The 72,089-nt window shown below is 42.3% G+C and overlaps 2 protein-coding genes across 2 annotated transcripts; both read left to right on the forward strand.

The window, feature by feature from the left end:
- Positions 1-9,437: 9,437 nt before the first annotated feature.
- Positions 9,438-39,452, forward strand: LOC149455949 (protein kinase C delta type-like). Its single transcript, XM_089685723.1, has 10 exons — positions 9,438-9,728; positions 10,901-11,058; positions 11,551-11,689; positions 12,971-13,162; positions 13,563-13,697; positions 14,291-15,699; positions 32,405-32,859; positions 37,570-37,749; positions 38,183-38,317; positions 39,208-39,452. Exons 1-6 carry the CDS (start codon positions 9,489-9,491, stop codon positions 14,420-14,422), a joined length of 996 nt encoding a protein of 331 aa, XP_089541849.1. The 5' UTR covers positions 9,438-9,488; the 3' UTR covers positions 14,423-15,699; positions 32,405-32,859; positions 37,570-37,749; positions 38,183-38,317; positions 39,208-39,452.
- Positions 39,453-53,132: 13,680 nt separating this feature from the next.
- On the forward strand, positions 53,133-57,087 carry LOC149455950 (protein kinase C delta type-like). The gene is made up of 5 exons (XM_089685687.1): positions 53,133-53,359; positions 53,852-53,990; positions 55,273-55,464; positions 55,865-55,999; positions 56,532-57,087. Exons 1-5 carry the CDS (start codon positions 53,220-53,222, stop codon positions 56,661-56,663), a joined length of 738 nt encoding a protein of 245 aa, XP_089541813.1. The 5' UTR covers positions 53,133-53,219; the 3' UTR covers positions 56,664-57,087.
- Positions 57,088-72,089: the final 15,002 nt, after the last annotated feature.

Genomic DNA, 72,089 nt, shown 5'->3' on the forward strand with positions numbered 1-72,089 from the left:
GCAACAGTCAGGATGAGTGCCACATTCACATCAGTGTCCCCAAGGTACCACCACCTTACTCCAGAGTCGGTCAGAGTCTGGCAGAGTGTCCCTTTACATCAGATTGTGGTAGCGTCCCCTTTTTACATCAGAGTCTGGCAGAGTCCCTTTCTTACATCAGAGTCTGGAAGAGTCCCTTTCTTACATCAGAGTCTAGCAGAGTGTCCCCTTACATCAGATTCTGGTAGCGTCCCCTTCTTACATCAGAGTATGGCAGAGTCCCTTTTTTTACATCACAGTCTGGCATAGTGTTCCCTTACATCAGATTCTGGTAGAGTCTCCTTCTTAAATCAGAGTCTGGTAGAGTCTCCTTCTTACATCAGAGTCTGGTAGAGTCCCCTTCTTACATCAGAGTCTAGTAGAGTCCCTTCCTTACATCAGAGTCTGGCAGAGTGTCCACTTACATCAGAGTCTGGCAGAGTCTCCTTCTTACATCAGAGTCTGGCAGAGTCTCCTTCTTACATCAGAGTCTGGTAGAGTCTCCTTCTTACATCAGAGTCTGGTAGAGTCTCCTTCTTACATCAGAGTCTGGTAGAGTCTCCTTCTTACATCAGAGTCTGGTAGAGTCTCCTTCTTACATCAGAGTCTGGTAGAGTCTCCTTCTTACATCAGAGTCTGGTAGAGTCCCTTTCTTACATCAGAGTCTGGCAGAGTGTCCCCTTACATCAGAGTCTGGTAGAGTCCCCTTCTTACATCAGAGTTTGGCAGATTGACCCCATTAAACATACTTTAACTACTGGTAGGCAGCTGGCAAGAAAAGGCTTACAAAAAAATGTTGTCGGCTCTGTACTGTGCATGCAGAGTGCCAAAGCGAGCCAATCAATGAACTGCTGGGTTCAGCCTCAACTTGTGTGGTGGGGTGTGTGAATATAAGCCATGCCTAAAAAAAGTGCCATGATGTCACTGCACAGGTGCACACCCAGTTCTCTAATTGGCTGGCTGCGGTACCGAGCATGCACAGTTCAGAGCCCATGGCAAGGGGGGTTTTATGGGCACTTTTCTCCTGTCTGTGAACATTTATGGACAAGAGAAAAGCGCCTGTTTTATACAAAGTGTCTATAAATGTATGGATGGTTGGCAACACAGGGCTGGGGGTGTACACATGCTGCCACTATGATGTTTTGCTTGGTGGCTGTGGCAGGAATGATATACTCTGTTGCATTTTGTGGGCGCAGTGCCTGCTGAACATGACCCATTCGAGTGAATGGAGCACCTCTGCAAGCACCCCACAACTGTGTGCAATGTATGTGGTTCCAGTGCACTAGTGTGGGGTTCTAGGGGTTAACCACTTGCCCTCCAGAGGATTTACCCCCCTTTCCTGACCAGGCAATTTTTCACGTTACGGCGCTGCGTTACTTTGACTGACAATTGCGCGGTCATGAATTGCGCACCCAAATTAAGTTTATGTCCTTTTTTTCCCACAAATTGAGCTTTCTTTCAGTTGTATTTGATCGCCTCTGCGGTTTAAATTTTTTGCGCTATAAAAAAAAAGTCCGACAATTTGGAGAAAAAAAAAACATTTTTTACTTTTTGCTATAAAACATGTCCAATAAAAAAATTTAAATTGCGTCATACATTTACGCCAAAATGTATTCTGCTACATGCCTTTGCTAATAAAAAATCCCAATACGTGTAAATTAATTGGTTTATGTGAAAGTTATAGCGTCTACAAATGGTGGTATATGTACTGGGATTTCTTTTTTCCATTTTTACTAGTAATGGCAGCGATCAGCAACTTATAGCAGGACTGCGACGGACATTCTGACACTGGGGGGATCTGACTTGGTGTCACTGACATGTCAGCGACACCAATACAGTGATCAGTGCTAAAAAAAAAATATATATATATATATATATATATATTGACACTGTACTAATGGCACTGGGCAGGAAGGGGTTAACATGAGGTGCGATCAAAGGGTTAACTGTGTGCTGGGAGTGTTTTAGTAGTTGGCAGTGTCTGTGTGCTTCACTGTAATCACACTGCTCTGGAGATCCTCGGAAATCACCAAGTGCAAGCGAGTATTTATCGGCTGGAGCTCGGTGATCAACAGCCACGGCTGCGAATGGCGGCACGGGTACGGCGCGCGCCTCCTACCCAGAAATGCAAAATCACGTATATATTTACGTGATTTTGCACAGCCGTGCCACCCTGTAGCAGTATTTCTGCTACAGGGCGGATGAGAAGAGGCTAAAGCAGATGGTGAGGAGGTGAAACAACACCTACTCACTGCCTGCCAAATGCTCTCTGAAGAGCGATCTGAATGCAGATCACTCTTCAGAGACCAATGCTCATGTAAACAGGCCCCTAAAGCCATGCTGGGGATGGGCAGAAAGGTGTTAAAACAGAAGCATCATAAAGGTGTGAGTGAAAACCCCAGAAGTTTAGCCAACTAGCAGATTGCCAGCTATACCCAATAGTACAAAGGTGTCCCGGAGTGTTAACTGGACATGAAGGGGGGAGGGGCAGAGAAGGGAAGGAGATGGGGGGGGGGGAGGGGAAGGAGATGGGGGAGAGAAGGGAAGGCCATGGGAAAAGTGAAGGAGATGGGGGGGAAAAGGGAAGGAGGTGGGGGGGAGAAGAGAAGGAGGTGGGGGGAAGGAGAAGGGAAGGAGATGAGGGGGGGGAGAGAAAGGAAGGAGATTGGGGGGGAAGGGAACGGAGATGGGGGAGAGGGAGAGAAGAGAAGGAGATGGGGGGGGGGGGAGAAGGGAAGGAGATGGGGGAGGGGGAGAGAAGGGAAGATGGGGGAGGGGGGGAGAAGGGAAGGAGATGGGGAGAGTTCAACATTGGGCAGAGCTCAGCTCACTCAGCCCACGCTGGTCATGTGGCTCAGGCAGTCTTCAATCTTGCAGCCACCATGTAGTTGCCAGCTGTAGAGCTTCAAGTTTGAGCTTCTTTTTGTGCATCTTTAGAGCGAAGGGAGGCCCATTCGGATAAATGGTGCAGCTCCAAGAACATGCAAAAAACATGGCGCAGTAGTGTACTCAGGTGTGAATGGGGCCTAACCTGGTCGAAGTGATGTGGTGGCATTCTTATTGGCCCCCAATGTACCTTCCAGCAGACATACATTGAAGTGTAATGTGTGACAATGCAGTAAAGTGTACTGGGGTGCGCTGCCAAGCAATAGAACATGGACCGTTCTTCCACACACAGCAACGCACCTCACTGTATTGTTGCGCTGTGCTGGAATTGTGCGTTGGGGTGCCGTGTACATAAATGGGGGGAGACTGTACTGAACAATTCATATGAAGGAGGAGAGAACACATTTAACAGCCCTGTACTACTGAGCAGATAGGAGATTTCAGAGGCCATTTTGTTACAGAGATTTAATATATCCTGTGATCTCCGGTATCCGGTGAAATCTCGTATCCCCTCACTCACGCGCCCTTTGATCTCTGGTATCCTGTGTATCCAGTGAACGGGGTGGTGTGTGATCTGGGGCAGTGATATCAGATTTATCTATAATAAAGAGTCGGTTCACCTTTACTTAGTTCTCCCAAACACCTCCCTATCCACAAAGGGCATTCAGATCCTCTCTTCTCCCCCCTTCCCTCTTAAGGTGACCATACACTACGCAATCTGATTGTACAATCTTCCGTAGATCTACCATCAACTAGGTACCATCAACAAGGGCCTGCCTGATGTGGCCATCTTTACACATTTAAAAAAATTACAAATTTAAAAAAATATTTGGATTACTTTCTAAATCTTGGCCCAGGCCTCGCTCATGCACACACATGCCAAAGGTCTCTAGCAGACACCCCTGCAGCCTTCATGCACGAGATCTTGCCAACTGCCTTCTGAGATGTGTGATGTAGACACCCCAGGATGCAGTTGATCTCACACAGGAGCACACAGGCTGCGTGAGTCAGAGACATAGACCCGTGGGGTGTGTGCATGTGCCACAGATCTGATGTATACACAGACAAGCCATGGAGATCTCTGTCCCCTAGACCTGGCAGAGAATTGCAGTGTGTCTGAGCATGTAACGGGTCTCCAGTGAGGATGGCGGATCTGGAGAAGAGCAGCTAATGGGGAAGTTCTGCTTCAACCAAGACAAAGCTGAACTGCTGAAAGTGCAGCCGATAACCGGCAATTGCATTTCCCAGTGATCAGTGTGTCATTGGACACGGCTGATCAGCTGATAAAAGGCAGCTATGATTGGCCTTTTACCACATCAAGTTATCAGCTGTGTCTGTAGGACACAGTGACCATGGAGATCGCCGGATGCACGCCCCTGGGGGCACGCAGGAGAGCGCGTTCTGGGAGAACGTCATATGACGCCCTCCCAGAACTGACCGGCCACAGTGAAGCTGTCATTCTGCTATCTGCGGTCGGCAAGTGGTTTTTAAAGAGTAACTTCATTCTGCCTAACCCCTTCCCCCAAAAAATCCCTAAAAATCATCTCAGAATACACATCCTACAACCATGGAGTCCAGCCTTGTCTTGGTTGAAAAAGAAATTCTCTCTTAGCCACTCTTCTCCAGAGCCGCCATCTTCACTGGAGATTTGACATGTGCCGACACGCCGGTGATCTCTGCCAGTACTCTGCCAAAGACCCCCTCGGTGCGATGCTACATCACACATCCCAGAAGGCAGTTTGTGAGATGTCATGCATGCTCAGACATGCCACGGGGGTCTTTGTCCGAGTACTGATAGAGACATGCAGCATGTCTGTACTGTACATGTGGGGGGAACATGACATCATCCTGGCCTAGGCCAAGATTTAGGAAGTAAAAAAAAAATAAGGAAAAATGTATTTACTTATTTTTGCTAATGTGTTAGAAGGAGGGAGGAGACCTAAAGAAAAAAATCAGCAAGGTTCCGCTTTAACATGAACTCCCTTCCCCTAAGGTGAACAGACTTCTCAACCCACTTAAGAAATGTGATTGCCTGTTGCAGTGGTCACATGATTGCAAGTCCATCCTGCCAACTCCCAATCATAGCAAGAGACGAGGAACTGTCTGTGACACACAGCACGGAAATGTATGCCGCCATGGATGTATTTGTGGGGTGTGTGGTCGTTAAGGCCCGCCCTTATTACTGCCGTACATATGAGTTATGTGGTCAGTAAGAGGTTAATATGGCTGTGCTCTGGTTTGCAAAAATGGCGCTCGCGTATGCCAGGTACAACGTTGAGCTTAGGCTATGCATTTCCTTGCCGCGGACCAATGAAAAATGGCGCCCGCGGTTTCGTGCATGCGCACTTGCCCCGGTCTCCGGCAAGATGGCGCCCGGTAATCTAGGCACGATTTTTTAGATCTTGAAACCTATAAATAGCAATGTACAGACATCAGGCTGCAAATGGCATACCCCTTTTGACAATGTACTTGTAATACGAAACGCATCAAGGAGGAGCCCTGCACGCCGTGACGTCAAGCCGCCGGATCACGGAGGTCCAGCGGCCACCTTATTTTACCAGCTGGTCAGTGTTATATTCATGAAATTGTCATTTTATTGCTTCACCTCTAGTACAAGTGTACGTGTTTGGATTATATACTATTTAATACCATTAAAGCATCATTTAAATACACTATGGGAATACCCTTTTTTTTTGCTCCGCACTGAGCATTTTAACTTCCCAGCAATCCCCGGTAAACATCCCAGAGCCTGGGCGAGGTTGATCCATTTACCCTGGCGTGCCAATATCCTGTAACCTAAGGAAGGCCATCCACTCTCAGGCTGCATTTCGGACCACCCTATGAAGGGATCCCTGACTGTTCCAACAGTATACGATACAACGCGCTATATTTATGTGCTTTTGGTGAGTGCGCATTTCATATATCTATTCACACACCCAACTGAGGATCCATATACTGCGATTTAACTTAATCACCTGGCGATTATCCTGACAGTTATCTGGAAGATTATACTAAGATCGTTATGACATTTTATGTTTGAAAAACACATCAGAGGTGCCTGTGCATTTTTATGTAGGGGACTATATTTCCAAGTGGTTTTAGGCATTTTATGATTATAACGCATCTAGTATTTATGTTCATCTGCCTGATAAGATTTATTTTATTATTTTTAGCGCTGCACTTTTATGTGAGACTGTTTTGTAAATAAATGATCACTTTTCAGATGCTCATATGATTGTCCTCCCCTCTCTGTGCTGCTAATGACAGGAGGTACCCAGCATTGGATGTGCGACTCCAGAAACTTCCAAACACATACTTAGCTACATCCCCTACCCATGCATGCGCAGTCTGCTCTATTTTACTCTCACAGAATGCTGAACTGCAAGAGCAAGCGGAATGTGCATGCGTGGGTAGAGTGTATTCCTGAGTTTCTGGGGCCATGCATCCAACACTGGATACATCCTGCCATCTAAAGGATAGAGCGGAGAGGACAGTGATATGTCCACCTCCAGCCCAGGGGCCCCTGTCACCTACCAGGCCCAGCTCTAAGTTACTGTACCCCCATCTGGCCACACACTGCCACTGCAGAGCACAGAGTTCTCTTCATGCTGCCAGACATAGGAAGTTAGGCCTCTTCAACTGAGTACCTATCTGAGGCTTAGCCTTTTCACAATGAACAGGTAGGTACGTGATGGAGGTGACCTACTACACTTCACTGTGAATAAACATTTCTAGAATTATTATTAGCACTAAAATATTACACTTGTACCACAAACGGATGTCCCGGTTGGGGCCCCGGATCCCATTATCTATGTCCCACATAATATTGTGTGATTGTACAATGCTATGGCATATGTTAGAGCTTTATTCATGTATAGAAATAATGTGTGATGGAACAACACACATTACACAAGACACATTTTGTCACAGAGCTGTAATAATGCAGAATAGTGTTTGAATGTACAACCCCACAGTATATGTCAGAGAAGGTTGGCAGGAATGGCACTTGGAAGGGCTTCGTTATGAAGTCAGGATCTGATTACAAAGTAAAGCTAATATTCATGATGAGTCATATATATTACAAATATTTATTACAAGGTCACATCTTGACCTATAAATGAAGGTAATCTGATTCTGGCCACTTTGTAATTCTGTGTCTGCTTAGAGTGGAAATCTGATTTTCTGTTAAAAAAAAAAAAAAAAAAAAAATCTGAATTTGAGTTTTCCTAATTTGCATAATAATTGTCACCAGGAAGAATTCTATATGCTGCAAATCCTACTTGAGGAAAGGCAGCTGTTTGGGGCAAACAAGGTTGCCATGCAACATAGGTGGAATGGGCGGGGCCAAAGTCACGGTGGAGTGGGCGGGGCCCAGAGTAACAGTGGAGTGGGCGGGGCCAGAGTACCAGTGGAGTGGGCGGGGCCAGAGTAACAGTGGGGTGGGCGGGGCTAGCTTTTACATTCCAGAGCGCAACTGGCAGGTAGTCATTTCTCACTAGCAGCAGCAGGGTGAGGACACGTTTTTCATTGTTCTCATTCCAGTGCTAGAGATTACTTGAACGTATTATATAGAAATCATATAATATATTCTATAAAAAGGAGACAACGTAGGAGGTTTACATCTCTCTGAATTTCTAATTTTTTCTGCAATTTAGCAAAAAAAATGACAATGTCAGAGTGCAGAGGAAGAGAGGCAGGGACTCTCTGTGTAGAGAGCTTCACATTTCATACTAAACTTGGACAAGGAAACTATGGGAAGGTAAGTAATCAAAGGCTAGTCCTGAGGACCTATAGACACAGCTAGGGCACAACATGACATTCTCAAGGATGACGGTTTGACAAATACAGATAAACATGTATGCTGAGCTCAGACTATGGGTGGGGGCACTGAAATACTGAGCAAGGGGGCTGTATACTCTGTATACAATTTACAGTTTAAAGCTGAACTCCAGGGAAGAAGAAACCCTTCTCCTTGTTGTGGGTCTCCCTCTACACTGCAAAGGTTAAATACTTGTTTTGCCTAGGGGGTGATGTAATTATGGCCGAAATTCAAATGGACATACATGATACAGCCTGTCAGTAGTGTTAACACAGCAGTGTTTGTTTTTCTGAGTCCCCCTGTAACATAGTGTATTACCTGCTGGTCCTGGCAGTAAGTCTGTGGTTTTTCAGCTTCTTTTAACAGACCAAGCTGTCCAGCAAAAGTGACAGTTGGGAGGTTGGAACAAACTATTTAATACTGACAGGGGTGCTGACAATGGTCAGTTTTTATTTATTTGTGTAAAACCTCTATCCCAAACAGATAAAAACTGTGTCTGCAGTTGCTTAATAAGTGTTGGCCGAGTTTGGCTTTAATTTGTTAGTCACTTATGTAAAGTCCATCTTAATCTACTACTCTATCTAGCACAACCCTCTCCACCAATTAGGAATGCTACTATCCAAGGGTGACTATGTTGCTCCTTGGTATGCTACAATATAATAAATCATGTTTGTGGGTTTAGTTAAGCTTTAACCCTTGCAGTGCAGATGGGTAAAGCTTTTCCCCAGAGTTCAGCTTTAATCGCTTGGCCTCCGCCCTATAGCAGATTTACTGCTACAGGGCGGATGTTCTATGCAAAAATCACGTATATAAATGATTTTGCACTACCACCGTAGGGGGCATGCACACAGCCAGATCACCGCTTCTGCTGTGATTGGACACAGCAGAAGCCGATCAACAAGTGCCACCAATGGATAAGCGCTGTCACCCGTTGATTGCCGAGGAGATTGACAGAACACAGCTTTGCCTATGTAACAAGGCAGAGCTTTGTTCTTCCTGAGGCACTCTGCTAGATTTTCTTTACCCGCTAAGCAGGGAATTAAATATAGCAGATTGCCTAGTAAAAACACCCAACACTGTACACAAAAACACAGGTTAGGCACACAGTTAACACTCTGATCACCCTATATGTTTAACCCCTTCCCAGCCAGTGTCAGTAATACAGTAATAGTGTATATGTTTAGCATTGATCACTGTATTAGTGCCAGTTCACATATATGTGGATTGGATGCGGTCTGAACCACATCCAATCTGCATGACATGTGAAATAACATTTCTTCCTATGGGGCACTGGTGGTACGGCTTCAGTGCGGTTTGAAAAAGAGTCATGTAGGATTTCTGAGCAGTGTGGTCTGGTTCAGGTGCGGATTACAGGCTAATGACTTCTATGGGAACAGTTTCTAAACCACATATGTGTGAACAGGATAATCTTGAGAGCTAATTCTGTCCTTACCAGTGGTTAGTCAGAATAAGTAGGAGGAGGGGAGAGGGAGCATTTGTGGAATAGTTGGGGTTTACCTAGTTTGGACTAGGTAGGGTGTGCAGCAAGCAGTCAGAATCAACCATGTACAAGTCTGATTTCTGCAGAGTGAATTATGATTGGTCGTTTTGGGGTATGACACCTACGAATCAGCCTGCTGTAATGAAAAAGACCGATGGAGGCTCTTTGTTATGTCTACAGGACACTAATGCAGGTTGATAATATGTCAACAAATGACAGAAAAAGAGGAGGAAAAGAAATGTAATTAGAGACACAAATTGAGGAATGTTTAGTAATGATGTTACAGCTAGAGTATGTGGAAAAGATGATATACTAACTGTCCCTTTCTTACAGGTCGTGGCAGCCACCCATCGTGACAGTAAGCTCCTGGTGGCCGTGAAGTTGGTCAGCAAGAAGCTTCTAATTGATGAAGACCCAGATTCCGTCCTTATTGAGCGCCAAGTACTGGAAATGGTTGAGAGCAGCCCTTTCTGTACTCACCTCTATGGCGCATTTCAAACAAAAGTAAGTATTTTAGGAAAATATATACAGTAACAAAAAAATTCCTTTATGACATCTGTCTGTCCGCTTTTGAAGCTGAACTCCAGACAGGCAGGAAATATGCAGATGTGACACATGTATGTATTCACACAATCGTGGTTGGTGGTCTCCCCTGCCCCCTACACTGACAACCGTCATACTGCATTGTGCAATACTATGTAATGCAATCTGGCCTGACTGGCTCACACTGGTACCTGTTCCTCTTCTATTTTGAATCCTGCTGTGAGGAAGGGAAGCCAATATAAAAATGACTTTGGCTAATTTTACTGATTTACTTAATACAAGGGATGCACCGATACTGGTTTTTTTATCAGCAAGTACGAGTACCGATACTTTCGGTCAAGTACTCGCCGATACTGAGTGCCGATTCTTTGCGCTGCAATTTGCGCTAATGGATGCAAATTGCACCGCACAGAACAGCATGCAGTTTTAGAAGGAATACAATTCCCGTCCAAACCGCATACGGTTTCCCCACTGCTCTTGTGTGAACCCAGGCTTGTCATAGCCCGAGTTCACATAAGAGTGGTGCAGGTATACCTCCCTGCAGGCATCCCGTGCTGAGTATCAGTGGTAGAAGAGGAGAGAAAGTGGCAGGGATTTCCTCTCATTGCCGCAATGCTTGGGCTAGACGGCATCTGACTGGTCAGCTGCTCTCTCCTCTCCTACCACTGACACTCAGCATGGAATGCCTGTAGGAAGGTTTCCTGCACTGCTCCTGTGTGTTTGCACAGGAGCAGTGGGGAAACCGCATGCCATTTGGACAGGAATCGCATTCCTGTTCAAATCGCATGCTAAACTTTGCGGTGCAATTTGCATCCATTAAACGCAAATCGTGCCGCAAAGTATCAGTTAAGGTAACGGGAGTAGTTTCACGAGTACTCATGAAAATACTCGGTATCCCTACTTAACACATCACTGGAATCAAGGGATGGTTTATATCTGACTGAAGTTCAAATATAATTGGATGAGATAAGTCAGATGTAGGGAAAGACACCAGAAACATGTTACCAAGGGTTGTGCAGCGATAGACAGACATAGATGTCATGCAGTGTATTTTGGTAGAAAATATTCTGCTGCTTTTATTTTGACCTTTTTATTGAATTCATTCACTGACCTGTCTGTATTTGCTTCTCCAGAATTACTTATTTTTTGCTATGGAATTCCTGGGTGGAGGAGACCTGCGGAAGAAGATGATCACCACCAAGCAACCATTTGACGTCACCACCATCAGATGTCTGGCAGTGGAGCTGCTTTGCGGTTTGCAATTCATACATTTGAAAGGTGTAGTGCACAGGTAAGTACCTTGAATAAACTAATCATTTTTACAATCTGCCCCTCCTGCTGCCTCAGCACCTATACTGTTACTAAATCCTATTTGTGAAAAGATCGATGGCGAGCTCACACTTACCCATTCATCCTTCTCCATCCAATGTCTGTGGCTGCCCTTCTGCTGGCAGTTCACATAAGAGAATGGTTGAGCGCAAGTTGGATCACTTTTAATGTTTCACTTACAAAGTAAAGAAGAGGGCCCATTAGGTCAGGTTTGATTGAATTTTCCACCAGGACTGATTGATTAATTCAGATGAAAATGGTTGTTTAATGGTCATGCAGTAGCAGTGTAATCAGTCCCGGGAAGACACCATTGTTTCCTGGATCAAATCATTCTGTCTACGGGCAGCTAGGAAAGGCAGATTTGTGAATGTTGATCCCTCTATTGATCAGTAACACTGGGACATATGGGAGATAATTGTCTGAACTGCAGAGCTAACGCTCTTTTTCTCCATAGGGACCTGAAGCCTGAAAACATCCTTCTAGATGATGTTGGTCATGTGAAAATTGCAGATTTTGGTCTAGCCGTGACCAATATGTTCAGAAACAAGAAAGTGAAGGAAAGAGCCGGAACAGACACTTATATGGCACCAGAAGTAAGTAAAAGACCAGTCATCTGCTGGTTCAATGTGCCCATACACAGGGCAATTATCAACTAGATTAGGCCTTAAGTAGAACCTGTATATAAGGAGCAATTATCAACCAGATTAGAGGTGAATTAAAGAGAACCTGTACACATAGGTCAATTATTGACTAGATTAAAGGGAAATTTTCAGTCTGGCATTTTCCAGTCTCAGCTGAGGGTCCCATCTGACACTGGAGGCAGCCAATGACTTCCCGAAGCAGTGCTTGTTCCACGGCTGGCAAATCTCTTTGTGACCCTAAGGAGGTCTGGTGTGCCCTGGAGGTGTTGAACACTGGCAGCCTTCAGAACAGAAAGAAGGTTGGAACTGAGACAAGTTTAATAATCTATGCTGACAGGTTCTCTTTAAGGTTCCCCTAACTGGGTGACATGTAAGGAAATCAGTTATCTGCCCTGATCAGACTTCGGAAATCTCACATTCAGTTATTTTGTGAGATTGGAAGTTTAGCTCAGGAGCCACCCACTTCTGGGGGTCCCATTGATCAGGAATGTTTGGAACTCAAGTAATCTTTATCTAGGACATCAGTCATCTTAAAGCAAAGTTCCACCTGGAAAAAAAAATAAAAGTCAGCAGCTACAAAAACTGTCCCTTGGTCCAGCGGTGTACTCAACCGCTGGTTTCACCAGCCGTCTTCTCTCCCTGGTGCCGGCATCTTCAGTGTGGGCACCCGGCTATCACAGTTTGCAGCTTCACATCCGGGTGCCCACTGCGCATGCGCGAAAAGCGCTGTGCTTTGTAAACGGCCCCGTAGATTTCTGGGACCTATCACGTGTCCCAGAAAACTACTGGGAAGGAGGGTAGGACGACAACTTCTGCTTCCCATCGCCTAGGCGATCGCAGCAGAAGTGGGGGCGGGTACCTGTCAAATCCCCCCCCCCTGCTCCACAAAGGTGCCAATCCTTAATGGGGAGCGGGGAACAAAGGCTTAAAGCGGAACTTCCCCTTTTTGGTGGAGCTCCTCTTTAAGGTGAACGTGTTAGGATAAAATTGCTTTGCCAATTTGTTTTTCTTCTTTGTTGTTGTGTCTAACAGGGGTAGAGGGTTGCACTTACATTTCTGAGTGCACAGGCAGTAAAACTGGACAGCGTGTAATATCTAGCTTGTGTCCGCTGCTTCTACATTAATTCAATATTACAAATTGAACATTTCTGGGCGAAGCTTTCTTCTAAGAGATGCTTCTGCTTTCCAGTCTGATTTGTCACTCTGATCCTAATCTCTCTGATTTTCTTACAGGTGCATGATGGAAAGGCATATAACCAAATCGCAGATTATTTCTCACTGGGAATAATTCTGTTTGAGACCGCCTTTAAATATCACCCATTCTACGACGGCGACGACTCGAAGAAGGTGAAACATTCCATATGCCATGAGGAGCCAAGTTATCCAGAAGAGGCTGACCCCGAACTCCTGGATTTACTGAAAAAGGTAAGTAGTGACATAGTCCCAGTGGGATAAGAAAAGTTTAGGCTCATCTAATGAGTCAGTGTGCTCTGCAAATGCAGTTTACTCTTTGCTTGCTATAGGGATCTGAACAAACTGGAGCCCCATTCATCCTAATGATTGTAAAAAAAAAGTGAGCTAGGAGGTGGAGGAAATTTGTCACATGACATTTCAAGGTATTCTTTGCAGCATGATGCAGAGAACACACCGCAGACTCCACATTGCGCTGTGCATTTCATTAATAGGATATAAATTGCCAACGCCATGTGGAGTATTTCCTGCGACCTGTGGGGAGAAGAAGCTACAGGTCTTTATAAATAAATCTCTTAGCATTTTATGCCATTGCTACCATCTTATGTTTTTCTATTTTCTTTTTCCTCTACAGCTCCTGTGCAAAGACCAGAGTCGTCGCAAAGTGGACGTTGACAACATCAACCAGCACCCATTTTTCAATGGCGTAAATTGGGAAGAGCTGGATGTGAACGGGACAAGTCCCCCATTTTCTACACAAAAAAAGAAGGTAAGTAGAAATTTCAGCAGTAAGTGTGCAGTCCACCCAGCCTGGCACTGTACACACACAATAAAGGGTGTTAGTAAGACAGCGAATCATTGTGCTTAAAGGGAAACAATCAAGACCAGATTAATGAAAAAATCTGAAAATTTCATCTTTATTATAATTGTGCAGCATTTTTACTTCATATCTTAGCTTTACTTGGAGTCTGACTCATCAGATTGAGAGTCTGGGGGAAGGAGTTGCAGATCGCTTTGCTACTGTTATGCACTCAGGAGCTGGGAGACAGTGTGTGAAAATGTGACCTTGAGAGGATAGCAACTGGTACACCTCAGGTGAGCTCTCAGTCTGACTCTCAAACTGAAGACTCAGGAAAAGTGAGTAAAGTGAAATAAGGGGACAAATATAAACCCTTTCAGAATTGAGTCTGCACAAATCTAATAGTGAAAATCCATATCCATGCTTATGCACAGTGGTGGCTGATATCTGACATCTCGCAATAATGGATTTGGATGACCCATACAGGTGGAAATGGCCCCCATAGGTCATAGAGGCATTTCTTTTATTAGTGGATCTAATTACTCTCTCTTTTGCTTTTTCAGACCACTACAAAATTGAAAAAAAAGGAAATAGAGCTGGAAGAAATCACAGACGACGATGAGGCTATTACAGCTAAGGATCAGCAGAGATTCAAGGGCTTTTCTTTTGTCAGCAAACAATGGAGAGCCTTGTAGACGAGGCTATTTCACCTAAGGAGTATAGGCTGTTCATTGGATTTTTGGTTTCAATGGTATTTTTGGATCAATGGTAAAAGCCAATAGACGCCAGATGAAGAACAACAAGTAGCTCTTGGAAAGGACTTCTGGATATTACAACATTTTAGGGCATTTTAACACATAGCAGCTCTGCTGTGTTCAGTAGAGGATCCATGAACAGATAGCCTATAGAGCAGCCTTCGTTAAATGGTGGACTGTGGGCCGTATGCGGACCGAGTCACTGTCCCATCCAGACCACCATATTTCCGCCATTTAGGAGCCAGTTCTTCACCTCAGCCGCCACCACTGCTGTCATTATCAAAGAGGGCAGAGGTAGGACATTGGTTACTAGGATACACAGCAGTCTTAGCAACCAATCACCTGCTAGGACACCTGAAAAGTTAACTCCGGCAGCTCCCACTCCCGCCCTCTATTCGAAGCTGCTGTGTCCCCAGCTCTCTGTCTAGAGCTGTCCTGTCTCCTGCTCTCTGCTCCAAATACCCCGTAGTGTTGTGGGACACGTGACAGGTCCCAGAAGACTACAGGGCCATTCACAAAGCGCAGCGCTTCTCACGCATGCGCAGTGGGCACCCGCTGGACCGAAGGCCAGGTAGGTGTCTGTATTTTAAAAGTCAGCAGCTACAAGTTTTGTAGCTGCTGACTTTTATTTCATTTTTTTCCAGGTGGAGCAGGTTCCTAGAGAGGATACTGATGGGATTGTTAGGCCAACTTTGCTTAATGGGTGGAAGCAAGTGTCTGGGAATGTTAAGTTCAGTCCAGTCATATCAGATGGTTAACAGGTCAGTGTTTCCAGGACAGCATAGTGAGAAACACAGATTTATTATTTCCACTGGAGATATAAATATTTGCCTGAGAGTATTACAAGACAGTAGTGGGCACCCTACAATGATTTTGCAGCCAGAATGGGCAGATTGATAACTGTGAGCAGTGAGCTGTGTATATTGCCATAGTTGGAAGGAACATATAATCTGCTGTGTTTTATACTCTTTTAAGGTGATGAACATCAAGAGGTGAAGAAAGCAGACCAGAGGTCAACGTGAAAGAAGATGAGGCAGACCAGAGGACAATGCGGGAACACAAAGAAGGCACTTGCGATTATCCCTTAGATACAAACCTGTAGAAAGAAGTGGAAACCTGACAGGGAGCTCACACAAAGTGGAAGAGGTCCCTGCTAAGATCAGGCTTACCTGACCCCAGGTAGCTGATACAGCACTGCTGTGTCACATGGCGAAAAGGTGAGTGCCAGAAGTGCAGTACAAGCTGGTGAGGTGGGTAGCACTTGTAGCGTCCCACAGCCACCAAGATTTCAGGCACAAGCCTGTAAAGCCCATAGAAGCCTTCCAGAAGTGCTTGCAAATCCTGGTTGGCAGCCCCCAGATTCAGCAGTACCTGGTATCCCCCATTCACAGCCAAAGCCAGAGTTCAGGTGGAAACGGCCAACTTGACAATGCCCCTTGATTTATGTTTTGCCCATTTTCACAGAAGATTGCTACAATTTGATTGTGGACCAAACTAATCTAATGTAAATTGCCCCCACCCAAATTAACACCTTGCCAGGCTATTTGAATGAAAACCAGTCATAGTTTCCGCATTTAGAACTTTTGTGGGGCTGACCCTTAAAAATGGCATTATAAACAAAACATTCAAAACACCAAGATTGGAGGAAGGAGCCTGACCATGTCTTGGAGTGGGAGCTCAATGTGAAAGCTCCCGGCTCCCAAGCACCTCCAGTGTCCTGCCGAGAAGGGGAGAGATGTGCGGGAAGCCCTGGAGAAACTAGCCGGGGAGAGGGGGGCTTTCCTGGTGGGGTGCGTGGACCGAGGACCTCCGGGAGTGGCAGCCGTCGCGGCGGGTCTTCCTGTGCTCTCGGCCCAGCACTGTGTGTTCCCCACAGCTCAGTGGACACCAGGCGATCAGGTGATCTGCCGCAAGGGAGTTCTGGGAAGCAGGGGAGCCGGCCAGCGTTTCTTGGAGCAAGGGAGACGCCGGCTCTCTTCCTCCTGCACACAGGACTGTGGCAGCTGGAGACACTGTGAAAACGGGCTGGGTGAACCCCCCCCTGCAATCCACTCATTGTGTGAGGGAAATGTCGAGTGCAGTGTTCCCCAGAAGAGTACATGGAGCCGCCTCGTCCCTCACTCGGACCCCGGACAGCATGAAAAACAAAGTATCAAAGGGAGGAGAGCCTAAGGCTTACCAAACAGGGTCAATTAAAAAATATATACCCTCACAGGAGAAAGACTCCAGAGAGACAACAGGGAATAAGTGTAAGAGGTGAAAGGGAAAACGGGGGGGGGGGGGGGGGAAATGTTCCAGACTATCCCTAGAAATAGCTAACAGTAGTCAACATATGGAAGAAGAAGTGGATATGGATAAAGTAGAAGAACAAGAGGAGAGCTCACAGATGCCTACTAAAGCAGAAATGTTTAAAGGACTTGAAAGATCCCTAAAACAGAAACTGGCAAAATTACATAAAGACCTGGGGCAAATATTATCAAGGGTGGAGGAGACGGAAAAAAAAAACTAGATAAACATGCCCAAATTATACAGAAATTAGAAAAACGGGCGATGGAAATTAGAAAGAAATTAAAGAAATTCAACATAGATTTTCTTCAGTGGTTTTGTTTACAGGAGACACGTTTGGTGCAAGAATCAAATGTGAAATTAAATTCCAGATATTATCCAATGTGGTTTTATGCAGATTCCCCAATTAAAAGTGCCAAGGGAGTGGCAATAGGTTTTGCAAAAAATATAAGGTTTAAGCTGGAAGACAGATTGGTAGTTCCAGAAGGGAGTTTTCTGTTTAAGGGAAAATTACAGGAAATTGACTGTACATTAGCAAATATTTATTGCCCGAATAAGAAACCGGAGGTATTCCTAAAAATTACTCTGAGGAAGTTAATGGATTTCAAAAAAGGCAATTTAATTGTGGCAGGTGGTTTCAATCTCTGCATGGATCCCAAGATGGATATGACGTCCCCTGTGCAGAGAGATGGTAGTAGGTCTCTGAAATCCTTGAAAAAAATGATATACTAATGTCAACTTGTAGATATATGGAAAATTAAGCACATGAATGGCAGAGACTATACGTTTTATTCTCTTGCACTTGAGATGTATTCAAGACTGGATTATATATTGCTGGTCCATCGACTTATCGAGTCTCTGGTCACAATGCAATTATTATGGGGAAATGAGCAGATCGGGGGGAACTTGTGGAGGTTAAATGAGACACTTCTCCAGGATTCAGAGGTGGATCAAAGAATTAAAAAAAAAAATTTTTTTTTGAGGAAAATGATTATGGGGAAGTGTCCGTAGCAACAGTGTGGGAGGCTGATAAGGCTTATATTAGAGGAATCCTGATAGCAATTGGAGCAAAAAAGAAGAGGGAAAGAAGAGAAAAAATAAACACGCTTCTTAGTGAACTCTGTGAGTTAGAGCAGATACATAAACATAAAGTAACAAAAGAGATTATGCAGAGGGTAATAAATAAAAGAGAAGAAAAGAATTAAATACATTTCTGGAAGAAGATAAGAGTGTTCAATAAAATGATATGTGAGAGATACAGATGGGGAGATAGGCCAGGAAAGTATTTAATGAGGGCTCAAGAGAAAAAAAATCTAGGAACTATATAGAGAAAATAAGAGACCACAAAGAAGAATTAATGTATTCAACTAAAGATATAGCTAAGGTGATTAAAGAATATTATAATACGCTATATAATATTATCCCCCACAGCTCCATAAGTAAAGGTGAAGTAGGAAAAATAGAAAAAAGACAGACATACTTAAAAAAGCCAGGATTACCAAAATTAAGTGAGGAGCAATTAAAATCCTTACCATTAGCAATAATGCAGGAGGAAATACACTTAGCATTAAAGAGTACTATAGCTGGGAAAGGTCCAGGACCTGATGGATACACAGTGAGATATTATAAAAAATATAAAGAATTATTAGTACCTAAAATGAGGATATATATGAATGCATTGGGGGATGGAAATGAGGAGGGAATCCCTACAAGCCCATGTAGTTCTCATACATAAGGAAGGTAAAGATGATACTCACTGTTCAAGTTACAGACCGATTTCCTTATTAAACACAGATACCAAACTATATGCAAAAGTTCTGGCAAACAGATTGAAAGACCTAATGTTGGAATGGATACACATAGACCAAGTAGGCTTTGTCCCAGGGAGAGAGGGTAGAGATAACGGACTGAGATCTCAGTTTCTCATACAAAAAAGTAGGAAAGAGAAAATCCCTGCGGTGGTACTCTCTATCGATGCTGAAAAGGCATTTGATAGAGTAGATTGGGGATATATGTTGAATTCATTGGAAGTATTGGGGATGGGACCTAGAATTAGAGAGTGGATAAGGAACTTATATAGTCAACCCTCTGCAGCAATCATGGTTAATGGGGAATTGTCAGAGTATTTTGGGATGCACAACGGAACTAGACAGGGACGCCTTTTGTCTCCATTGCTATGTTTTATCATTGGGATCTCTTTTGGCTACAATAAGGAATAATAAAGATATAAAAGGAATTTGGATAGGTGATACGGAGCACAAGGTGGCAGCTTATGCTTATGTAGATGACATGCTGTTCTATGTGGGAAACCCAAGGATAACATTGCCAAATTTAATGAAATCACTTAAAGAATATGGGGAGATGTCAAATTTAAAAATTAACCCAACAAAAACAGAAATTTTAAACATAAATCTTCGAAATAGAGAGAAAAATAGTTTACAGGAGAAATTTCCCTTTGTTTGGAGAGAAAAAGAATTGAAATATCTAGGAATAAAATTAACTGTATCCTCCAAGAACTTGTATAAATTGAATTATATCCCATTATTAAATGAGATCAGGGATGAACTAAGGAAATTAGGAGGGGGAACCCCATCATGGATAGGTCGTATAAATTTGATTAAAAATGGTGATTCTTCCAAAAATATTATATAAACTTCAAATGATACCAATTAAACTACCAGAAGTATACTTTAGATCAATTAAAAAAATATTAAGATTTATTTAGAGGAATAAAAAACAGAGAATACGCCAGGAAATTTTATGTAGAAATAAAGAGAGGAGGAATGGGAGTCCCAGATATAAAAAGATATTATAACTCAGTAATAATGGCGGAGATTTTTGACTGAACATATAATGCAGAAGGGAAAAGCTGGGTTAAAATAGAAAATATACTAAGTAATACTAAATTAAGTGGAATTGTATGGTTAACGCCACAATACAGAGGATTAGCAGAGGATTAGCATGTTTTAGGAGTTTGGGATATTTTACACAAACAGATGGGATGGGAATATTATTCACTGTTAATGCCCTTAGGGTCCACAGAGTTTTTCCCCCCAGGTAAGGAAGGTATAACAGGGAAGTGGATTAAGAAGGAAGATACACAATTAAGGGATATAATGGTGGGAGAGGAAATAGGATCACTTAAGGAATTGGAAAAAAAAAGAAGTTTTTACGACAATGGATGAGTGGCGTTATTTTCAATTGAAACACTTTATAGGAAAACATTCAAAGCCTTTAACTGCTTGCTGTCCAGCCACTGTAGAAAAATGGCCACATGGTGGCACCGCTGCGCAATATCATGTTTTAAAATGTGATATTGCAAAACAGGTAGGGGGCGCGCCCAAGGCACGCGACCGCCCTACCCGTGCTGCCGATCGCAGCCGCTGGTGTTAATCACCGGGTCCCGGCCGGTCAATACCCGCCGGGTCCCGGCAATTGCAAACAGTGACACAGAGCACAGCTGCATTGTTTACAAAGCAGCTCTGCTCCCTGTCAGTTCCTAACACACTGTTCCTGAGAGAGGAGTTTAGCTCTTGGGATCAGTGTGTTCCTGTGAAGTACACACCCCCCGCCCACTAGTAAAACACTCCCTTCACACAGTTAACCCTTCGAGTGCCTAAAAAATAGTTAACCCCTTCCTCCCCAGTGCCATTAGTACAGTGTCAGTTTGTTTCACTGTCATAAATTGCTGATCACCGCCATAAATCGCTGAACGCCGCCATTAGTATAAAAAAAAAATCCCAGTATCTTTCCCTCCATTTGTAGGCGCTATAACTTTCACGTAAACCAATTAATTTACACGTATTGGGATTTTTTTCTTAGCAAAGACATGTCGCAGAATACATTTTGAGCGAAATTTATGATGAAATTTGATTTTAAAATTTTTTTACTGGACATGTTTTATAGCAAAAAGTCAAAAATATTGGTTTTTTTTCAAAATTGTCAGCCTTTTTTTTATAGCGCAAAAACATAAAAAAAAAACACAAAGGCAATCAAATACCACCAAATGAAAGCTCAATTCGTGGGGGAAAAAAAAGGATGTAAATTTAATTTGGGTGCAGTGTTGCACGACCGCGCATTTGTCAGTTAAAGTAATGCAGCGACGTAACACAAACCGCTTCTGTAACCGCTTCCTGACCGCCCTATAGCAGAAATAGGGCTACAGGGCGGCATGGGTGTGCAAAATCACACACACACATATATAAAAATATATAAACACACGTGATTTGTGCTCCTGTGGTTTTCACGCCCCTCCCAGATAGCGTCAGATTGCCCATCAGTACACCAGTCATAACATTTAACCCCTTGATTGCCGGGAGCACGCACAATAAACCTCCATTGCTAGTATAGTGTCTGAACGGGTCAATATCTTTGATCAGCACTATACCAGCGTTCACATTAGTATAGCGTCCCCAAAAATGCAGCGTTAGCGGGATCAGCCCCGGCAACTGCCAGCACCTGCATTTAGCCTCTACGCTTACCCCCCTTCAGACCCCACGGATGCCCAGACTACATGGGGAGCAGTGGCAAGATAGTTTGGGACTTGGTGTCATCCTTTTTCCATATGGGGTACCACTTATACGTGGATAATTTTTATTCAAGCGTGCCACTATTTAGACGTGTACAATCTTGGAACTGGCGCATGTGGCAAAGTGTGACCTAATGTGTGCCCACCATTAAAAGTGGGTGGATGCAGGGCGGTATATTCTAATGGTGAGCATACCACACACTTTCTGGCAGAGATTTCTTCTCTTTTTTTCATTCAGTCCACAGGATGCATACAAAAAAAAAAAAAAAAAAAAAAAAAAAAAAAAAAGAACATAGCATACACACCCAACAAGGACCAGCGACGTACTGGTACATCACTGGACTTTGAATGGTTATACCAGGATGATGCCTACAGCTGCAGGCATCATCCTGGTATCGTTTTTTTCAGCCAGCGATCGGCTTTCATGTAAAAGCAATCCTAGTGGCTAATTAGCTGAAGGATTGCTTTTACAAGCAGCGGGATATGATGCCCCGCTGCCTTCCACGGCCTTCTCGGGCAGTCCCGTGCCATCGGGGGAACCTGAGAATGCAGCCAGTGTTTCTGCCAGCTGACCATAGAGCTGATTGGAGACCAGAGTGGTGTCAATTATCTCTATAGTCTAAGACTTCGGAAACTATGAGAATTTCATCACTTCAGTTCTGTAGGATATAAACAGCGCCATTTGTAAATTGGGAAAGCGTCTGATCACACCGATTTTGGTTTGATTAGATAATGTAAGGGCAGAGGAGATATCTAGAGCTTAATAGACCCCAGATTTCTCAAAAAAGAATATATGACAATGCCCATTGTAGTTATAGGGGATATTTGCATTCCCTGTGATAGCATTAAAAGTGATAAAAAAAAAAAAAATGAAAAGTATAGTATAAAAATTATTAAAAAAATCAAAAAACCTTAAAAAAACAAAAAAACAAAAAAACTCGCCTCTTCCCATGCACGCACACCTTTGTGCACAAGCGTTGACCCTGTGCCGGTATGTAAACAGCGGTTGCACCATACATGTGAGGTATCGCCATGAACGTCAGATCAAGGGTAGTAATTCTAACACTAGACCTCCTCTGTAAATCTAAAATGGTAGCTTTTAAAGGCTTTTAAAATGTTGCCTATGGATATTAAAAATGTATGCAGTTTGTCACCATTGCACGGGGCATGCACAGTTTTAAAGAATGCCATGTTTGATATCCATTTACTCGGCATACCATCATCTTTTATATCGTGCCAAATAATTGGCCAATATATTGTGTTTTTGTGCATTAAAAGTAAAAAAAGTGTATTTTTAAAACAAAATTGCTTTTGAAAAATCGCTGCGCGAGTACTATGTGCCATAAAAGATTGTAGTACCCACCATTTTATTTACTAAGGTGTTTGCTTTAAAAAAACACATAATGTTTGGGAGTTTAAATTAATTTCCTAGCAAAAAATACTGATTTTTTTCATGTGAACAAAAAGGGGTTTATTTACTAAAGCTGGAGAGTCCAAAATCAGACTCCCTTCTGCATAGAAACCAATCAGCTTCTAACCTCAGCTTGTTCAATGAAGCTTTGGCAATGAAACCTGGAAGCTAATTGGTTTCTATGCAGAAGGGAGTCTGATTTTGGACTCTCCAGCTTTAGTAAATGAACCCCAAAGTGTCAGAAAAGGCTTGATCTTCAGGTGGTTAGAAGAGTGAGTGATGTGTGGCATAAACTTCTAATGCTGGGCATAAAACGCCCCCCACCCCCCAAAACGACCCCTTTTTGGAAAGTAGACACCCCAAACTATTTGCTGAGAGGAATGTTGAATCAATAGAAGAATTTATTTTTTACCACAAGTTTTTGGAAAATTACATGTTTTTTTTTTTATACACAAAATTGTCACTTAAATGATTTACTGCTCACATGCCATGGGTATATGTGGAAATATTTCCCAAAATACATTCTGCTACTTCTCCCGAGTATGGGGGTACCACATGTGAGAGACGTTTTGGCAGTCTAGCCAAGTACAGGACCCCAAAATCCAATAAGCACCTTCAGGCTTTTAAAGGACTTTATTTCCTCATTACACTTCCAGACTACCTTTCACAGTTTCGGAGGCCCTGAAATGCCAAGATAGCACCTAACCCCCCCAAATGACCCCTTTTTGGAAAGTAGCCACCCCAAGGAATTTGATAAGAAGCATGGTAAGTATTTTGCAGATCTCATTTGTTGCCACAAGTTTTTGGAAAATGAAGAAAAAAAACAAAACATTTTTTCTATTCTTTTTTTATATTTCAAAACCTTGTGAGAAAAAATGAGATATGCAAAATACTCACCATGCCTCTTTTTAAATTCCTTGGGGTGTCTACTTTCCAGAAACGGGTCATTTGGGGGGGGGGGTTGGTGCTATCCTGGCATGTCAGGGCCTTCGAAACTGTAATAGGTATTGAGGAAGTGAAATGAGGAAGTTGCGCACCTTCAGGCTTTCAAAGTGGTCATTGGCTTTCAGGCTCCTGTATGTGGCTAGGCTTCCAAAAAGTCTCACACATGTGCTATCCCCATACTCGGTAGAAGTAACAAAATGTATTTTGGGGTGTAATTCCACATATATGCATGACTTGTGCGAGAAATAAATAATTTAAAATGACAACTTTGTGTAAAAAAAAAAAAAAAATGTTTGTCATTTATTTTAATTAATTAATTTTGTCATGCTTTATCATTTTCTCTAAACTTTGAAACATTTCTGTCATCTCTTTCTTATTTGGTACTTGTAATTCACTGTCAGATTCTCTCTTCTTCATAATATCCGCTATTTGTTGACTACAGCTACTATTCATGCCCAATGATAATCTAGGGCTATTTCCCAGACTAGTTTCCATTTCACCCTTTTCGCTTGCGCCTTGGGACCTTTCCTTGGGATGTATATTTCTTAATCGTACCCGTTTGAGACCCTTTGAGCCCACTTCCTTTATTCTTCATGTCCTCTATGGGTCTCATTTTCTTCTATATGCTCAAGACAGGAAGATCCCAAATGTCTATATTTTGTGACCCAGCCTTGCCTTTTTTTTTTTTTTTTTTTTTTAATTTAAATATTTATTAAATTTTTCATATTGTTACAAAAACCCAAAAAGGGAAAAAAATTTTCATACAAATAAACATTTCTAACATTTCTATCTATCCCTTACTAAAAACTCTTTTCTTTCCCATCCCACTACCCCCCCTTCCCACCGCTCCTCCCCCCACCTCCCCCTCTGCAGACTCTATCCCATTCTACTCTCTTGAGGCTTATTAAATTTTTTTTTTTTTCTTTTTTTTCCCCTTCCTTTCTTTCTTTTTTTTTCCCCTTTCCTCTCTTTTTCTTCCTCTGCTAACATCCTGGTTCATATTTTCCTATATTTCTCTTTCAATCCTGCTCTTTCCCATTTTTCCCATCTCCTGAGATAAACTCTCATCTTATCTTCCTGCATATGATATGATCTTTCCATTCTACCTATCTGGTTTACTCTATTAATCCAGTCTTCCTCCTTTGGTACCTCAGCCCTCCGCCAAAACTTGGGTATCAACCCTTTCGCCGCATTCAAAAAATACCAAATACCTGAGTCTTTATATTTATTTACTGATGTCTCTACATTGTGTAGGAGGCACGTCGTTGGGTCTAACCCTATGTCAATTTCAGTTATTTCTTTAATCAATTTGACTATTATCTTCCAAAAAGCCTGGATTTTCGGACATTCCCACCATATGTGAAACACCGTGCCCTTCTCTCCACACCCTCTCCAACACTTATCTGAGTCCTCCCCATTCATCTTGTGCTCTACACTCGGTGTAATGTGCCATCGTGTCACACACTTATAATTAACCTCAACCTCTCTCATACTCACATTATCGTGTATCAATCTAAACATCTTTTTCTGTCTATCTTCGTCAAACCCAACTCCCATATCTCTTTCCCATTTTGTGATAAAGATTAACTTTGTGTTTGTGTCTAATTCTGTGAGTATTCTATACACTTTTGAAACACCGTGCTTCCCATCCCTTCGTGTCTCTAACAACCTTTCAAACATATTCCACTCCTGTTTTACTCTCAAGGGTTTCGGAAGATTTCCAATAAAACATTTCATTTGATGATATTTCCACTCATCTATTCTAATAAAAATATCTCCCTTATTCTCCATTACATCTTTAAGTGGTCTCAATTCCCCCCCCACCAAAACATCTCTCAGTTGGGTATCCTCCTTTCTAAACCATCTCCCCGATATCTTATTTTTTCCCGGAGGAAAGTAATCAGTATTTGTGAGAGGCATTAATATAGAATTAAATTCCCATTTCATGTTTTTGTGTAAATTGTCCCATATCCTAAGAACATTTAGAGTGTAGATACTTGTGCTTTCTTTAATTCCCCTAAACTGTGGTGGAACCCATATCGTCTGGTTCAATCTAGTGCCACTAAGATCGTTTTCAATTGTTACCCAACTTTTCCCCTTATGGTTAAATGTCCAGTCATATATTCTTGCTAAGACCACTGCTTTATAGTATCTCTTGACATCTGGAAGACCCAATCCCCCTTTCTCTTTAGTCCTGCTCAATGTTTCATATGCTATTCTAGGTTTTTTATTCTTCCATATGTATCTTGTTAACATTTTTTTCATTATCTTAAAGAAGGCTTCTGGGATTTTAATTGGTACCATTTGAAATCTATACAGTATTTTAGGCATAATTACCATTTTGACTAAGTTTATACGTCCTATCCAGGATGGATTTCCTCCTTCCAGTCTTTTTAAATCTTCCCTGATCTCATTTATCAAAGAGATATAGTTTAATCTATACAGGTGCTTAGATGAGGCAGTGAGTTTTATTCCTAAGTATTTTATCTCTTTTTCTCTCCATATAAAGGGGAATTCTTTTTGTAGTTTTTCTTTTTCGTTCTTTGATATATTAATATTCAGGATCTCTGTTTTCGTTGGATTAACTTTCAAATTTGATAGTTCACCGTACTCCCCCAGAATCTTCATTATATTTGGGAGAGTTATTCGGGGGTTCCCCACATAGAACAATAAGTCGTCCGCAAAGGCCGCTACTCTGTGTTCTATAGATTCTATCTGAATTCCCTTTACCGATCCGCTATTTCTTATTGTTGACAACAAAGGTTCGAGTGACAATACATATAGCAGGGGGGATAGTGGGCAGCCTTGTCTTGTACCATTGGACATTCCAATGGGTTCTGATCTCTCCCCATTTACCGTGATGATTGCAGTAGGCTCCCTATATAATTTACTTATCCACTCTCGCATTCTATCGCCTATCCCCAGCACTTTTAAGTTGTCCATCATAAAGCCCCAGTCCACTCTATCAAATGCTTTCTCTGCATCAATTGACAAGAGCACTACCGGGGCTTTCCCTTTTCTACTTTTCTGAATAAGCATGAGGGTTCTCAAGCCGTTATCTCTACCTTCTCTCCCCGGTACAAAGCCCACCTGATCTCCATGTATCCATTCAGGCATCAAGTCCCTCAACCTGTTTGCTAACACCTTTGCATACAGTTTAGTGTCAGTGTTCAATAATGAGATAGGTCTGTAGCTGGAGCACTGAGATGGATCTTTTCCCTCCTTATGAATAAGCACTACATGGGCCTGTAGGGATTCTCTCCTCACTTCCATCCCACCTCCCAGAGCATTCATATATTTCTCCAGTTTGGGTAACAGTACTTCACTAAATTTCTTATAGTACTTAACTGTATAACCATCCGAGCCTGGGCTTTTTCCCCCCCCTGTGCTTTTTAATGCTGTTTTGATTTCTTCCTGGGAAATTTCTGCGTCTAGGGAGTTCAACTGTGCTTCACTTAGTTTTGGTAATCCCGCATTTTTTAAGTATGTCATCTTTTTTTTGTTAATTACCTCTTGAGTTTGTTTTAGAGGGCCTTGGGGACTAATATTATATAACTTTTTGTAATACTCCGTAAACACTTTAATAATCTCTTTATTTGAGTGGACCAACTCCCCCTTTGAGCTTTTTATCTTTTCTATATAGTTCCTGTTTTTCTTTTTATTCAAAGCTCTCATTAAATATCTTCCTGGTCTGTCTCCCCATCTATATCTCTCATTCAAAACCCTGTTGTATACTCTTCTCTTCTCCTCATCCATCAATCTCTCTAGTTCATCTTTTTTATCCAATAACTTCTGTCTCGTATCTTTTGTTATTTTCTTCTTATGTATCTGCTCTAAATCCAATATTTCTTTTAATAGCCCACTGACCCTCTCTCTTCTTTCCTTTTTCTTCCTTGCTCCTGCCGCTATCAAGATTCCTCTTATGAATACCTTATGGCTTTCCCAGACTGTGGCTATCGATACTTCCTCTGATTCGTTCTCCTTAAAGTATACCTTAATCTCTTTCTCGATTTTCTGAACTACCTCCTCATCCAGAAGAAGAACCTCATTTAACCTCCACCCTAATCCTCCAGTCCACCTTCTTCCCCATTCCATTTTCATTACGACCGGAGCATGATCCGAGAACGTCCTTGTCTCTATGTCAATTTTAACCAGGTGATCTATAAGTTGATGGTCTATTAAGATGTAATCTAATCTCGAGTATATCTCATGTGCATTAGAGAAGAAGGTATAGTCTCTGTCTTTCATATGCGTTATTCTCCAGGTATCCACTAGTTGACATTCATGCATCACTTTCTTCAAAACTCTCAGAGACCTACTCCCCTCTCTCTGCACAGAAGAGGTATTATCCCTTTGTGGGTCCATACAGAAATTTAGATCTCCAGCTACTATCAAACGCCCTTTTTTGAATTCCATTAATTTTTTCAACAGACCCTTCATATATATCTCCGGGTTTTTATTAGGGCAGTATATATTGGCTAAAGTACACTCTATCCCCTGAAGTCTACCTTTTAGGAATAAAAACCTCCCCTCCGGGTCGGTTCTTCTATCCTGTAGCTCAAATCTCATATTCTTTGCCAAACCTATTGCAACCCCTTTTGCTCTTTTAATTGGAGAATCTGCATAGTACCATATTGGGTAGTATTTGGATTTTAATTTCACGTTTGCCTCTATCTCAAAATGCGTCTCCTGTAAAAATACCACTGACGTCGCCCTATGATGTAACTCATTAAACAACCTAAATCTCTTCCCTGGACAACTCAGCCCATTCACATTATAAGTTATAAACTGTATTTCTTCCATCTTTCCCTATTAACTCCATCTCTCTTCTAGATTGCCTCTTCCTCTTTGTCCCTTCTGTCATGCAGAGTATTAACCCAATACCTCCTCCCCTCCCTCCCACCCAGCTCCCGTCCCACCCAACTCCCCTCCCCTCCCCCCTCCCACCCATTTTCCCATCCCACCCCCCTTCCTCCCCCTCCCCTCTTTTTAGGCCTGTTGATTGCCTACCAATCATTTGTGGTAATACTATCCACTTTTGATTTAATCTATAGGGGAAAAACTCCAGCCCTGGGCAGCATTCCGCCCCTTCCCCCCCTCCCCCTTAACCCCTAAATCCTACCAAAATATCTCAATAACAGTGGTTTGAGGGCGGAAGGGATAAGGCGGAGAGAGAGAAAAAAAAAAAAAAAAAAAAAACAAAAAAACACTATCTCTCTCCCTCTCCCCCTCCCCCCCTCCGCCCCCCCCCCACCAACCAGTTGCCAGTCCTCTTTTCTTTTCGTTCTAATTTCCCAGTGTTCTTCTTCCCAGCCAGGAATCTCCATTCTTTGTAGATTGAGTCTGTCGCAAAAATTTTTCAAATCTTCTGGGAACCTAAGATATGCTGTATTTCCATTTCTCCATCCTATTAGGCACTCAGGGGTCCCCCATCTATATTGCACCTTTTGTTCTTTCAATCTTTCCAATAGAGGTCTAAGGGTTCTCCTTCTCCATAAAGTCTCTGGTGACAAGTCCGCATATATCTGTAAGTCCTTTCCTTCATACATAATTACTGCTTTTCCCTTTATCCTCTTCCAAATTTTATCTTTATCTAGGAATTCACAGAATTTGACAAGTATATCTCGTGGCCTATCTTTTCCCGAATTTCCTTGGATTTTTCCTTGTCTAGAAATTCCTTCTATTTTAGTTTTTTCCATATTAGTACTGTCCATTATGGAATTTAATATTTTACAGACCATCTCTTGCAAATTTTCTCCTTTAGAATTCTCTGGGACTCCACGTATCCTAATATTTCTCCTCCTATTCCTATTTTCTTGTATCTCAGCCTTATAAAACAATTTTTCTTGTGCTTTCCTCATGTTAATTATTTCTTTTTCCAATTCGGCAATAGTTTGGGACTGGTTTTTGACTTTTTCCTCCGTTTCTTCCACTCTCACCAAAAGGTGACCCAAATCATTTCGAATATTTACAATTTCTTGTTTTATTGTTTTCTCCAGATCTTTGAACATTTCTGCCATTTCTTTTTTGTTTGGTATTTGTAGCTCTGTCTCCATCTCTATATTAGCCGATATTTGTTGGCTGCTAATGTCAAGGCCTAGTGATAGTCTAGGGCTACTTTCCAGGCTTAGATCTACTTCACCTTTTCCACTTTTGCCCTGAGTCCTTTCTGGGGTTATATTTCCCTGGGAAGTGTATTTTTTAATAGTGCCAGTCTGAGTCCCTTTTAGCCCACTTCCTTTTGTACTTTTATTTTTCATTCTTCTATTGCTCTTATTCTTCTTTATTGGCTCTGGGGTTAAGGAGAGATAACTATTAATATATACGTCACTACTTATCCACTCATTTGATTTTCCAGCTTTTTATTCGTTTTTCCTCTTCTCCTTTTCACTACTTTATATTTCCCACTCAAGGGGCTCCCCTCTCTTCTCTCACACACTGCCTCTCCCAACAGCCCACAGGAAGCACATAATTTTGTTGAGGCTCGGTCAGAGTCACTCACCCTGCTCGTGTCTCTCTTCTTCTCGGGGCCCGACCAACATTCCTCTCTGTCCTTCATCTGGGCAGTGTGATCATTTTAGGGGTTCCTCCAAAAAAAAATCCTCCTCCTTTCTCTCTCCAATCCCCCGTGTCTCTCCTCCTTCAGAAGCAGGACTGAGAGCAATGGGCCAACCAGCAGGGCCCCAAACAACGGACCGACCAGCACAGCCCCCAGCAGTCCAGCAACGGTCAAGATCCCAGCCAACAAGCCGGCAGACAGAGCTCCAGGTAGAAACCGGCTGACAGGATTCTGAGCACTAGGCTAGGATGCAGAGCTCCGAGCAGTGAGCCTATTAGCAGGGCACCAGACTATCGGCGCTATAACAGGGGACCAGGTATTAGGTCGGCAGCCGTGCTCCAAGGGGTAGATCCACCAGCCGATCAGCTCCTCTCTCTCTGCACCAAACACCGGCCGGCTTCCTGGTTTCCCAGTGGTGCTTAGCGGCCGGTCACGTGTCTGCACCGCTCCACCTTGTCTCCCCGCTGCCCGACACACCTTCACCCCGAGCACCGAAGCCGGATCCCTTCTCACAACTCAGCTCTCCCGCAGGGTTCCTCCATCCATCCAAGGGGGACCACCGCACCGCAGCTCCACATCACAGGTAGGGGCTTGGGGAGGTGGGTGAAGGAGCTTGCCCGAGAGCTCCTACATCTGGCTCTCGTCAGCCGCCAGGGTTAGGCTCCACCCCCCACATTAATCCTTGCAAAATTGCTTTCCCGACCCAGCCTTGCCTTACTATTTATCCTTTTACTTTATTTTTCTAAGTCTCCTTGGTCCTCTTCTCTTCACCACTTCATGACCCTTGGGAATCCCCCCCTCCTCTCCTTCACCCCTTGCTCCTCTATGCCACAAAGGATAACAGCACACAGTAAGCCCCACCCGTTCTCACTCACCCTTCTCTTTCTACGTTCTTCGGGTGGAGGGCTTTCCTCAGACGCTCAGTCCTCAGGGGGATTCCTCCGGGTCTCCTGGGTCTTTCTTTTATAGCCCACTTCTATTTGGGGTCCATCCTTAAATAGCAAGCTGGGTCTCCTGGGTCTAAGCCCATACAGCAAGCCGGGGAACGAAGCCAGGAGCGAACCAGCACCTCCTGCTCTCCTCGGGACGCCGGCCGGCTTCTTTTCCTCCCAGTGATCCTCCGCGGTTTACCACGTGGTCCCGCCTCGTCACCTCGTCTCCCAGCAACCCGGCTCGTCGTCACGTGAAGCTCGGGGGGATCGATCTCCTTCTCCACCTCACTGCTCCTCACATCACCGATTCTCCGGCTGCTCCACCAATGCCTTCCGCACTCCGGTGAGTCTGCCCCTCCTTAACATACATCTAGAGGGCCCCTGGGGAGGTCGGGAAGCGGAGCCTAGCGGGAAGCTACTGCCTCGCGCTCTCCTCGGCCGCCATGTTCAGGCTCCTCCCCGTGTACCGCACAGCGCTCCTCTTATTACAGCGCAATTCCATGGCATAGGACATCGGGGGATGGCAGGTAGTGAAAGATGAAATAAAGAAAAGATTGTGTTCCAAATCTTACTAAACAGACACAAGAACAAATAGCACTGTGAGTTACATGCATCAGAAACAATGCTGGAACCCCCAATCAGGTTAGACATAATCACCTAGTGGACCATTTGAGGAAATTCAAATTGATTTCACACTCATGCCTAATAGTGTATGATGCAAGCTTCTGCAGGCGATAGTGGATCGCTTTAGTTGCTGGCCCGAAGCATTTGTAACAAAGAGGATACGCACCATTGCTAAAATCCATTGCAAAGAAATCTTCCCTCGATGGGGATGTCCAGTAAGTATAGACTCACACGAAAAAACAGCATTTTCATCAAAGGTTACACAACAAGTAGGCAAACTGATGAGCATTGACTGGAAGTTCCACATACCCTACCATCCACAGAGTTCTGGTCAGGCAGAACGGGCAAATAGAACCCTGAAGGAAAAACTAAGGAAGGCATCAGGTGGGGCATTTAAGGGATGGGAAGTGTACTAGCCAGCTGTTCTGGCTGAGATGAGGATGATACCAAATAAAGTCACCAAGCTTTCCCACTTTGAAATTCTTATGGGCGGGTCATTCCCCACTCCCTGGACAAGAGGTCCTTTGGTAGTTACGTCAGGTGATTTACAATAAATCCAGGAAAGATATTTCCAGGAATTGATTAGGGTGCTGAATGGTGTATACGGTGATGTCGCTCTCATTTCCTCTTCCCACAGATTGTCCAACCCACCCATACAAGCCAGGAGATCAGGTAGAGGTTAAGGAACTTCACAAAAACAAGACCACAGATCTGCCGTACAGAGAACCTACCATAGCGACAGCTGTGACTGCTGATTCCAACGTCTGGATACATGCTTCTAGAGTAAAGAGGATCCCGGAACCTTCAAGGAACCAGGAGAAACAGACGGAACAAGGAAAGGGGACAGACCTACCAGCGTCCTCCAATCTTTAGAATGCTGCTTCATCCAGAGACAGCTTGGAAGAACATTCTTTTGATTGGTTGTCTCTCAGTGATAACTTTTTCAGTGGCTTACTGGGCTAGTCACTGCTACTATCATCCAGAAGAATGGCCACTAATCTATGGTCACAACAATAGGACTGTAAGTGACAGTGGACTAATAAAAAAGGAGCAGAAAAGATCAATGACCGAAAAGATGTCGTTTTTTTAAATGTAAGTATAGGTATGCCAAACTCTCAGATTTCGAGAGTTGTTGGGTTTGCAGTATGCTCCACCCCGAAACAATGAACATTCCTTTGTATGCTGCACCAAAAAATGTGACATCAATGTTTATTGGTAATCTGAGTATTATCCTTACAAATGTTACTACAAGGCCTAAATATAAAAAGGGACTGTGAGCTAATGGTAAAGTTGTTATTATATATTTATTTTTGTAACTTTACTCTGCATAAATCATTTAACAGTGTCATTTCATGAGATAATTACAAGGCCGTGTTTAGGGGTGGGGCAACTAGTGGCGAGTAACTCTTAAGGCCTGGCTAGTAGTTCAGGACTTTGAATTTTGAGCCCTGTATTTATTATTGTTAGGATCAAAAACACATAAAAAGGTATAAGGGCTCTTTCACACCAAGTGCTAAATAATCTAACTACTTGGAACGGTCGAGTGATGTAGTATTTTAAACTAGGCCATGTAAGCAGTCGTCTCAAAGATATACAAAAATACAAATTTCTGTACTCAAGGATGAGACAAAAAAGCCCTAATAGCTCAAAAACTGAGGATTGAGGAATTTCTTTCCTAGAAGGAAAATTCCAGACAACAAGTTCAACCAGTCAAAGAGTCCCTAATGTTCCTCCGCAAAACTCTGCAACTGAGCTAAAATGAGAAAGGTCGCTCAGTTTTCCTTAACCAGAGTTCTATGTAATTCTCTGCTCCCAGAGTTCCTGAAGCCCAGTGGTGCTTTATATCCTCTCACCAACAGCTTTCTCCATCACTCATCATATACAAAATTCCTAAACAAGCTTGAATTGGATTGTTGGCCTTAAGAAACCTCTCATTTCAGAAATGACACATTTTTGTTTTTACATTAGGAGGTCTGTATGTGAGAGATAACAAGGAGACTACAGTGGTTACATTTGGGAATTGTTCTCTTGTATGACAAGCATGTGTTCTCAGTTCATCATCAAAAGGGACTGGGATAGACTGGAATTTCTGTGGTGCACTACAGCATCACCTGGATAATAAAAACAGGAAATGGTCACTAGTGAGGTGCCGGAGGGGGCAGATAAGAGCCAGCAACCGTGGAAGCAATGGCAATGCCTATAAATTAGTGCCCCGCCAGAAGTTAAAGGGAAACTTGACCCCCCCCCCCCCAACTAGGGATGCACCGATAAATCATCAGCAGACAAAATATAATGGTTGAAAATAGTTTTATTGGCATTTTGCTGATAGGAAAAAAGGTGCCGGTAATGGCCACCGGAAAAAGTAAATTTGCTGCGATTTTATCACATTTAGGGTGCGGGTCATAGGTCATGTGACTCAAAAAATGTATCAAAAAACACAAAGACCGTCAATTAAAAAAACAAACAATATTTTTTGGCTTTTTGCTTTAAAACATATCCAATAAAAAAATAAAATTTCTTCATAAATTTAGGCCAAAATGTATTCTGCTACATGTCTTTGCTAAAAAAAAAAAATCCCAAAACCCGTAAATTAACCGATTTATGTGAAAGGTAAAGCGTCTACAAATGGTGGTATACACACTGGAATTTTTATTTATTTTTTATACTAGTAATGGCGGCGATCAACGACTTATAGCAGGACTGCATTCTAGCACTAAGTGGGAACTGACAAACAGCCATTGACATCCCCTGTGACATTAATACAGTGATCAGTGCTAATAAAAAGGTAATGACACTGGGCAGGAAGGGGTTAACATATGGGGCGATTAAAGGGTTAACTGTGTGTTGTGCTTACACTGTGTGCTGTTTTACTAAGGAGACATGCTGCTTTCTCATGCTGACAGGAGAGAGATCTGTATTGTTCACACACAGATCTTTCCCCTCTCAGCTTTAGCGGCAATCAATCACCGGCCGAGACCTGGTGATTGACATCCGTTGCAACCAATGGCAACGCAGGTAGGGCAAAGCGCACCCCCTACACGGAAATGCAAAATCACATACATTTACGTGATTTTGCACAGTGGCCACCCTCTAACAGTATATCTGCTATAGGGAGTTAGGTAAGTGGATCTCTCTTTTCAGGCCTGGTTCACACCATTGTAGTTTTTTGCATTTTGTCTGTTTTGCAGTGCGTTTTGCGTTTCTGCTCGGAAGTTTTTGAAACTTTTTTTTATATGTTTAGTGTTTTTTGAATGCTTTATTTTTTGGGCTAACTTGTTCGGCTGTTTAAAAACACATCAAAAACACAAAATGTGTGTGTTTTTGCTGCGTTTTCAATGCATTTCAGGCCTGGTTCACATCAGTGCAGTTTGCATTTTGTCTAGTACTTTTTGCAGTACAGTTTTGCATTTTTTATACGTTTCGCGTTTTTTTTTTTTTAAATGTTTTGGGGGGAAAAACCTGCTGCTGGGCAGATTAAAGATGCATAACACAACAATGCAGCATGTGAGCATTTGTGGTATGTTTTTGATGCATTTCAGGCCTGGTTCACACCAATGCAGTTAGAGTTCTGTCCTTTTTGCAGTGCTTTTTGTATTTTTGCATGCACGTTTTTGACATTTTTATTTGGTTTGCAAATTTTTTTTTTTGGCCAACTTGTTGCTGGTCTGGCTAAGCATGCATCAAAAAATGAGTCAAACACATGAAAAATGAATCAAAACCACGTGAAAAAGGTGTAAAAAAATGCACTGCATGCGGTTTCTTTATTGAAGTCTATTGAACCAAAAACATGACGTTTTGTGTTTTAAAAAGTCCTGACACTTTCCAAAATTGCAGCAGCTTAAAAATGCATAGATGTGAACGTGTCCCCTAGGAAACCATATTAAATGGATTGTAGTGCGTTTCTGCAAAAAAAAACGCATTGGCGCGAACCAGGCCAGGTGCTTTTTTTTTACTCGGCAAATATGCACCAAAAATGTGGCAAGCAGGAATTTTAACACTGCAAGGGAAGCGCAATGGACCGATGTGAAATCATACACTGAATTTAAAAGGATGCATTTTTCTTAAGCTTTTCTTGTGCCTTTTTTATTTTTCTTTTAAAAAACACGAAAGCACTTCAAAAACTGCTCAGTGTGAAAGCAGCCTATTAGACGAAAAGGTGCTTAAAATAAATGTATTCAAATTCATGATAGTAATTAAAAAGCCGAATATAATATTACTATATGTATATTTTCTATATTTAAACCACTTGCCCTCCAGAGGATTTACCCTCCTTCTTGACCAGGCCATTTGTTGCGATATGGCGCTGCGTTGCTTTAACTGACAATTGCGAGGTCATGCAACACTGTACATAAATGAAATTTATGTCCTTTTTTTCCCCACAAATAGAGCTTTCTTTTGGTGGCATTTTGCTATAAAACATATCTAGTAAAAAATAAATCTTAATACATTGTAAATTAATTGGTTTGCATGAAAGTTGTAGTGTCCACAAATGGCGGTATATATACTGGATTTTTTTTTTTTTTTACTAGTAATGGCAAGAATCAGCGACTTATAGAAGGACTGCGGCGGGCATTCTGACACTGGGGGGGGGGAACTAACTGCCACTGACATCCCAATGACACTAATACAGTGATCAGTGGTAATAAAAAGCACTGACACTGTACTGACACTGGGCAGGAAGGGGGTTAACATATGGGGCGATAAAAGGGTTAACAGTGTGCTGTTTTACATCATGCGCTGTGATTATTTTACTAGGGAGACATACTGCTGTGTGTTTCTCAAGCATGTCCTTGCTGGCAGGAGAGACCTGCGCCTCCTACCCAGAAATGGAAATCACACACACGCACACACGCAAATTTGTGCAACCCTGCCGCCCTGTAGTAATAGTTCTACTATAGGGCGGCGGGAAAGCGGTTAAACTGTCCATTTTGGTTTCGGTGTTATGCCAAATGCATCCTGAACTTTCAGGTTCGGTGCACCACTACCCAAAACACAAACAAACATTCACAGTGATTGCAGCTCTACACCGTTCCAAATTATTATTTTCTCATTTACCTAAATAATTGATGTAAATAACAGTCAGCATAATTCTCATGTTATCAACTATTAACCACATGCCGCCCAGCCACTGTAGAAATACGGCGGCAGGGTGGCACGGCTGGGCAAAAGCACGTTTTAAAACGTGTGTTTTTAAGCAGGTAGGGGGCGCGCGTGAGGTGCGCCGCCGCCCTACCTATCCCGCCGATCACAGCCGCGGATGTCAGTCGCCGGGTCACAGATGGTTGTTACCGGCTATGTCCCGGTGATCGACGGCAATCGCTGACAGAGAGCACAGCTGCAGTAGCTATGCTTTCTGTTAGTTCCCTGACAGCTCCAGGACACGCTGATTGGGACAGAAGAGCTTCTCTCTCCTGATCAGCACAATTGTCCGTTAAACTAGCACAGCGCTGTATAGCAAAAAAATGGCGTAAATTGCAGTATCTATACCATAGTTTGTAGACGCTATAACTTTCACACAAAGCAATCAATATACACTTATTGGGGTTTTTTTTTTTTTTACCAAAAACATGTAGCAGAATACATTTTGGCCTAAATTTATAACCAACTTTGAGTTTACTATATATTTTTTATAGCTGAATGTAAAAAATATTGTTTTTCTTCAAACGTTTTGGCCTTTTTTTGTTTATAGCGTGAAAAATAAAAAGCGCGCAGGTGATCAAATACCACCAAAAGAAAGCTCTATTTGTGTGAAAAAAAAGGACGTAAATTTCAACATCCTAATCGCTCTGATTTTCCCCACAGAGGCTTTCCAAATTGCCATATTTTGGAGCTGCGGATTACTTTGCGTTGGGGATTTTACTATTTGAGGCTGCCTTTAATGCTTATCCCTTCCGTGGCCGTTTCGGCGATCTGAGTATAATACATGGTGTGCCATTCTTCCGGGCCCCCACTGACCCCGACTTCAAGGATTTTGTGGAAAAGGTACGTAATGACACAGTCCCAGCGGGACAGGGAAAGTAGACATTTAGGCTCATCCAAGGAGCCAGTGTGCTTTATAAATGCGGTTTAAACTTCATTTGCTTTGGGACTCTGAAAAAAGCAAAGCCCCATTCATTCTAATAATTGTAACAAAGAGTGTGCAAGGTGGTGGTAGAAACCTGTCACATGACCTTTAAACAAGTCATGTGACATCACTCCACCTATGACCAAGCATTCTTTGCAGCATTATGCAGAGAACACATCGCAGACTCCAGACTATGCTTTGCTTTTTATTGCCAAGATATAAATTGCCAGCACCGTGGGGAGTATTTCTTGTGATGTGTGGAGAATGGAAGCCGCAGGTCTCTATAAATAGACTTTAGCAGTTTTGTGCCATAACTGTCATCTTATGTTTTTCTATTTTGTTCCCCTACAGCTCCTGTGCAAAGATCCACAAAAGCGCAAAGAACATGTTTCCAACATACAAGATCACCCATTTTTCAATGTTATAAAAAACTGGTAGGAAGTGGAAGCGGGGGAGGCACGCCCTCCTGTTTTCATACGTCGGAAGGTAAGTAAAAAAAAAAAAAGGACGATGTACATACTTACCTATTTCCAAGCTGCTCCAGTAAGGTCAGGTGACCCGTCTTTCTTGTGTCAGCCAGCAGCGGCTGAAAAGGAGAGGAAAGAGCTCCGGCAATGGCTGGAATGCCTGGGACTGGTAACATCAACCATAGGTTCATATGGCCCAACCTTTGTTAGTGCTCACTCCTCTCCCTTGCAGCTGCCGCTGGCTGACACGGGGGAGCCAGATTAAGCAAATGGCTTGAAAAAAATATATATATACATATCCTATATATAGCATATATAGCCTGGAATTACACCTTAGTAAGACTAAAGGCAAACTTTTTTTTAGTTTTGGATAAAGTGGAGAGCGTTAGAACCCTTGCCAGTTTTTATTGCTGTCTGCACCCGTTAAAGAGATTCACAATGTCTGTCCTGCTTACTATTAACATTGAAAGTGAAAGTAAAGAGAACCCAAAATTATGGGTGATCCCCAGAAAAGTAATATAGGGGAATCTTCCAAGGGGACCCTGGTTCTGGTGACCTGGGGATCCCCAAAGGATTCCCTTCACTTGCAGGGATTTCCTCTAACTTCCTGTTTGGCTATGGGATGGGAAGTGAACTCTCTGAAAAGGGAAGCAGATGGTGAAGAAAAAAAAAAAAAAAAAAGAAGAGGATAGCAACAGGCAGAAAGTGAAATAAGGGGACGCATATAAAACTTTTAGAAGCGAGTTTGCACAATTCTAATAGTGGAAAATCCATATCCTTGCTTATGCATAGTGGTGACTGAGAATATCTCACAGTCCTAGGGACTTGGATACATACAGGGGGAAATTGTTCCCAGAAGTCAGGAGGCATTTCTGCCAACAGTGGGTTTCATTGTTTTCTCTTTTACAGGGTTTCAGAGACATGACAAGACAGAAGATAAAGCTGGAAGACCAGATGAATGACATGGACAAGAATGGAGAATGTTATGCACCTATTTCAGATGAGGAACAGAAACTTTTTCTATTTCAATGGTTTTTATTAATTTTTTAAACAGTATAAAACAGAGGCAATAAAACACGCCCACGCAGGGGCTATCAATTTCACAGATAAACAAAATGCAAAATAAAAAAAAAAGGAAAAACAGTGCTCTAACGCCAACAGGGCAAAAGGTACACCCACGCAGGGGCTATCAATGACACATAAGTTACAAAGAACAGAAACTTTTTAATGGCTTTTCTTTTATCAGTGACGAATGGCGAGCCATGATGAAGATGAAATGAAGCCATACACACCAGGTTGTAGAGAAAGAGAGAGAGAGAAGGAGAGAGAGAGAGGGAGAAGTAGAGAGGGAGGGAGGGAGAAGGATAGAGAGGGAGAAGGATAGAGAGGGAGAAGGATAGAGAAGAAGAGAGAATAGAGAGAGAGAGAGAGGAGAGAAGAGAGAGAGAGAGAAGGAGAGAGAGGGGGGGAGAGGGAGAGAGAGAGAAGGGGGGGGGAGAGAAGGGGGGAGAGAGAAGGAGGGGGGGAGAGAGAAGGGGGGGAGAGAGAAGGAGGGGGAGAGAGAGAGGGGGGGAGAGAGAAGGGGGGAGAGAGAAGGGGGGAGAGAGAGGGGGGGGAGGGGAGAGAGAGAGGGGGGAGGGGAGAGGGGGGAGGGGAGAGAGAGAGGGGGGAGGGGAGAGAGAGAAGGGGGGAGAGAGAGAGGGGGGGAGGGGAGAGAGAGAGGGGGGAGGGGAGAGAGAGAGGGGGGAGGGGAGAGAGAGAGGGGGGAGGGGGGAGAGAGAGGGGGGAGGGGAGAGAGAGAGGGGGGAGAGAGAGAGAGGGGGGAGAGAGGAGAGGGGGGAGGGGGGAGGGGGGAGAGAGAGGAGAGAGAGAGGGGGGAGAGGGGAGAGGGAGAGAGGGGAGAGGGAGAGAGAGAGGGGAGAGGGAGAGAGAGGGGGAGAGGGGAGAGAGAGAGAAGGAGAGAGAGAGGGGGGAGAGAAGGAGAGAGAAAGAAAGAGGGAAGAGAGAGAGCGCGAAAGAGAGGCGAGAGCGCGAAAGAGAGGCGAGAGCGCGAAAGAGAGGCGAGAGCGCGAAAGAGAGGCGAGAGCGCGAAAGAGAGGCGAGAGCGAGAGAGAAAGAAGAAGAGGGAGAAAAGGGAACAGAGGGGGGAAGGAGAGAGAGAAAGGGAAGAGGACAGAAAGAAGGGAGAGGGGGAGGAAGAGGGAGAGAGATGGGGGAGGAGAGGGAGAGAGAGAGAAGGAGGGAGAGAGGGGGGAAGAGAGAGGGGGGGGGGGAAGAGAGAGGGGGGAGGGGAGGGAGAGAGGGGGGAAGAGAGAGGGGGGAGGGGAGAGAGAGAGGGGGGAGGGGGAGAGAGAGGGGGGAGGGGAGAGAGAGAGGGGGGAGGGGGAGAGAGAGGGGGGGAGAGAGAGGGGGGGAGGGGGAGGGGGGGAGAGAGAGGGGGGGAGAGGGGGGGGAGGGGGGAGAAGGGGAGAGAGAAGGAGAAGGGGAGAGAGAAGGAGAGAGAAAGAGAGGGGGAGAGAGAGGGAGTAGGGGAGAGAGAAAGAAAGAGGGAAGAGAGAGAGGCAAGAGCGCGAAAGAGAGGCAAGAGCGCGAAAGAGAGGCAAGAGCGCGAAAGAGAGGCAAGAGCGCGAAAGAGAGGCAAGAGCGAGAGAGAAAGAAGAAGAGGGAGAAAGGGGAACAGAGGGGGGAAGGAGAGAGAAAGGGAAGAGGACAGAAAGAAGGGAGAGGGAGAGGGGGAGGAAGAGGGAGAGAGATGGGGGAGGAGAGGGAGAAAGAGATGGGGGAGGAGAGAGAGAGAGAAAGAAAGAGGGAGAAAAAGGGCGAGAGACAGAGGGAGAGAGAGAGGGAGAGAAGGAGAGGGGGGGGGGGGAAGAGGGAGGGAGAGAAAGACAGAAAGAGAAAGGGAAGAGAGAGAACAGAAAGAAAGGGAAAGAGAGAATCATATATACATACACTCATTGAACTCTCTTGCTCTCACATGGGGGGGGCAGCACAAAATCTAAATAAAAATGAAATGGTGTTGTGCTAATATCAATAGTACTAAGGACACAATAATGCGAAGAGTGGGGAGACAGAAAAAATAACCCCCCCAAAAAAGGTGGTAAGTATAAAGGCCTGAATCCAGACCTAATTAGGTGCAATATGAACTGTCACAAAGACAACGTGAGTAATAATCAGCAAGTGCACATAAATAATACATAAAAATGTTAAGAACTGAACCCAGACCAAACTAAGTGCAATATAGATTGCGATGAAATACAACGTGAACAATAGTCACCAAGTGAACATAAATAATGTATTCAACATAAAATAGGACTAACACATCCTAAATAAAAGAGCAAAAAAAACAAAGAAAACTGTGCCAAAATCAAATGGCACAAGATACAGTCAGGTCTATAAATATTGGGACATCGACACAATTCTAACATTTTTGGCTCTATACACCACCACAATGGATTTGAAATGAAACAAACAAGATGTGCTTTAACTGCAGACTGTCAGCTTTAATTTGAGGGTATTTACATCCAAATCAGGTGAACGGTGTAGGAATTACAACAGTTTGCATATGTGCCTCCCACTTGTTAAAGGACCAAAAGTAATGGGACAATTGGCTTCTCAGCTGTTCCATGGCCAGGTGTGTGTTATTCCCTCATTATCCCAATTACAATGAGCAGATAAAAGGTCCAGAGTTCAAGTGTGCTATTTGCATTTGGAATCTGTTGCTGTCAACTCTCAAGATGAGATCCAAAGAGCTGTCACTATCAGTGAAGCAAGCCATCATTAGGCTGAAAAAACAAAACAAACCCATCAGAGAGATAGCAAAAACATTAGGCGTGGCCAAAACAACTGTTTGGAACATTCTTAAAAAGAAGGAACGCACTGGTGAGCTCAGCAACACCAAAAGACCCAGAAGACCACGGAAAACAACTGTGGTGGATGACCGAAGAATTCTTTCCCTGGTGAAGAAAACACCCTTCACAACAGTTGGCCAGATCAAGAACACTCTCCAGGAGGTAGGTGTATGTGTGTCAAAGTCAACAATCGAGAGAAGACTTCACCAGAGTGAATACAGAGGGTTCACCACAAGATGTAAACCATTGGTGAGCCTCAAAAACAGGAAGGCCAGATTAGAGGTTGCCAAACGACATCTAAAAAGCCTTCACAGTTCTGGAACAACATCCTATGGACAGTTGAGACCGACATCAACTTGTACCAGAGTGATGGGAAGAGAAGAGAATGGAGAAGGAAATGAACTGCTCATGATCCTAAGCATACCACCTCATCAGTGAAGCATGGTGGTGGTAGTGTCATGGCGTGGGCATGTATGGCTGCCAATGGAACTGCTTCTCTTGTATTTATTGATGATGTGACTGCTGACAAAAGCAGCAGGATGAATTCTGAAGTGTTTCGGGCAATATTATCTGCTCACATTCAGCCAAATGCTTCACAACTCATTGGACGCCGCTTCACAGTGCAGATGGACAATGACCCAAAGCATACTGCAAAAGCAACCAAAGAGTTTTTTTAAGGGAAAGAAGTGGAATGTTAGGCAATGGCCAAGTCAATCACCTGACCTGAATCCGATTGAGCATGCATTTCACTTGCTGAAGACAAAACTGAAGGGAAAATGCCCCAAGAACAAGCAGGAACTGAAGACAGTTGCAGTAGAGGCCTGGCAGAGCATCACCAGGGATGACACCCAGCGTCTGGTGATGTCTATGCGTTCCACACTTCAGGCTGTAATTGACTGCAAAGGATTTGCAACCAAGTATTAAATAGTGAAAGTTTGATTTATGATTATTATTCTGTCCTATTACTTTTGGTCTCTTAACAAGTGGGAGGCACATATGCACACTGTTGTAATTCCTACACCGTTCACCTGATTTGGATGTAAATACCCTCAAATTAAAGCTGACAGTCTGCAGTTAAAGCACATCTTGTTCGTTTCATTTCAAATCCATTTTGCTGGTGTATAGAGCCAAAAATGTTAGAATTGTGTCGATGTCCCAATATTTATGGACCGGACTGTATGTGCAAAACTAATCATACAAGGTGCATGAAACTATAAATGCATCATAAATAATACATAAAAATGTAAAGGCCTGAAACCAGAACAAACTAAGTGCAATATAGATTGTGATGAAAACAACGTGCACAATAATCAACAAGTGAACATAAATGATGTATTCAATATAATTGGACTAACACGTCCTAAATAAAAATGGCACAGAAAGCGCAGTGCAAAGAAAACTGTGACAATCAAAAAGCAAAAAAATATATGTGCAAAACTAACCATACAAGGTGCATGAAATTAAAAATGCACCTTATAATCAGGATTGATGCCAGTGAAAAACGCAGTGGAAATAAACGTGCGTCAATAAGCACAAAATAAAAATTTAAAGCATTGTGACATATAACAAATGAGTGACCATCAAAATAAATATAAGCGATCATCAAATCGACATAAAGTCCATGTAAATAGACCACCAACTCCAAACGAACAAAGCAACTGGGTGAAATGAATGATATATCCGTCACCGGCTAAAATGCCTCCTCACCTCCACGGCAAGACACCAAGGGGCCACACAGCTTTCAGGCCTCACACTCCCAGGGCCCTTAATAGATATCCAAGATGATGGAATCACACCAATCACAGGAATATGGCCTTCCTACCTTATAACCGAAATGATTTCAGTAGTGTTGAAACTGGTAATCCTTTTCACAGGAAAATCAGCCAGCTCAGACGTACTCTAGAGGAGAAAGAGAGAGCACAAACTTTAACAAAGAAATGCCAAATGAACACTTATATCACATCAGTTGAAATCAGGCCTCAAACACATGTATTGATATGGGTTTATACTTCCAGGGTGTACCAAAACGGCGGCGACCATCACCACGCTCCGCTAACAGACCCACACGTTACTGTCCGTGTGAAGTCACTTTTTTTTTTTACATTTTGGGACTTTTTCATTTATAGAACAAAAAAAATAAAAATCTCAGTGGTGAATAAATACCACCAAAATAAAGTTTTATCTGTCTCAAAAAAATTCATATGGGTACAGTGTTGCATGACCGCGCAATTGTCATTCAAAGTGTGATAGCACTGATAGCTGAAAATTGGCCTGGACAGGAAGGGGGTAAAAGTGTCTGGACCTGAAGTGGTTAAAAAACAAGTTCACCTTTTGGGCAAAAATAATAAATGCACATTTTTTTGCAGGTAAACAAATGTGCATTTATTATTTTTGTCCAAAGGAGCCTGGAAAGCATTGCACCAGAGATCAGAAGATCGCTGATGCCATGCAGGTCTCCTGTAGACCTGTCAGAATATCGGTTTGCCATACAGGATGTACGGTCAAGCAGATATACCGACAGGAAGCTTCAATGACCTAAATGTGATATATTATACTCGTGAGCCAAAACAAGATAATTCCCTTAGCGTGATAACTTTAAACCATAAATTGCTACTGGTGCTTCAGCACTATACACATAGCTCATAAACTGTGTTGAAGACTAAACCATAAATAATGATATGTATCTAATATACATATACGTGCCGCGCTCCATATAAATAACAGAACTAAATATATTAAGTGATGGTGATAATAACGTGGAAAACACAGTGCTACATACAAGTGCAACATAAACATGAGATGTGTAAAGATATGATTCTGCCAATATGAATAACAGTCCTCTTTACACTTCTTTAATTATTCCAGTGACAGGTGAAGTATATAGTGCCACACTCCTGTGCTCTGTGGATGGATGTGCGCTCACCTCCTTGTCAGCCAGACAAGCTGGCTAGACACACTTTTTGTCCTCACTGGACAAGATGGGAATCTTTGCTTTGTCTGCGTGTCTCCATCCAGTGCTGGGTTACCTATTAGCCACCAGAGGTCTCCCTCCTTCCACACTGGGGCCTCAATGGATTTCTTATGGGGATGGTGTAAATGGTTTTTCTCCTCGGACACACCAACCACAGACACAAGCTCCAGTCGCTTTTACCTAAGAAGCGCTTCTTAGGTAAAAGCGACTGGAGCTTGTGTCTGTGGTTGGTGTGTCCGAGGAGAAAAACCATTTACACCATCCCCATAAGAAATCCATTGAGGCCCCAGTGTGGAAGGAGGGAGACCTCTGGTGGCTAATAGGTAACCCAGCACTGGATGGAGACACGCAGACAAAGCAAAGATTCCCATCTTGTCCAGTGAGGACAAAAAGTGTGTCTAGCCAGCTTGTCTGGCTGACAAGGAGGTGAGCGCACATCCATCCACAGAGCACAGGAGTGTGGCACTATATACTTCACCTGTCACTGGAATAATTAAAGAAGTGTAAAGAGGACTGTTATTCATATTGGCAGAATCATATCTTTACACATCTCATGTTTATGTTGCGCTTCAATGACCTATCACGGTGCTCCACAGCATCGAGGTAGTTCATTGACAACTACAAGCCCAAAGCCGCTAAGGCTGCCGGGACTTGTAGGCACTCATTGACAGAAAAAACAGCACAAACCGATATTAAATATACATCCCAAGACTCAATTAATGCAGAAAAATTATTAATATTTTCTTGAGATCGTCCCACTCCAAATATATTAGATAGGATAAAGTCCTTATTCCAAGACCCTTGACCAGTAGTCACACCCGTTTGTTATAATCACACACCGCACTCACCAGATATAGGTGAATGAAACGCCTTACATTTTGGACTCGGAATCCAAGATCCCTTTGGATCAGCCTCCAATCTCAAGCTGCAAGTAGAAATCCCAAATTGTAGGTAAGACTAACGTCTTTCTCTCAATGCCTCAGAGATCCAAACTGGAATTTAAATCAGCCTCCAACCTCCAGGGCGACCAAAGATCACTATCTTAAAAGAATGTAATCAGCATTTGTTTAATGTGTCTGGAGCCAAACTGCCACATAGCCAGGATAAAGATCTCACAGTCAGCAATCGATGACAGCATGTAATGACATGGTTGATTTCTCCCTCTAGCAAGATAGCACCTGACGGCACCGGACACCGGCTGGCGCTCCACTCACCAGAAGTGACGTGGTACTTTGGACGGCAAAGCCAAAAGTGCTTCAACACGTTTCGCCCCTCCTCCAGGGCGTTTTCACAGACAATACTCCGGCCTTCAGCCGTTAATATACTATGTTTGCGACCCCCCCCCTATTCCGGATTGGTCAACTACTATTAACCAGGAAGATTCAGCTGTCCGCCATTTCTCATGCGGGATCCCTTTACAATATAGATCACATCACAAAAACCGACTAGATGACAATACAACATTCCAGTTGCAGGATAACATTACAACGAACAATCACTAATTAAACGGTATTCCAATATTTCAAAATAGTCCCATGGAGAATTAAAGCACCGCTCAATTATAACAATGCCTCTTACAGATATAAATATCCACATTCTAAAAATCTTTAATTATATTAAAAAGACAAAAATATATTTTAAAAAAAAGGAATTTATAAAGAAAAAATATTATATGCATATTAACCACTTGAGCACCTGAGGATTTACCCCCCTTAATGACCAGGCCTTTTTTTGCTGTTTGGCGCTGCACTAATTCAAATGATAATTGCGCAGTCATGCAATGCTGTACCCAAACAAAATTTACATCCTTTTTTTCACACAAATAGAGCTTTCTTTTGGTGGTATTTGATCACCTGTGCGCTTTTCATTTTTTGCGCTATAAACAAAAAAACCACAAAATTTTTGAAAAAAAACAATATTTTCTACTTTCAGCTATAAAAAATATATCGTAAACTCAAAGTTAGTCATAAATTTAAGCCAAAATGTATTCTGCTACATGTTTTTGGTAAAAAAAAATCCTGTGCATTAGAGGGCAAACTGGCGCTATCTAGGAGGGGCGCTAACACTATCGGAAGTCACCAGTGACACTAATACAGTGATCAGTAAAAATCTGTTCACTGTAATCAATGACACTGGTGACAGGGCAGTAAAGGGGTTAACGGGGGGGGGGGGGCGATCAAGGGGTTAAATGGGATTACTGGTGTACTAGCGGGCAATCTGGCACTATCTGGGAGGGGCGCTAACACTATCGGAAGTCGCCAGCGACACTGATACAGTGATCAGTAAAAATTGGTTCACTGATCAGTGACACTGGTGACAGGGCAGTGAAGGGGTTAACTGGGGGGCGATCAAGGGGTTAAACGGGATTACTGGTGTACTGGCGGGCAATCTGGCGCTATCTGGGAGGGGCGCTAAAACTATCGGAAGTTGCCAGCGACACTGATACAGTGATCAGTAAAAATTGGTTCACTGATCAGTGACACTGGTGACAGGGCAGTGAAGGGGTTAACTGGGGGGGGGGGGAATCAGGGGGTTAAATGTGTCCTAGGTGTGTTCTAACTGTTAGTGTAGCGCTTTGTACTCACTTTTACTGTGTCTTCTTCTCTGTCTTGAACGGAATGTGTCCAGGCAGAGAAGAATGACATCATATCCTGCCCTGTGTAAATGTCAACACAGGATAGGACAGGGACCGATCATCTGATTTCAGCCAGAAATCACTGGCTGAAATCTAATGATTGATCCCTCCTGGATCGAATCGTGTCACCCGCGGGTCGGCGGGACGCGCGCGCCCCCTACCTGCGAAAGTGTCGGGAGCGCAGAGCCCGTTTTAAAACGTGCTTTTGCGCTCCACTGCTGCCCTGCACACGTATATATACAGTGGCAGAGCGGCAAGCGGTTAACACATAAAAAAAATAAAAATTAAGAAAAATTATAAATAAAAATAAAAAATAAGAAAAATATAATTCTAAAAATAAAAATTTTTAAAAAAAAAAAATAATATTAAAAATAAAATAAAAATGTATTGAAAATCTTAATGCCCAAACACCATAAATCTTTACAAAACCAGATGGAACTCTACCAATTGGAAAGAAAACAATTTATATCAATGTCCACATTTAACCCTTTAGGGGCCAATGTGACTAACTGATAAATCCATTTTGTTTCATTCTGTGAAACAGACTTGACCAAATCACCACCACGCCAAGGGGCTGTGATTTTGTCTATGCCACAGAACAGCAACGAAGATGGATCTCTATTGTGAAATAACCTATAATGATGAGGTGGTTCTCCCTATATACTGGAGGTGACATGGACATTCTAACAGATACGTTACGTGTGTACTTCCACATGAAAAACTCCAATCTTATGGGACATCCCATTAGACCGGGACTGAAAATGCGTATATTTCTTTCTATTCTTATCCCCCTTCATAGTCCTACATGCTAAGCACCTCCCATAGCCATGCTAAGCACCTCCCATTTAAAGAAGCCCACTCTATCTAAAAAAGTAAGCTTCGTCAAGGGTGCATCAAGGACATTTTTTACCAGCCTACTCCTAAGGGTTGCTGGTTTCCTATAAATAAATCTGGCTTCTTAGGCAATAAATCGATTAATACATCGTTTCTCATTAACCACTTGAGCCCCAGAGGATTTACCCCCCTTAATGACCAGGCCTTTTTTTGCTGTTTGGCGCTGCACTAATTCAAATGATAATTGCGCGGTCATGCAATGCTGTACCCAAACAAAATTTACGTCCTTTTCTTCACACAAATGGAGCTTTCTTTTGGTGGTATTTGATCACCTGTGCGCTTTTTATTTTCGGCGCTATAAACAAAAAAAACACGAAAATCTTGAAAAAAAACCAATTTTTTCTACTTTCAGCTATAAAAAATATATCGTAAACTCAAAGTTAGTCATAAATTTAAGCCAAAATGTATTCTGCTACATGTTTTTGGTAAAAAAAATCCCAAGAAGTGTATATTGATTGCTTTGTGTGAACGTTATAGCGTCTACAAACTATGGTATAGATACTGTAATTTATGCCTTTTTTTGCTATACAGCGCTGCACTAATTCAAATGATAATTGCGCGGTCATGCAATGCTGTACCTAATCAAAATTTACGTCCTTTTTTTCACACAAATAGAGCTTTCTTTTGGTGGTATTTGATCACCTGTGCGCTTTTTATTTTTGGCGCTATAAACAAAAAAACACGAAAATCTTGAAAAAAAAACAATTTTTTCTACTTTCAGCTATAAAAAATATATCGTAAACTCAAAGTTAGTCATAAATTTCAGCCAAAATGTATTCTGCTACATGTTTTTGGTAAAAAAAATCCCAATAAGTGTATATTGATTGCTTTGTGTGAACGTTATAGCGTCTACAAACTATGGTATAGATACTGTAATTTATGCCTTTTTTTGCTATACAGCGCTGCACTACCGTATTTGCCGGCGTATAAGACGACTGGGCGTATAAGATGACCCCCCTACTTTCCTGCTAAAATGTAGTGTTTGGGCTATACTCGCCGTATAAGACTACCCCTCTTCCAATGCACACCAGTGGGAGGAATAGTGCCCCATCATTGGTGTCAGTGGGAGGAATAGTGCCCCATCATTGGTGTCAGTGGGAGGAATAGTGCCCCATCATTGGTGTCAGTGGGAGGAATAGTGCCCCATCATTGATGTCAGTGGGAGGAATAGTGTCCCATCATTGGTGTCAGTGGGAGGAATAGTGCCCCATCATTGGTGTCAGTGGGAGGAATAGTGCCCCATCATTGATGTCAGTGGGAGGAATAGTGCCCCATCATTGATGTCAGTGGGAGGAATAGTGCCCCATCATTGGTATTAGTGGGAGGAATAGTGCCCCATCATTGGTGTCAGTGGGAGGAATAGTGCCCCATCATTGGTGTCAGTGGGAGGAATAGTGTCCCATCGTTGGTATCAGTGGGAGGAATAATGCCCCATCATTGGTGTCAGTGGGAGGAATAGTGCCCCATCATTGGTGTCAGTGGGAGGAACAGTGCCCCATCATTGGTGTCAGTGGGAGGAATAGTGCCCCATCATTGTTATCAGTGGCAGGAATAGTGCCCCATCATTGGTGTCAGTGGGAGGAATAGTGCCCCATCATTGATGTCAGTGGAAGGAATGGTGTCCCATTATTGGTGTCAGTGAGGGGTGGAATAGTGCCCCATCATTGGTGTCAGTGGGGGGTGGAATAGTGCCCCATCGTTGGTGTCAGTGGGGGGGGGAATAGTGCCCCATCGTTGGTGTCAGTGGGGGGGGGAATAGTGCCCCATCGTTGGTGTCAGTGGGGGGGAGGAATAGTGCCCCATCGTTGGTGTCAGTGGGAGGAATAGTGCCCCATCATTGGTATCAGTGACACCAATGATGGGGCACTATTCCTCCCACTGAGACTTGCTGACTCTGTTCTCGTATGGTGCTGCTGCAGCCAGCATATGTGGTTGCAGCAGCACCTCTACACAGAACACTTACCTGCTGCTCCGGCACTCAATTTTCGCGGGGCCGCTCGGCTCCGCCCCCTCGCCAGTGATTGGCCGCCTGTGTGCCTTTCCTGAGCTACAGTTCTGGCGGCCAATCACCGGTGAGGAGGCGGAGCCGAGCAGCCGCACGAACATCCAGTGGCCGAACTGAAGGAGACGCCGCGCTTCCTGGACCGGATCATCGTGGGACTGGATCCAGGTAAGAGACATCAGCCCCTGCAAACCCCTGTACTTAATGCCGCAGCCCCCCTAAACATGTGTACCGGCGTATAAGACGACCCCCGACTTTTGAGAAGATTTTCAAGGGTCAAAAAGTCGTCTTATACGCCGGCAAATACGGTAATTCAAATGATAATTGCGCGGTCATGCAATGCTGTACCCAATCGAAATTTACGTCCTTTTTTTCACACAAATAGAGCTTTCTTTTGGTGGTATTTGATCACCTGTGCGCTTTTTATTTTTGGCGCTATAAACAAAAAAACACGAAAATCTTGAAAAAAAAACAATTTTTTCTACTTTCAGCTATAAAAAATATATCGTAAACTCAAAGTTAGTCATAAATTTCAGCCAAAATGTATTCTGCTACATGTTTTTGGTAAAAAAAATCCCAATAAGTGTATATTGATTGCTTTGTGTGAACGTTATAGCGTCTACAAACTATGGTATAGATACTGTAATTTATGCCTTTTTTTGCTATACAGCGCTGCACTAATTCAAATGATAATTGCGCGGTCATGCAATGCTGTACCCAATCGAAATTTACGTCCTTTTTTTCACACAAATAGAGCTTTCTTTTGGTGGTATTTGATCACCTGTGCGCTTTTTATTTTTGGCGCTATAAACAAAAAAAACACGAAAATCTTGAAAAAAAAACAATTTTTTCTACTTTCAGCTATAAAAAATATATCGTAAACTCAAAGTTAGTCATAAATTTAAGCCAAAATGTATTCTGCTACATGTTTTTGGTAAAAAAAATCCCAATAAGTGTATATTGATTGCTTTGTGTGAAAGTTATAGCGTCTACAAACTATGGTATAGATAATTTGAAATTTACACAGCTTTTACTTTCTGACCGCCCATCACATCTCTTGAGGTGCTAAAATACCAGGATAGAACAAACACCCCCAAATGACCCCTTTTTGGAAAGCAAATCTCAGGGAGGGGGAGGGGGGGCCATTTTCTCCCGCTGCTTGTAAAGGCAATTCTGCAGCTAATTAACCACTAGGAATGCTTTTACATGAAAGCCCATTTCCGGCTGAAAAAAATAAAACCAGGATGATGCCTGCAGCTGCAGGCATCACCCTGGTATAACCATTCAAAGTCCAGTGATGTACCAGTACGTCACTGGTCCTTGTTGGGTGTATATGCTATGTTCTTTTTTTCTTTATGCAGCCTGTGGGCTGAATGAAAAAAAAGAGAAGAAATCTCTGCCAGAAAAAGTGTGTGGTATGCCCACCATTAGAAACCTCCCTCAATCCACCCACTTCTAATGGTGGGCACATATGAAATGTGCCAACAAATATAAAATATATATGCCGAAGCATAGGGGCCATCCACCCAGTGGCCACCCCAGGCCCCCATGCTTTGGCATATATTCTCTTTTTTTTTAACTGCGGATGAAAAATCTCATCCGACAGCACTGCACACACCTACTTATGTCTATTCTGAAAGCAAGACCCTGTTGCTGTCAGAATAAACAGGTCAGTGCTGCAGTTTGACGTTCCTGCAAAAAAATCAACAATGGTTAACAATAAAACATAAACTCAATAAAACAACTTTATAAGGAAAAGTGTGTGGTGGTATGCCCACCATTAGAAACCTCCCTCAATCCACCCACTTCTAATGGTGGGCACACATGAAATGTGCCAACAAATATAAAATATATATGCCGAAGCATAGGGGCCATCCACCCACAGGCCACCCCAGGCCCCCATGCTTTGGCATATATTCTGTTTTTTATAACTGCGGATGAAAAATCTCATCCAACAGCGCTGCTCACGCTGACTTATGTCTATTCTGAGAGCAAGTTCCTGTTGCTGTCAGAATAAACAGGTCAGCGCTGCAGCTGAAAGCATTCCTGCAAACAGAAATGGTTAACAATAAAACAACAATAAACCAGTGAAAGTCGAACAATCACAAAAATGACAACAACAAAAAAAACTATAACTATTTTTGGTTTTTACATTTTTTTATTTTTTTGGGGGGTATTTGTACTTTTATTTATTTTTTTTATTTTTTTTAACTTTTTTTTCCAAACTTCAAACATTTAAACAGCTGGTAGGGTCTCTCCAAATGCGATAGCCAGTTTCCTGACTACCGAACATCTTTTGGATGTTTTGGATGTTTTGGATCTTTTGGATGAACATCTTTTGGATGGTTTATATCTGACTGAAGTTCAAATATAATTGGATGAGATAAGTCAGATGTAGGGAAAGACACCAGAAACATGTTACCAAAGGTTGTGCAGCGATAGACAGACATAGATGTCATGCAGTGTATTTTGGTAGAAAATATTCTGCTGCTTTTATTTTGACCTTTTTATTGAATTCATTCACTGACCTGTCTGTATTTGCTTCTCCAGAATTACTTATTTTTTGCTATGGAATTCCTGGGTGGAGGAGACCTGCGGAAGAAGATGATCACCACCAAGCAACCATTTGACGTCACCACCATCAGATGTCTGGCAGTGGAGCTGCTTTGCGGTTTGCAATTCATACATTTGAAAGGTGTAGTGCACAGGTAAGTACCTTGAATAAACTAATCATTTTTACAATCTGCCCCTCCTGCTGCCTCAGCACCTATACTGTTACTAAATCCTATTTGTGAAAAGATCGATGGCGAGCTCACACTTACCCATTCATCCTTCTCCATCCAATGTCTGTGGCTGCCCTTCTGCTGGCAGTTCACATAAGAGAATGGTTGAGCGCAAGTTGGATCACTTTTAATGTTTCACTTACAAAGTAAAGAAGAGGGCCCATTAGGTCAGGTTTGATTGAATTTTCCACCAGAACTGATTGATTAATTCAGATGAAAATGGTTGTTTAATGGTCATACAGTAGCAGTGTAATCAGTCCCGGGAAGACACCATTGTTTCCTGGATCAAATCATTCTGTCTACGGGCAGCTAGGAAAGGCAGATTTGTGAATGTTGATCCCTCTATTGATCAGTAACACTGGGACATATGGGAGATAATTGTCTGAACTGCAGAGCTAACGCTCTTTTTCTCCATAGGGACCTGAAGCCTGAAAACATCCTTCTAGATGATGTTGGTCATGTGAAAATTGCAGATTTTGGTCTAGCCGTGACCAATATGTTCAGAAACAAGAAAGTGAAGGAAAGAGCCGGAACAGACACTTATATGGCACCAGAAGTAAGTAAAAGACCAGTCATCTGCTGGTTCAATGTGCCCATACACAGGGCAATTATCAACTAGATTAGGCCTTAAGTAGAACCTGTATATAAGGAGCAATTATCAACCAGATTAGAGGTGAATTAAAGAGAACCTGTACACATAGGTCAATTATTGACTAGATTAAAGGGAAATTTTCAGTCTGGCATTTTCCAGTCTCAGCTGAGGGTCCCATCTGACACTGGAGGCAGCCAATGACTTCCCGAAGCAGTGCTTGTTCCACGGCTGGCAAATCTCTTTGTGACCCTAAGGAGGTCTGGTGTGCCCTGGAGGTGTTGAACACTGGCAGCCTTCAGAACAGAAAGAAGGTTGGAACTGAGACAAGTTTAATAATCTATGCTGACAGGTTCTCTTTAAGGTTCCCCTAACTGGGTGACATGTAAGGAAATCAGTTATCTGCCCTGATCAGACTTCGGAAATCTCACATTCAGTTATTTTGTGAGATTGGAAGTTTAGCTCAGGAGCCACCCACTTCTGGGGGTCCCATTGATCAGGAATGTTTGGAACTCAAGTAATCTTTATCTAGGACATCAGTCATCTTAAAGCAAAGTTCCACCTGGAAAAAAAAATAAAAGTCAGCAGCTACAAAAACTGTCCCTTGGTCCAGCGGTGTACTCAACCGCTGGTTTCACCAGCCGTCTTCTCTCCCTGGTGCCGGCATCTTCAGTGTGGGCACCCGGCTATCACAGTTTGCAGCTTCACATCCGGGTGCCCACTGCGCATGCGCGAAAAGCGCTGTGCTTTGTGAGCGGCCCCGTAGATTTCTGGGACCTATCACGTGTCCCAGAAGACTACTGGGAAGGAGGGTAGGACGACAACTTCTGCTTCCCATCGCCTAGGCGATCGCAGCAGAAGTGGGGGCGGGTACCTGTCAAATCCCCCCCCCCCTGCTCCACAAAGGTGCCAATCCTTAATGGGGAGCGGGGAACAAAGGCTTAAAGCGGAACTTCCCCTTTTTGGTGGAGCTCCTCTTTAAGGTGAATGTGTTAGGATAAAATTGCTTTGCCAATTTGTTTTTCTTCTTTGTTGTTGTGTCTAACAGGGGTAGAGGGTTGCACTTACATTTCTGAGTGCACAGGCAGTAAAACTGGACAGCGTGTAATATCTAGCTTGTGTCCGCTGCTTCTACATTAATTCAATATTACAAATTGAACATTTCTGGGCGAAGCTTTCTTCTAAGAGATGCTTCTGCTTTCCAGTCTGATTTGTCACTCTGATCCTAATCTCTCTGATTTTCTTACAGGTGCATGATGGAAAGGCATATAACCAAATCGCAGATTATTTCTCACTGGGAATAATTCTGTTTGAGACAGCCTTTAAATATCACCCATTCTACGACGGCGACGACTCGAAGAAGGTGAAACATTCCATATGCCATGAGGAGCCAAGTTATCCAGAAGAGGCTGACCCCGAACTCCTGGACTTACTGAAAAAGGTAAGTAGTGACATAGTCCCAGTGGGATAAGAAAAGTTTAGGCTCATCTAATGAGTCAGTGTGCTCTGCAAATGCAGTTTACTCTTTGCTTGCTATAGGGATCTGAACAAACTGGAGCCCCATTCATCCTAATGATTGTAAAAAAAAAGTGAGCTAGGAGGTGGAGGAAATTTGTCACATGACATTTCAAGGTATTCTTTGCAGCATGATGCAGAGAACACACCGCAGACTCCACATTGCGCTGTGCATTTCATTGATAGGATATAAATTGCCAACGCCATGTGGAGTGTTTCCTGCGACCTGTGGGGAGAAGAAGCTACAGGTCTTTATAAATAAATCTCTTAGCATTTTATGCCATTGCGACCATCTTATGTTTTTCTATTTTCTTTTTCCTCTACAGCTCCTGTGCAAAGACCAGAGTCGTCGCAAAGTGGACGTTGACAACATCAACCAGCACCCATTTTTCAATGGCGTAAATTGGGAAGAGCTGGATGTGAACGGGACAAGTCCCCCATTTTCTACACAAAAAAAGAAGGTAAGTAGAAATTTCAGCAGTAAGTGTGCAGTCCACCCAGCCTGGCACTGTACACACACAATAAAGGGTGTTAGTAAGACAGCGAATCATTGTGCTTAAAGGGAAACAATCAAGCCCAGATTAATGAAAAAATCTGAAAATTTCATCTTTATTATAATTGTGCAGCATTTTTACTTCATATCTTAGCTTTACTTGGAGTCTGACTCATCAGATTGAGAGTCTGGGGGAAGGAGTTGCAGATCGCTTTGCTACTGTTATGCACTCAGGAGCTGGGAGACAGTGTGTGAAAATGTGACCTTGAGAGGATAGCAACTGGTACACCTCAGGTGAGCTCTCAGTCTGACTCTCAAACTGAGTCTGCACAAATCTAATAGTGAAAATCCATATCCATGCTTATACACAGTGGTGGCTGATATCTGATATCTCGCAATAATGGATTTGGATGACCCATACAGGTGGAAATGGCCCTCATAGGTCATAGAGGCATTTCTTTTATTAGTGGATCTAATTACTCTCTCTTTTGCTTTTTCAGACCACTACAAAATTGAAGAAAAAGGAAATAGAGCTGGAAGAAATCACAGACGACGATGAGACTATTACAGCTAAGGATCAGCAGAGATTCAAGGGCTTTTCTTTTGTCAGCAAACAATGGAGAGCCTTGTAGACGAGACTATTTCACCTAAGGAGTATAGGCTGTTCATTGGATTTTTGGTTTCAATGGTATTTTTGGATCAATGGTAAAAGCCAATAGACGCCAGATGAAGAATAACAAGTAGCTCTTGGAAAGGACTTCTGGATATTACAACATTTTAGGGCATTTTAACACATAGCAGCTCTGCTGTGTTCAGTAGAGGATCCATGAACAGATCCCCTGATGAATCAGAGCTAACCGGGACGGACATCAGTTTTCTATAGCAATGGCCATTCAGTTTGTGTCTGCATTTACACAGCGGATACGGGTTGACCTGTGATAGTTCTATGGGTGGTCGGATGTAAATGGACTATAGCCTATAGAGCAGCCTTCGTTAAATGGTGGACTGTGGGCCGTATGCGGACCGAGTCACTGTCCCATCCAGACCACCATATTTCCGCCATTTAGGAGCCAGTAGGAGCCAGTTCTTCACCTCAGCCGCCGCCACCGCTGTCATTATCACAGAGGGCAGAGGTAGGACATTGGTTACTAGGATACACAGCAGTCTTAGCAACCAATCACCTGCTGGGACACCTGAAAAGTTAATTCCGGCAGCTCCCACTCCCGCCCTCTATCCGAAGCTGCTGTGTCCCCAGCTCTCTGTCTAGAGCTGTCCTGTCTCCTGCTCTCTGCTCCAAATACCCTGTAGTGTTGTGGGACACGTGACAGGTCCCAGAAGACTACAGGGCCATTCACAAAGCGCAGCACTTCTCACGCATGCGCAGTGGGCACCCGCTGGACCGAAGGACAGGTAGGTGTCTGTATTTTAAAAGTCAGCAGCTACAAGTTTTGTAGCTGCTGACTTTTATTTCATTTTTTTCCAGGTGGAGCAGGTTCCTAGAGAGGATACTGATGGGATTGTTAGGCCAACTTTGCTTAATGGGTGGAAGCAAGTGTCTGGGAATGTTAAGTTCAGTCCGGTCATATCAAATGGTTAACAGGTCAGTGTTTTCAGGACAGCATAGTGAGAAACACAGATTTATTATTTCCACTGGAGATATAAATATTTGCCTGAGAGTATTACAAGACAGTAGTGGGCACCCTACAATGATTTTGCAGCCAGAATGGGCAGATTGATAACTGTGAGCAGTGCGCTGTGTATATTGCCATAGTTGAAAGGAACATATAATCTGCTGTGTTTTATACTCTTTTAAGGTGATGAACATCAAGAGGTGAAGAAAGCAGACCAGAGGTCAACGTGAAAGAAGATGAGGCAGACCAGAGGACAATGCGGGAACACAAAGAAGGCACTTGCAATTATCCCTTAGATACAAACCTGTAGAAAGAAGCGGAAACCTGACAGGGAGCTCACACAAAGAGGAAGAGGTCCCTGCTAAGATCAGGCTTACCTGACCCCAGGTAGCTGATAAAGCACTGCTGTGTCACATGGCGAAATGGTGAGTGCCATAAGTGCAGTACAAGCTGGTGAGGTGGGTAGCACTTGTAGTGTCCCACAGCCACCAAGATTTCAGGAACAAGCCTGTAAAGCCCATAGAAGCCTTCCAGAAGTGCTTGCAAATCCTGGTTGGCAGCCCCCAGATTCAGCAGTACCTGGTATCCCCCATTCACAGCCAAAGTCAGAGTTCAGGTGGAAAAGGCCAACTTGACAATGCCCCTTGATTTATTTTTTGCCCATTTTCACCGAAGATTGCTACAATTTGATTGTGGACCAAACTAATTTAATGTAAATTGCCCCCACCCAAATTAACACCTTGCCAGGCTATTTGAATGAAAACTAGTCATAGTTTCCGAATTTAGAACTTTTTTGGGGCTGACCCTTAAAAATGGCATTACAAAAAAAACATTCAAAACACCAAGATTGGAGGAAGGAGCCTGACCATGTCTTGAAGTGGGAGCTCGATGTGAAAGCTCCCGGCTCCCAAGCACCTCCAGTGTCCTGCCGAGAAGGGGAGAGATGTGCGGGAAGCCCTGGAGAAACTAGCCGGGGAGAGGGGGGCTTTCCTGGTGGGGTGCGTGGACCGAGGACCTCCGGGAGTGGCAGCCATCGCGGTGGGTCTTCCTGTGCTCTCGGCCCAGCACTGTGTGTTCCCCACAGCTCAGTGGACACCGGGCGATCAGGTGATCTGCCGCAAGGGAGTTCTGGGAGGCAGAGGAGCCAGCCAGCGTTTCTTGGAGCAAGGGAGACGCCGGCTCTCTTCCTCCTGCACACAGGACTGTGGCAGCTGGAGACACGTGAAAACGGGCTGAGTGAACCCCCCCCTTCAATCCACTCATTGTGTGAGGGGAATGTCGAGTGCAATGTTCCCCAGAAGAGTACCTGGAGCCGCCTCGTCCCTCACTTGGACCCCTGACAGCATGAAAAACAAAGTATCAAAGGGAGGAGAGCCTAAGGCTTCCCAAACAGGGTCAATTAAAAAATATATACCCTCACAGGAGAAACAGACTCTAGAGAGACAACAGGGAATAAGTGTAAGAGGTGAGAGGGAAAACGTCGGGAAATGTTCCAGACTATCCCTAGAAATAGCTAACAGTAGTCAACATATGGAAGAAGAAGTGGATATGGATAAAGTAGAAGAACAAGAGGAGAGCTCACAGATGCCTACTAAAGCAGAAATGTTTAAAGGACTTGAAAGATCCCTAAAACAGAAACTGGCGAAATTACATAAAGACCTGGGGCAAATATTATCAAGGGTGGAGGAGACGGAAAAAAAAACTAGATTAAACATGCCCAAATTATACAGATATTAGAAAAACGGGCGATGGAAATTAGAAAGAAATTAAAGAAATTCAACATAGATTTTCTTCAGTGGTTTTGTTTACAGGAGACACATTTGGTGCAAGAATCAAATGTGAAATTAAATTCCAGATATTATCCAATGTGGTTTTATGCAGATTCCCCAATTAAAAGTGCCAAGGGAGTGGCAATAGGTTTTGCAAAAAATATAAGGTTTAAGCTGGAAGACAGATTGGTAGTTCCAGAAGGGAGTTTTCTGTTTCTTAAGGGAAAATTACAGGAAATTAACTGTACATTAGCAAATATTTATTGCCCGAATAAGAAACCGGAGGTATTCCTAAAAATTACTCTGAGGAAGTTAATGGATTTCAAAAAAGGCAATTTAATTGTGGCAGGTGGTTTCAATCTCTGCATGGATCCCAAGATGGATATGACGTCCCCTGTGCAGAGAGATGGTAGTAGGTCTCTGAAATCCTTGAAAAAAATGATATACCAATGTCAACTTGTAGATATATGGAAAATTAAGCACATGAATGGCAGAGACTATACGTTTTATTCTCTTGCACTTGAGATGTATTCAAGATTGGATTATATATTGCTGGTCCATCGACTTATCGAGTCTCTGGTCACAATGCAATTATTATGGGGAAATGAGCAGATCGGAGGGAACTTATGGAGGTTAAATGAGACACTTCTCCAGGATTCAGAGGTGGATCAAAGAATTAAAAAAATAAATTTTTTGAGGAAAATGATTATGGGGAAGTGTCCGTAGCAACAGTGTGGGAGGCTCATAAGGCTTATATTAGAGGAATCCTGATAGCAATTGGAGCAAAAAAGAAGAGGGAAAGAAGAGAAAAAATAAACACGCTTCTTAGTGAACTCTGTGAGTTAGAGCAGATACATAAACATAAAGTAACAAAAGAGATTATGCAGAGGGTAATAAATAAAAGAGAAGAAAAGAATTAAATACATTTCTGGAAGAAGATAAGAGAAGAGTGTTCAATAAAATGATATGTGAGAGATACAGATGGGGAGATAGGCCAGGAAAGTATTTAATGAGGGCTCAAGAGAAAAAAAATCTAGGAACTATATAAAGAAAATAAGAGACCACAAAGAAGAATTAATGTATTCAACTAAAGATATAGCTAAGGTGATTAAAGAATATTATAATACGCTATATAATATTATCCCCCACAGCTCCATAAGTAAAGATGAAGTAGGAAAAATAGAAAAAAGACAGACATACTTAAAAAAGCCAGGATTACCAAAATTAAGTGAGGAGCAATTAAAATCCTTACCATTAGCAATAACGCAGGAGGAAATACACTTAGCATTAAAGAGTACTATAGCTGGGAAAGGTCCAGGACCTGATGGATACACAGTGAGATATTATAAAAAATATAAAGAATTATTAGTACCTAAACTAAGGATATATATGAATGCATTGGGGGATGGAAATGAGGAGGGAATCCCTACAAGCCCATGTAGTTCTCATACATAAGGAAGGTAAAGATGATATTCACTGTTCAAGTTACAGACCGATTTCCTTATTAAACACAGATACCAAACTATATGCAAAAGTTCTGGCAAACAGATTGAAAGACCTAATGTTGGAATGGATACACATAGACCAAGTAGGCTTTGTCCCAGGGAGAGAGGGTAGATATAACGGACTCCGATCTCAGTTTCTCATACAAAAAAGTAGGAAAGAGAAAATCCCTGCGGTGGCACTCTCTTATCGATGTTGAAAAGGCATTTGATAGAGTAGATTGGGGATATATGTTGAATTCATTGGAAGTATTGGGGATGGGACCTAGAATTAGAGAGTGGATAAGGAACTTATATAGTCAACCCTCTGCAGCAATCATGGTTAATGGGGAATTGTCAGAGTATTTTGGGATGCAGAACGGAACTAGACAGGGACGCCCTTTGTCTCCATTGCTATGTTTTATCATTGGGATCTCTTTTGGCTACAATAAGGAATAATAAAGATACAAAAGGAATTTGGATAGGTGATACGGAGCACAAGGTAGCAGCTTATGTAGATGACATGCTGTTCTATGTGGGAAACCCAAGGATAACATTGCCAAATTTAATGAAATCACTTAAAGAATATGGGGAGATGTCAAATTTAAAAATGAACCCAACAAAAACAGAAATTTTAAACATAAATCTTCCAAATAGAAAGAAAAATAGTTTACAGGAGGAATTTCCCTTTGTTTGGAGTGAAAAAGAATTGAAATATCTAGGAATAAAATTAACTGTATCCTCCAAGAACTTGTATAAATTGAATTATATCCCATTATTAAATGAGATCAGGGATGAACTAAGGAAATTAGGAGGGGGAACCCCGTCATGGATAGGTCGTATAAATTTGATTAAAAATGGTGATTCTTCTAAAAATATTATATAAACTTCAAATGATACCAATTAAACTACCAGAAGTATACTTTAGATCAATTAAAAAAATATTAAGATTTATTTAGAGGAATAAAAAACCGAGAATACGCCAGGAAATTTTATGTAGAAATAAAGAGGAGGAATGGGAGTCCCAGATATAAAAAGATATTATAACTCAGTAATAATGGCGGAGATTTTTGACTGAACATATAATGCAGAGGGGAAAAGCTGGGTTAAAATAGAAAATATACTAAGTAATACTAAATTAAGTGGAATTGTATGGTTAACGCCACAATACAGAGGATGAGCATGTTTTAAGAGTTTGGGATATTTTACACAAAAAGATGGGATGGGATGGGAATATTATTCACTGTTAATGCCCTTAGGGTCCACAGAGTTTTTCCCCCCAGGTAAGGAAGGTATCACAGGGAAGTGTATTAAGAAGGAAGATACACAATTAAGGGATATAATGGTGGGAGAGGAAATAGGATCACTTAAGGAATTGGAAAAAAAGGAGAAGTTTTTACGAGAATGGATGAGTGGCGTTATTTTCAATTGAAACACTTTATAGGAAAACATTCAAAGCCTTTAACTGCTTGCCGTCCAGCCACTGTAGAAAAATGGCCACATGGTGGCACCGCTGCGCAATATCATGTTTTAAAACGTGATATTGCAAAACAGGTAGGGGGCGCGCGACCGCCCTACCCGTGCCGCCGATCGCAGCCGCCGGTGTCAATAACCGGGTCCCGGCCGGTCATTACCCGCCGGGTCCCGGCAATTGCAAGCAGTGACACAGAGCACAGCTGCATTGTTTACAAAGCAGCTCTGCTCCCTGTCAGTTCCTAACACACTGTTCCTGAGAGAGGAGTTTAGCTCTTGGGATCAGTGTGTTCCTGTGAAGTACACCCCCCCCCCCCCCGCCCACTAGTAAAACACTCCCTTCACACAGTTAACCCTTTGAGTGCCTAAAAAAAGTTAACCCCTTCCTCCCCAGTGCCATTAGTACAGTGTCAGTTTGTTTCACTGTCATAAATTGCTGATCACCACCATAAATCGCTGATCGCCGCCATTAGTATAAAAAAAAAATCCCAGTATCTTTCCCTCCATTTGTAGATGCTATAACTTTCACGTAAACAAATTAATTTACACGTATTGGGATTTTTTTCTTAGCAAAGACATGTCGCAGAATACATTTTGAGCGAAATTTATGATGAAATTTGATTTTAAAATTTTTTTACTGGACATGTTTTATAGCAAAAAGTCCAAAATTTTGGTTTTTTTTTTCTAAATTGTCAGCCTTTTTTTTATAGCGCAAAAACATAAAAAAAATGCAAAGGCGATCAAATACCACCGAATGAAAGCCCAATTCGTGGGGAAAAAAAAGGATGTAAATTTAATTTGGGTGCAGTGTTGCACGACCGCGCATTTGTCAGTTAAAGTAATGCAGCGACGTAACACAAACCGCTTCTGTAACCGCTTCCTGACCGCCCTATAGCAGAAATACTGCTACAGGGCGGCATGGGTGTGCAAAATCACACACACACATATATAAAAATATATACACACACATGATTTGTGCTCCTGTGGTTTTCACGCCCCTCCCAGATAGCTTCAGATTGCCCATCAGTACACCAGTCATAACATTTAACCCCTTGATTGCCGGGAGCACGCTCATGCACAATAAACCTCCATTGCTAGTATAGTGTCTGAACGGGTCAATATCTTTGATCAGATCAGAACTATACCAGCGTTCACATTAGTATAGCGCCCCCAAAAATGCAGCGTTAGCGGGATCAGCCCCGGCACCTGCCAGCACCTGCATTTAGTTTCGACGCTTATCCCCCTTCAGCAAGTGCAGTGTCAGTAGGTCACTGTCACTTGATACATTGCACACAAAACCGCAGTGTTCGCAGAATCAGGCCTGATCTCTGTTAGCACTTGCCCGTAAATTTTGATGACTCTCTGGCAGAGTGCCAGAACAAGTGCCGCGCTACCTTTTGGTGAACTGGCGAGTACCAGCGGTCTAGTACCCTTGGTCTTTCACATACCTCCTTGATTTTTGGAGCTGTTTTTCACGGAATATCTGTATGCGTTATGCATCAAAGCAATTTATATGCACAACAATTTATCGCTGCCAACCCAAATTCAAACCTTGCCAGACCAGTCGCATGGAAACGCATTACGGTTTCCAAATTTAAATTTTTTTGGGGCCTAACCCTCACCATGGGCATTACTAAAAGAAATGAATTGCGGTTGCATTGGTCCACAGACCCGATTCATCATATGCCGTGTTCTCTGCTGCCATGGCCAGGCATATAGATATGAGAGTATAATGTGTTTTATGCATTTCAACGACGATACACTCTGTCATCCTCGGGGAGACCCTGAATTTGACCGGCTCCACAAAATTCAGCCCCTTGCAAATCACTATAACAAAAAATTTGCAGATGTCTATACTCCCCGGCAAAACATCTGCGTTGATGAGTCCCTGATTCTTTTTTCTGGCCGCCTTGCATTCAAACAATTTCTCCCCAGCAATCGTGCCAGATATGGGGTCAAGATGTAGAAGACCTGTGAGAGGGCAACAGGCTATACTTATGTTTTGGATTTACGAGGGAATAGATAGTCACGTGGACCCCACGGATGCCCAGACTACATGGGGAGCAGTGGCAAGATAGTTTGGGACTTGGTGTCATCCTTTTTCCATATGGGGTACCACTTATACGTGGATAATTTTTATTCAAGCGTGCCACTATTTAGACGTGTACAATCTTGGAACTGGTGCATGTGGCAAAGTGTGACCTAATGTGTGCCCACCATTAAAAGTGGGTGGATGCAGGGCGGTATATTCTAATGGTGGGCATACCACACACTTTTTCTGGCAGAGATTTCTTCTCTTTTTTTCATTCAGTCCACAGGATGCATACAAAAAAAAAAGAACATAGCATATACACCCAACAAGGACCAGCGACGTACTGGTACATCACGGGACTTTGAATGGTTATACCAGGATGATGCCTACAGCTGCAGGCATCATCCTGGTATCGTTTTTTTCAGCTGGCGATCGGCTTTCATGTAAAAGCAATCCTAGTGGCTAATTAGCTGCAGGATTGCTTTTACAAGCAGCGCTGCCTTCCACGGCCTTCTCGGGCAGTCCCGTGCCATCGGGGGAACCTGAGAATGCAGCCAGTGTTTCTGCCAGCTTACCATAGAGCTGATTAGAGACCAGAGTGGTGTCAATCATCTCTATAGTCTAAGAATTCGGAAACTATGAGAATTTCATCACTTCACTTTTGCAGGATATAAACAGCGTCATTTGTAAATTGGGAAAGCATCTGATCACACCGATTTTGATTAGATAATGTAAGGGTAGAGGAGATATCTAGAGCCTAATAGACCCCAGATTTCTCAAAAAAGAATATATGACAATGCCCATTGAAGTTATAGGGGATATTTGCATTCCCTGTAATAGCATTAAAAGTGATCAAAAAAAAAATGAAAGGTACAGGGTAAAAATAATTTAAAAAAATCAAAATAACTTAAAAAAAAAAAAAACTTGCCCCTCCCATGCACGCACACCTGTGTGCACAAGCGTTGACCCTGTGCCCGTATGTAAACAGCGGTTGCACCATACATGTGAGGTATCACCATGAACGTCAGATCAAGGACAGCAATTCTAACACTAGACCTCCTCTGTAAATCTAAAATGGTAGCTTTTAAAGTGTTGCCCATGGATATTAAAAATGTATGCAGTTTGTCGCCATTGCACGGGGCATGCACAGTTTTAAAGCATGTCATGTTTGATATCTATTTACTCGGCATACCATCATCTTGTATATCTTACCAAATAATTGGCCAATATATTGTGTTTTTGTGCATTAAAAGTAAAAAAAGTGTATTTTTATACAAAATTGCTTTTGAAAAATCGCTGCGTGAGTACTATGTGCCATAAAAGATTGTAGTACCCACCATTTTATTTACTAGGGTGTCTGCTTTAAAAAAATATATAATGTTTGGGCGTTTAAAGATTTTTTCATGTGAACAAAAAGTGTCAGAAAAGGCTTGATCTTCAGGTGGTTAGAAGAGTGAATGATGTGTGGCATAAACTTCTAATGCTGAGAATAAAACGCCCCCCACCCCCCAAAACGACCCCTTTTTGGAAAGTAGACACCCCAAATTATTTGCTGAGAGGTATGTTGAATCAATAGAAGAATTTATTTTTTTACCAAAAAAATTTTTGGAAAATGACATTTTTTTTTTTTTTACACACAATTGTCACTTAAATGATTTACTGCTCACACATGCCATGGTTATATGTGGAATTATTCCCCAAAATACATTCTGCTACTTCTCCCGAGTATGGGGGTACCACATGTGAGAGACGTTTTGGCAGTCTAGCCAAGTCCAGGACCCCAAAATCCAATAAGCACCTTCAGGCTTTTAAAGGACTTTATTTCCTCATTACACTTCCAGACTACTTATCACAGTTTGAGGCCCTGAAATGCCAGGATAGCACCTAACCCCCCCCAAATGACCCCTTTTTGGAAAATAGTCACCCCAAGGAATTTGATAAGAAGCATGGTAAGTATTTTGCAGATCTCATTTGTTGCCACAAGTTTTTGGAAAATGAAGAAAAAAAACAAAAACATATTTTTTCTATTCTTTTTTTTATATTTCAAAACCTTGTGAGAAAAAATTAGATCTGCAAAATACTAACCATGCCTCTTTTTAAATTTCTCGGGGTGTCTACTTTCCAGAAAGGGGTCATTTGGGGGGAAGGGGGGTTGGTGCTATCCTGGCATGTCAGGGCCTTCGAAACTGTGATAGGTATTGAGGAAGTGAAATGAGGAAGTTACGCACCTTCAGGCTTTCAAAGTGGTCATTGGCTTTCAGGCTCCTGTATGTGGCTAGGCTCCCAAAAAGTCTCACACATGTGGTATCCCCATACTCGGTAGAAGTAGCAAAATGTATTTTGGGGTGTAATTCCACATATACGCATGGCTTGTGCGAGAAATAAATCATTTAAATGACAACTTTGTGTAAAAAAAAAAAAATGATTTTGTCATTTTCCAGAAACTTGTGGAAAAAAAAATAAATCTTACATAGACTCAATATGCATCTCAGCAGATAGCTTAGGGTGTCTACTTTCCAAAAAGGGGTCATTTGAGGGTGTTTGTACTATCCTGGTATTTTAGCACCTCAAGAAATCTAATAAGCAGTCAGAAAGTAAAAGCTGTGTAAATTCCATTATCTATACCATAGTTTGTAGACGCTGTAACTTTCACACAAAGCAATAAATATACACTTACTGGGATTTTTTTAACCTAAAACATGTAGCAGAATACATTTTGGCCTAAATTTATGACAAAATTTTAGTTTTTTTGGATATTTTTTATGACCGAAATGAGAAAATGTTTTTTTAAAACATTTTTCTTCAAAAATGTTTTTGTTTATAGCGCCAAAAATAAAAAGTGCACAGGTGATCAAATACCACATAAAGCAAGCTCTATTTGTGTGAAAAAAGGACATAAATTTCATTTATGTACCCTACTGCATGACCGCGCAATTGTCTGTTAAACTAGCGCAGCGCTGTATAGCAAAAAAAGGCGTAACTTGCAGTATCTATACCATAGTTTGTAGACGCTATAACTTTCACACAAGCAATCAATAAACACTTATTGGGATTTTGTTTTGGCCTAAATTTATAACTCAGTAAATATAAATCACTGATTCGCCCCAATTCTTTATAAGCACACTTCACCTCTACCCTTAGAGGTGTACAAATATAAACATAAATATGCTCAGTGAGAAATTAATAAAAGAAACCCTTCATTAGATAATAATTTCAAATTAAAATCCAAAATATATAAAAAATTATAAAAATTAAAAACCAAAATGTCCAAAAGTATATATATCCAATACCCCAATAAAATAAATAAGTACGTGTTGTCCAAAATTGATTCAAGTGTAAAAGCTCTCCGCTGTTTGCAAAAACTTGATTACCTCAAAAAAACAAAAATATACATAGTGCATTATCCTTTATAAATCAAAAAATGACATGTGAAATCACTCCAATAATGATCACCCAAGTGAAAAACAAGTGTGTATATCAAACCACATACACATGCAGTATACAGTGCCAAACCGTGTATGTGAAACACTCTACTGTGCTCAAAAACTCACAACACAGTGTACACTTCTATCAGGGTAAGGAGTCCTTTATGATTATGTCCAATGACGAAACGCGTCAAAGGGAAGTGACGTCAGACGCATACGGGAAACCGGAAGTGGAGTGGCGGCCATCTTGGAGAGGGCAAAAATCGGCTGTGACTTGCGATTAGGACTCTCCTGGATCCTGGATGGCAAAAAGGTTTCTATATGCTTTATGCGATTGAAAGATGGTTTTAATGTAAGCAGTACTATTAAAAATTTGGATCTGATTATGTGGCAGTATTACACTATGATTTGTTCCTTATATATGGGTATCTGAATGGCGTATATGGTGGAAACATATCTGAGTTGCTAGGGTGGAAGGATCCATACAGTGCTATGGGATCAAAGTAAACCCTGAGGACACCTGCAGGAGGTTTTATCTCATCGTGCAATTTTTGTGGATCGAGATCAAAGCAAAAATTATTTTGAATATTGGTAAGGGTATTCACTCCTTACCCTGATAGAAGTGTACACTGTGTTGTGCGTTTTTGAGCACAGTAGAGTGTTTCACATACACGGTTTGGCACTGTATACTGCATGTGTATGTGGTTTGATATACACACTTGTTTTTCACTTGGGTGATCATTATTGGAGTGATTTCACATGTCATTTTTTGATTTATAAAGGATAATGCACTATGTATATTTTTGTTTTTTTGAGGTAATCAAGTTTTTGCAAGCAGCGGAGAGCTTTTACACTTGAATCAATTTTGGACAACACGTACTTATTTATTTTATTGGGGTATTGGATATATATATTTTTGGACATTTTGGTTTTTAATTTTTATAATTTTTTATATATTTTGGATTTTAATTTGAAATTACAATCTAAATGTATAACTAACTTTGAGTTTACTATATATTTGTATGAAAAAAAGGACGTAAATTTCGTTTGGGTGCAGCATTGCATGACCGCGCAATTATCAGTTGAAATTCTGCAGCGCCGAGTAGCAAAAAGAGGCCTGGTCATTAATGGGGGTAAATCCTCAGGAGTGCAAGTGGTTAAGAATAAGAGAGGATTGGAATCCTTTTTCGCACTTATTAGGTACACGGGGAGATGGGAAACACGGAACCTCTAAAATATATAAGATTCTCACTGAAATAAACGCAGATATAAGTTCTCCATATATAGAAAAATGGGAAAGAGAAATAGGAGTAACAATAGGTGCGGAAAAACAGAGGAAAATGTATAGAATAATCCACTGAAATATAAATATGCAGGAGGTAGAAATGAATTATAAGTGTTTGGGAAGATGGTATATCACACCGAGTGTGGCACACAGATTGAGTAGAGATAATTGACCTTTATGTTGGCGCGGATGTGGAGGTAGAGGCACAATGTATCACGTATGGTGGGAGTGTTCTAAAATACAAGAGTATTGGGGGAAAATAGTAAGCTTGATTCAGAAAATTACAGAGGTTGATATTCTAGTAGACCCAGAGATTTGCCTTTTTCATAGTACTAAGCTTTCAGTTAAAAAATACAAAGAATATGGTTTATTGTACTATTTGAATGCAGCAAAGGGACTTATACCAAAGTATTGGAGGAGACAGGAGGTGCCAAAAATAAAAGATTGGGTGGATAGGGTGGATCAAATATGTAAATTGGAGGAACTTTATCGTTTGCATGAAGATAAGATGGAGAGTCACCATACAAGATGGAACAAATGGGAGGAATTCAAAAAGTCAAGGCTAGCCTTAGAGGTTATGGGGGATTAACAAAGAATAATATGGAAATATATTTTGTTCTTCTTTTATAGGGTTTACGATCCAGAAATGAACAGGAAAATGCAGAGCAGAAGGGGTCAGGGATTGGATGGGGGGGATGGGTGGTATATAAGTAGGGGGAGGGGGGGGAGGGGAAGGGAAGGGATGAAACAATAAATGTTTTGATAATATGCTAAGGTTTTAATGAGCATGTTTGTATAACTTGTTTATCTGAAAAATAAATAAATATTTAAATTTAAAAAATGGCATTACAAAAAAATGAAATTGTGGTCATATTGGTCCCAGGGATGCACAATTCCTGATGCCCGACGCCCGGACATGCAGTTCCAGGCACCTGGCAGCACAGTGGTTAAATGCTTAGCACTTCCGCCTGGCAGTACTAGAGTCATTCGTTCAAATCCTAACCACGGCACCACCTGCCTGGAGTTTGCATGTTCTCCCTGTGCTTGCGTGGGTTTCCTCCAGTTACTCTGGTTTCCTCCCACACTCCAAAGACATGCTGGTAGGTTAATTGGCTCCTGTCTAAATTGTCCCTAGTATGTGTATGTATGAATGTGAGTTAGGGATCTTAGATTGTACACCCCTTGACAGTTAGGGACTGATGTGAATGTACTATATATATATATATATATATATATATATATATGTGTGTAAAGTGCTGCGTAAATTGACATCACTATATAAGTAGCTGTAATTAATAAATAAAATAATAATTTTGCTCTACATTTAGCCCAACTGTAGGCAGACAGCAGGGCTTGTCAGGTGGAAGCAATTTGGTGGCTCTGAAAAAAGATTCAGTTATTATTCTACCGCTCTGATTAAATAAGTTAAGATCCAGAAAGTTAACGCTGTGTTTACTATAGTTGTAAGTGAGTTTAATATTTAATGAATTATTGTTCAAAGTGCCCAAAAAATTCAATAAAGATTGTTCGTCACCATCCCAAATGAGGAGGACATCATCTATGTATCTTTTGTAGAAAGAGAGTTCGGGCCATTCTCTTCCATAGATGATGTCCTCCTCCCACCTGGCCATGAAGAGATTGGCCAGGCTGGGGGCAAATTTAGCCCCCATTGCAACGCCCTTTGTTTGCAAATAAAACTTCTGGTCGAACCAGAAATAGTTCCTAGTCATTGCAAAGTCCAATAAAATTAATATAAAATCTTTTTGTGAACTGAGCATCCCATTAAAATCATTTAAATAAAATTTCACAGCCTCCATGTCGTCAGCATGATTAATGCTAGTGTACAGCGAGGTTACATCTGCTGTGACTAAAAAAGTATCAGTATTCAAAGTCACTTGTTTAATTTCTTGGAGCACTTGTTTTGTGTCTTTCAAGTAAGCGGGGGTCCTAGTTACCAGCGGTTGTAAAAAATGATCGATATATTGCCCTGCTCTTGAGCAGAGTGACCCAAGGCCGCTAATAAATGGTCTCCCGGGGGGATTCATGGGATCTTTATGTATTTTCGGTAGTATATACATTATTGGTAGTTTTGGGGCTGTGGGGCAAAGAAAGAGTTTCTCTTTTTTAGTGAAAATGTTATCATCATAGGCCTGTTGTATAATTACTTTCAGTTGTTTTTTGAATTGGCCCACAGGATTTCTTTGTAAGGGAAGATATGTGTTATTATCATTCAAGATATTGTAGACCTCTTTCATGTAGTTAGTTTTGCTCAGGATTACTACCCCTCCCCCCTTATCCGCTTGATGAACCACAAGGTCTTTCCTTTTCAACAGAGCATCAATAGCCTGTTGGGATGAGTCATGGTGTTTAATAGGTTTTATTTTTATAGTCTCGAGATCTTTAAAAACCATATCTCTAAAGGTATTAATGTAGGCGTTTGACTGTGGGGGTGGGTTAAATAAAGAAGCGTTCCAGAGATTTGAATTGATATGTCCATTTGCTTCTGCATTACGAATAATAGGATTGTTAGAAAAATATTTCTTGAGTGATAGTTGTCTGATGAATTTTCTAACGTCTATGTAAGTCTGGAATTTGTTTAAAGACTTCTTTGGGGCAATATAAAATAACAGCAGCTTGAACACTTAAAGGTACCACAGAACCCTTGAAGATATTAATGGGACGATAGAATGGTATCAATACTTCAATAGAGCGGGTGTAGACCTGTTGAAATTCCTTATATTGAGGATATATTACTTCTCTTGATGTAGAAATTAATAAAGTAAGAGATAAATTAACCCCATATAAAGACCACAGTGAATACATGGTAGAGTCCAATAAACTGAAAATACATATGGAAAATCTGGAGAAGGAATAAAAGAATAAAAAACGGAAAAAATATGCCCGTGATCATAGAGACTACCAAGAGCAACAAGTCTTCACGTGGCAGGATAAAAAAGAAGAA

The sequence above is a fragment of the Staurois parvus genome, unplaced genomic scaffold (assembly GCF_062004578.1).
Source record: "Staurois parvus isolate SC_StPar_1 unplaced genomic scaffold, SC_StPar_1.0 ptg000381l, whole genome shotgun sequence".
Taxonomy (NCBI): domain Eukaryota; kingdom Metazoa; phylum Chordata; class Amphibia; order Anura; family Ranidae; genus Staurois; species Staurois parvus.

Bases quoted from the DNA above. Each gene is read 5' to 3' on its own strand.
- LOC149455950 (XM_089685687.1), top strand. From the start codon at position 53,220: ATGGAATTCCTGGGTGGAGGAGACCTGCGGAAGAAGATGATCACCACC. The intron at 53,991-55,272 runs GTAAGTAAAAGA...ATTTTCTTACAG, and splicing joins ACACTTATATGGCACCAGAA to GTGCATGATGGAAAGGCATA. The intron at 55,465-55,864 runs GTAAGTAGTGAC...TTTCCTCTACAG, and splicing joins TCCTGGACTTACTGAAAAAG to CTCCTGTGCAAAGACCAGAG.
- LOC149455949 (XM_089685723.1), top strand. From the start codon at position 9,489: ATGTTTAGTAATGATGTTACAGCTAGAGTATGTGGAAAAGATGATATA. The intron at 11,690-12,970 runs GTAAGTAAAAGA...ATTTTCTTACAG, and splicing joins ACACTTATATGGCACCAGAA to GTGCATGATGGAAAGGCATA. The intron at 13,698-14,290 runs GTAAGTAGAAAT...TTGCTTTTTCAG, and splicing joins TTTCTACACAAAAAAAGAAG to ACCACTACAAAATTGAAAAA.